Source organism: Thermobia domestica, chromosome 13 (genome assembly GCF_964235325.1).
Source record: "Thermobia domestica chromosome 13, izTheDome1.hap1.1, whole genome shotgun sequence".
Lineage (NCBI taxonomy): Eukaryota > Metazoa > Arthropoda > Insecta > Zygentoma > Lepismatidae > Thermobia > Thermobia domestica.
This window is the reverse complement of record NC_137466.1, coordinates 173,469,402-173,541,490: the sequence shown is the minus strand read 5'-3', so window position 1 is coordinate 173,541,490 and position 72,089 is coordinate 173,469,402. Positions and strand designations below refer to the sequence as shown.

Here is a 72,089-nt window from a genome sequence, read left to right as displayed (position 1 = left end):
CCGACACAGGTCCTTGTCTCGACTCGTCGCATTTTAAATGTCTCGAAAGCATTCCATAGCCCTTTCTTGTCCGATTATCAATTCTAACTTGTTAACTTGGTTACGTTTCGAAACCGCATGGATTCCAATTTTAATTCTATTATTATGAGGTTTATGAAACAAAATTAGACGAAAGGAGACGAGAAAACAATCTGTCTCGTTTGGGAAACACGAGATGACACAGGGATAGCCACTAGACAAGACACGGGCTTTCTGTCGCTAAGACGAGCCGAAACAGACAATCATGTTGTGTCTAGCGCATCATAATAATTTCTTTTATAAAATTCTGTTTTCATCTCATTATCGAATTATTTCTCGAAGACCGACATCAGATCATCTTCTTTTCATTGACTGCCATGGTTTCTTTCACTAACTTGTGTTCATAATAGTAATTTACTGTATATAAAAAAAATCATTCTGTTAGCTGTGTTACTGCAGGTCAGTCTATGGTTTTCATTCTACCACCTGTGAAGTGGATTTAACATATTTTATAATGGTATTGTTAATGTTTGTGTGTCTAATTATTTGAGACTAGTGTATATTTAGACAATCGTTATTATGTGGGGTTAATTGCGTTCATCCATTACTATTTAACTGTCCATGTAAGTAGTAATGGGGACACTCTGCCTAACTTTGGACTTTGACCCCGACCTTTGTGACGTCATAGGTTAAAGGTCAATGACCTTGGCCCGGGGTCAATGACCTAGGGGTACCTAGGACCACCCCCTCTAAATTTTGGCAGGGGTACATAGGACCACCCCCCTTAAATTTTGGAAATTGCCAAATCTAAAAATTTGTTATGGTAGCCTAGGACCATAGTATGTACCTCTATCAGTATTGGGTGTCTATGTCGTTCCCTTTCATGGGTAAAAAATTGCCAAAAAGTCAAATTTCGGGGTTTTTGACCTAATTTATCCCCTTTGATGAGGTATTATTATCCTATATAGTTATATGGGCGTATACAGGGGTCCATTACTTTTCATAAGACATGGGTATATTAATGCACCCCTTGAAAAATTTGGGAGGGGTACCTTGGCCCACCCCTTAAATTTTGGAAATTGACCAATTTAAACATTTGGTATTATAGTACAGGACCCTAATATGTATTATGATAAATTTGGGTGGTCCACCTCGTTCCCTTCTAGGGGTACAAAATTGCCAAAATATAAACGTAAGCAATACGTAGTACCACGTGTTTGGTTTTTGGTCGATTTTATCCCCTTTGATGACGTGTTATTATCCTATATAGTTATATGGTCATGTATAGGGGTCCATTACCTTTCGTAAGATATGGGTATATTAGTGCACTCCTTTAAAAATTTGGGAGGGGTACTTTGGCCCACCCCTTAAATTTTGGAAATTGCCAATTTAAACATTTGGTATTATAGTACCGGACCCTAACATGTATTATGATAAATTTGGGTGGTCCACCTCGTTCCCTTTTAGGGGTACAAATTTGTCAAAATATAAACGTAAGCAATACGTTGTACCACGTGTTTGGTCTTTTGGCCCAATTCATCCTCTTGGATGAGGTTCTATTACCTTATATGGTTATATGGTTATGTATAGGAGTTTATTCCCTATCATAAGACATAGGTACATTTGTGCACTCCTTTTAAAATTTGTGAGGGGTACCTTGGCCCACCCCTTAAATTTTAGAAATTGCTCATTTTATATATTTGGTATTATAGTACTGGACCCTAACATGTATTATGATAAATTTGGGTGGTTCACCTCGTTCCCTTTTAGGGGTACGAAATTGCCAAATTTTAGTACAACCACGTGTTTTGTTTGGCTCAATTTATCCCCTTGGATGAGGTCCTATTACCTTATATGATTATATGGTTATGTATATGAGTTTATTCCCTATTATAAGACATGGGTATATTGATGCACCCTTTAAAAATTTGGGAGGGGTACCTTGGCCCACCCCTTAAATTTTGGAAATTGCCCAATTTAAACATTTGGTATAATAGTATAAGACCCTAATATATATATATTACTATAAATTTGGGTGGTCCATCTCGTTCCCTTTCATGGGTACGAAATTGCCAAATTTTAGTACAACCACGTGTTTCGTTTTTGACCTAATTTATTCACTTGGATGAGGTCCTATTACCTCAACAAAGCAACAAAATTTTCAAACAAAAAAATTTGGAAACGAAAAATTTCAAAACAAAAATTTCGAACAAAATATTTTAAACAAAAAATTTTCAAACAAAATTTTGCAACAAAAAAATTAAAAATTTTCAAACAAAAAAAATTTCAAACAAAATTCTGAAACAAAAAAATTCAAACACAAATTTGAAACAAGAGTTTTCAAACAAAAACTTTCAAACAAAAAATTTTTAAACTAAAAAAAATTTCACGTTTCACGGTTAACCGTCAAACTTTATCCGGTTTTTAACTATTCGATTAACAAATAAACGGTTTTGATCATATTTATCAGTGAGTGCAGAATGTTGAACGAAACCAAGATTTTTAAATGTTAAACAAAACTTAAAACTGATTGCAGCAAAGATTTGAAAATCAGCAAACAATTAGATTGCACGAAAGATAGTGATCAGCCAATCAGATTGCACGAAAGATAGTGATCAACCAAACAAATTGCATCAACAATAACTTTGCCAGTGTTGTAGCATGTATTCCCTTAAGACTATGAGTCATAAGTTTCAATAAGGTTAGCTATGTATCCCTGTACACTACCTCATCAAGGTCAATCACGTGGTACATCGTATTGCTTACGTTTATATTTGGCTGTAATAATCAATACCAATGACGCAATTTCATTTGACAATTCTCAAATTATCCTACAAAGTTTAAATGTACCAATGTCCTGGACTCCTAATCCCATCATAGGTCAATAACTGATCACGTGATCATAATGATTTACCCAATGAATGAGATACTATCCAATTTTAAGAACAATTACCAATTATTGATATGACAATAAGAAATGTACCCCTCCCAAAATTTAAGATTGGTACACAAATACACCTGTGTCTTATGAAAAAGTAATAAATCCTGTAGTTATTCAATAATAAAGCCGGTCAATAAAATTTAAATTTTGAATATTTGGCCATAAGAGGAACACCAACATCTACAATGGGTCCTAGAAAACGTTTACCAAATTATGTTATTTTATAATTCCCAAATTTAAAAGAGAACATAAACATATAAAGGTAATAAACCATATAACGTGCTAAATAGGGGTCAATAACCTCCGAAATTTGATTTTTGGTAGTTCTTTACCCATGAAAGGGAACGAGGTGGACCACCCAAATTTATAGTGGTACATATTGAAGACCTGTACGAAGATACCAAATGCTTATATTAAACAATTTCTAAAACTGAGTGGATGAGTCAAGATACCCCTCCCAAATTTTTTAAAGGGTGCATCAATGTACTCATGTCTTATGATAGGAAATGAACCTATATACATGACCATATGACCATATACGGTATAAGACCGCTTCAAACGGAATAAATTGGGCCAAAAACCAAACACGTGATACAACATATTGCTTATGTTTATATTTTGGCATTTTTTTTACTCGTGAAAGGGAACAAGGTGGACCACCCAAATTTATCATGATACATATTGAGGTCATGTACTATGATAGCGAATGCTTAAATTGAAAAATTTCCAAAATTTAAGGGATTGGCTATGGTACCCCTCCCGGGGTGCATCAATGTACCTATGTCTTATGATAGAAAATGGACCCCTATACATGACCATATAAAAATATTAGGTAATAGGACCTCATCCAAGTGAATAAATTAGGTCAAAAACGAAACACGTGGTTGTACTAAAATTTGGCAATTTCGTACCCATGAAAGGGAACGAGATGGACCACCCAAATTTATAGTAATATATATATATTAGGGTCTTATACTATTATACCAAATGTTTAAATTGGGCAATTTCCAAAATTTAAGGGGTGGGCCAAGGTACCCCTCCCAAATTTTTAAAGGGTGCATCAATATACCCATGTCTTATAATAGGGAATAAACTCATATACATAACCATATAATCATATAAGGTAATAGGACCTCATCCAAGGGGATAAATTGAGCCAAACAAAACACGTGGTTGTACTAAAATTTGGCAATTTCGTACCCCTAAAAGGGAACGAGGTGAACCACCCAAATTTATCATAATACATGTTAGGGTCCAGTACTATAATACCAAATATATAAAATGAGCAATTTCTTAAATTTAAGGGGTGGGCCAAGGTACCCCTCACAAATTTTAAAAGGAGTGCACAAATGTACCTATGTCTTATGATAGGGAATAAACTCCTATACATAACCATATAACCATATAAGGTAATAGGATCTCATCCAAGGGGATAAATTGAGCCAAAACAAACACGTGGTACAACGTATTGCTTACGTTTATATTTTGACAATTTTGTACCCCTAAAAGGGAACGAGGTGGACCACCCAAATTTATCTTGATACATATTAGGGTCCTGTACTATAATACCCAATGTTTAAATTGGGCAATTTCCAAAATTTAAGGGGTGGGCCAAGGTACCCCTCCCAAATTTTTCAAGGGGTGCATTAATATACCCATGTCTTATGAAAGGTAATGGATCCCTGTATACGCCCATATAACTATATAGGGTAATAATACCTCATCAAAGGGGATAAATTAGGTCAAAAACCCCCGAAATTTGAATTTTTGGCAATTTTTTACCCATGAAAGGGAACGACATAGACACCCAATACTGATAGAGGTACATACTATGGTCCTAGGCTACCATACCAAATTTTTAGATTTGGCAATTTCCGAAATTTAAGGGGGGTGGTCCTATGTACCCCTGCCAAAATTTAGGGGGTGGGCCAAGGTACCCCTGCCAAAATTTAGAGGGGGTGGTCCTATGTACCCCTAGGTCATTGACCCCTGACCAAGGTCATTGACCTTTGACCTATGACGTCACAAATGTCGGGGTCAAAGTCCAAACTTCGATAGGGTGTTCCCATTACTACTATGTATGGTATAAGTGTGGTGTTAAAATAGTTTACGTTTCTCTTCGTAGAACAAAGTTGTTTGAAGGCTCTGGATTAAGTGTAATGGTGGATTGTATAATAGTCTAGGCGCATACCTTTGATGAGGAAATGGAAGTTAGAATTATAGCATGCAGTGTGTAAAAAAAAAAGGGATCTTTTTTTTCTTTCTTTTGAAATGTCTATAATGCGTTGCTTGTTCCGTCCACAATATCGCTATCTGTCCTCATTACTTCCTTTAGGCGTGATTCAGCATGCCTCGGTGGCTAGTTTGTGCATAACACAACTCATGAGTATAATATGCATGATTCACGTGTAACGCAGTGTTGTAATAATTTCGTTTTGTCGTTAACGAATATAGTGCTTTTGTTGTCTTGAATATGAATAAAACTGGTTGTGGGAAAAAATAACTGAATACAAATCTGTTACGAGTCTATTTATATAGTTTAATATTGTGGTCTCAATATGGTCCCTCATCCCAAAATTTGAGATTGTTTTCACAGGACATTTTTGGGGTGAGGGGGAGTTGTGTAAATCACAATGTTTTGACATTCGGGATATAAGTGGTATGTAGTTCGGATCTTGGAACCTTTAGGTGATAGTGCTTGCAATTATCACTTTGATGTTTTATAGCTGTTTGTATTAGGCATTATTATTATGTAAGCATCTATTTGTCATTTCGTTGATTTTAAGGAAAGCATTCCACTCTAAATTCCGGGAGCATCTCTCTCTTTCTCTCTATATATATGCATATATATACAGAGAGAGAGAGAGAGAGAGAGAGGAACTTTCGAACTGAGGGCGGTTTTCGTCTCAGAGGGTGATGATCGGAAAAGTGCATATAAATTTTACGGCATTTCTGACATGATGGTCTTTGCAATAGGCACATTTCTGAAGAAATTTGCCTATTGTAGAGACTCACATGAGCGAAATTCGGGAAAATTTCAGTTTTTTTTTTCGACCACCGCCCTCTGATACATACCACTGATTAAATATACCTACTTCCCCGTTTTCATTGTTTCACTTCTCTAATAAATTTCAGCGGAATTTAAATCGAAGTTTTCACACAACATATTAAACAGGTAATACGCTCTCTTTTACCACCTCGTATGCGCTGTATGGATTATTAACAAAAATATTTAAAAATATACTCCTTGGAGTAGATTCGATGCAGATATAGCCTTTGGATTTGTAATCTAGCGCCTTAATCACTACACCAAGATCGTTGCTTGGTAAGCGCTTAGTTGTTTGCATGTTCGCATTTGTATTTTATGTTCCCAATTCGACAATTTCTCTTCTTTTTCTCCGTTTACCACCTGTTTCTGGTTTTCTCTTTCTCTCTGTCGTTTTTTATTTACACCATGCGCTATTCGTATTCACAGCTTGTGCCCCTCTTCAATGTCTTATTCAGATTAGGCTTTTCTCCTTACCTTTCACTACACTTTTGATTGATTTAATCCTCATACTCTCCACGGTTTGAGAGCAGGAATGCCACTCAAAAAAGAGATGTACATTTACTTTTCTGACAGAGCGTACATCGAAGCCTGGTCCAGACAAGAAGAAAAAATAGGAAAGAGGACGTTATGTAGAAGTTTGGTGGAAACAGAAGAAAAATATGTTTTCTTGTAAGTTCAAGATCAAAATTGAAACATCCTCCTAAATTACCTATTACCCCCTCCCCCAAGCTCCGTCTATGAGCCTACAGCTTCTTCCCAATATGACAGAAGTTTCTTCCATCTCCTGATTTCTCGTTTACATTAAAAGGTATCATCTTTCATATGATAGAACAATAACTGGATTGCGTGAACCAAATTATTGTCTATCATACAGACTCATAGGGTTCCTCCGTTCCCTACCATATGTTAATTCCACCAACTCTTTCGGAATAATTGACTTTCGCTTATCATCCACCTCTTTTATTGGCTTGCTGAACATAACCATAGAACATTAAGGTTATTCAGAACGTCCAAACAGTTTGTGTCTAAAACGATAGATGGCGCCACCGTCACCAATGTTAACATATACAACTAATAAAATTAAAACAATCAAATATAAAATAAACAGTTCAAAAATTAAGCAAAAACGGATATAATCTGGTTAATGGACGTTACAAAATCTAGGGAATGGTACGTGTCGATTTCAGATATTGTTATTAGTTTCATTGTTAGAGGCCACCATTGTTAAGTAAACAATCAACTTTATCTGCCGTACTTTCTACCAGAAACTGACCAAACTTTGCACACCCATTTAAGATTGAGATATCTAGGGAATGGTACGTGTGGATTCCACATATTGTTGTTAGTTTCATTGTTAGAGGCCACCATTGTTAAATAAACAATCAACTTTATCTGCCACACTTTCTACCACAAACTGACCAAACTTGGCACACCCATCGGATTAGCACAGAGATATCTACTGAATGGTACCAGTCAATTTCACATATTGTTGTTAGTTTCATTGTTCGAGGCCGCCATTGTTAAATAAACAATCGTTGGATTTCTCCATTGTTAGATAAACAATCAACTTTATCTGCCATACTTTCTATCACAAACTAACCAAGCTTGGCACACTCATTTACGATTGAGATATCAATGGAATGGTACGTGTCGATTTCACATATTGTTGTTAGTTTCATTGTTGAAGTCCACCATTGTTAAAGAAACAATCAACTTTATCTGCCATACTTCCTACCAGAAACTGGCCAAACCTTGCACACACATTTAAGATTAAAATATCTAGGGAAAGATATGTGTCGTTTTCTCATATTGTTGTTAGTTTCATTGTTGAAGATCACCATTGTTAAATAAACATTCGTTGGATTTCTCTATTGTTAAATAAACGATTAACTTTATCTGTCATAATTTCTACCACAAACTAAGCAAACTTTTCACACTTATGAACGATTGAGATATCTATGGAATGGTATGTGTCGATTTCACATATTGTTGTTCTTTCATTGTTGAAGGCCACCATTGTTAAATAAACAATCTTTGGATTTCTAAATTGTTACATAAACAATCAACTTTATCTTACACTCTTTCTATCAAAAACTAATCAAATTTGGCGCACTCATTTACCATTGAGATATCTATGAAACGGTACGTGTCGATTTCACTTATTTTTGTTAGTTTCATTGTCAGAGGCCACCATTTTTAAATAAAAAATCAACTTTATGTGCCACACTTTTTAACAGAAACTGACCAAACTTTGCACACCCATTTAAGATTAAAATATCTAGGGAATGGTATGTGTCGATTTCACATATTGTTGTTAGTTTCATTGTTGAAGGCCACCATTGTTAAAGAAACAATCAAGTTTTTCTGCCACACTTTCTACAACAACCTAAACAAAATTTGCAGACTCATTTAAGATTAAGATATCTATGGAACGATATGGGTCGATTTCACATATTGCTGATAGTTTCATTGTTAGAGGCCACCATTGTTAAATAAACAATCAACTTTAACGGCCATACGTTCTACCACAAATTGACCAAACTTTGCACACCCATTTAAAGTTGAAATATCTAGGGAATGCTATGTGTCGATTTCACATATTGTTGTTAGTTTCATTATTGAAGGCCACCATTGTTATATAAACAATGGTTGGATTTCTCCATTATTAAATATACAGTAACTTTATCTGTAATATTTTCTACCACAAACTAACCAAACTTGGCACACTCATTTACGATTGAGATATCTATGGAATGGTGCGTGTTGATTTCACTTATTGTTGTTACTTTCATTGTTAGAGGCCACCATTGTTAAATGAACAATCAACTTTATCTGCCATACTTTCTACCACAAACTGGCCAAACTTGGCACACCCATTTAAGATTGAAATATCTAGGCAATGGTACGTGTGGATTCCACATATTGTTGTTAGTTTCATTGTTGAAGACCACCATTGTTAAATACACAATCGTTGGATTTCTCCATTATTAAATATACAGTCAACTTTATCTGTCATATTTTCTGCCACAAACTAACCAAACTTGGCACACTCATTTACGATTGAGATATCAATGGAATGCTTCGTGCCGATTTCACACATTGTTGTTAGTTTCATTGTTGAAGGCCACCATCGTTAAACAAAGAATCAACTTTATCTGCCGTACTTTCTACCAGAAAGTGAAGAAACTTTGCACACCCATTTAAGTTTGAGATATCTAGGGAATGGTACATGTGGATTCCACATAGTGTTGTTAGTTTCATTGTTGAAGGCCACCATTGTTAAATATACAATCAACTTTATCTGCCACACTTTCTACCACAAACTGACCAAACTTGGCACACCCATCGGATTAGCACAGAGATATCTACTGAATGGTACCAGTCAATTTCACATATTGTTGTTAGTTTCATTGTTCGAGGCCGCCATTGTTAAATAAACAATCGTTGGATTTCTCCATTGTTAGATAAACAATCAACTTTATCTGCCATACTTTCTATCACAAACTAACCAAGCTTGGCACACTCATTTACGATTGAGATATCAATGGAATGGTACGTGTCGATTTCACCTAATGTTGTTACTTTCATTGTTAGAGGCCGCCATTGTTAAATGAACAATCAACTTTATCTGCCATACTTCCTACCAGAAACTGGCCAAACCTTGCACACACATTTAAGATTAAAATATCTAGGGAAAGATATGTGTCTTTTTCTCATATTGTTGTTAGTTTCATTGTTGAAGATCACCATTGTTAAATAAACATTCGTTGGATTTCTCTATTGTTAAATAAACGATTAACTTTATCTGTCATAATTTCTACCACAAACTAAGCAAACTTTTCACACTTATGAACGATTGAGATATCTATGGAATGGTATGTGTCGATTTCACATATTGTTGTTCTTTCATTGTTGAAGGCCACCATTGTTAAATAAAAAATCTTTGGATTTCTAAATTGTTACATAAACAATCAACTTTATCTTACACTCTTTCTACCAAAAACTAATCAAATTTGGCGCACTTATTTACCATTGAGATATCTATGAAACGGTGCGTGTCGATTTCACTTATTTTTGTTAGTTTCATTGTTAGAGGCCACCATTTTTAAATAAAAAATCAACTTTATGTGCCACACTTTTTAACAGAAACTGACCAAACTTTGCACACCCATTTAAGATTGAAATATCTAGGGAATGGTATGAGTCGATTTCACATATTGTTGTTAGTTTCATTGTTGAAGGCCACCATTGTTAAAGAAACAATCAAGTTTTTCTGCCACACTTTCTACAACAACCTAAACAAAATTTGCAGACTCATTTAAGATTAAGATATCTATGGAACGATATGGGTCGATTTCACATATTGCTGATAGTTTCATTGTTAGAGGCCACCATTGTTAAATAAACAATCAACTTTAACGGCCATACGTTCTACCACAAATTGACCAAACTTTGCACACCCATTTAAAGTTGAAATATCTAGGGAATGCTATGTGTCGATTTCACATATTGTTGTTAGTTTCATTATTGAAGGCCACCATTGTTATATAAACAATGGTTGGATTTCTCCATTATTAAATATACAGTCAACTTTATCTGTAATATTTTCTACCACAAACTAACCAAACTTGGCACACTCATTTACGATTGAGATATCTATGGAATGGTGCGTGTTGATTTCACTTATTGTTGTTACTTTCATTGTTAGAGGCCACCATTGTTAAATGAACAATCAACTTTATCTGCCATACTTTCTACCACAAACTGGCCAAACTTGGCACACCCATTTAAGATTGAAATATCTAGGCAATGGTACGTATGGATTCCACATATTGTTGTTAGTTTCATTGTTGAAGACCACCATTGTTAAATACACAATCGTTGGATTTCTCCATTATTAAATATACAGTCAACTTTATCTGTCATATTTTCTGCCACAAACTAACCAAACTTGGCACACTCATTTACGATTGAGATATCAATGGAATGGTTCGTGCCGATTTCACACATTGTTGTTAGTTTCATTGTTAGAGGCCACCGTTGTTAAGTAAACAATCAACTTTATCTGCCGTACTTTCTACCAGAAAGTGAAGAAACTTTGCACACCCATTTAAGATTGAGATATCTAGGGAATGGTATGTGTGGATTCCACATAGTGTTGTTAATTTCATTGTTGAAGGCCACCATTGTTAAATATACAATGAACTTTATCTGCCACACTTTCTACCACCAACTGACCAAACTTGGCATACCCATCGGATTACAACTGAGATATCTAGGGAATGGTACCTGCCGATTTCACAAATTGTTGTTAGTTTCATTGTTATAGGCTACCATTGTTAAATAAACAATCAACTTTGTCGTACGTTCTACCAGAAACTGACGAAATTTTGCACACAAATTTAAGTTTTAAATATCTAGTGAATGCTACGTGTCGATTTTATGTATTGCTGTTAGTTTCGTTGCTGAAGACCACCATTGTTAAATACACAATCGATGGATTTCTAAATTGTTAAATAAACAAACAACTTTACCTGCCATACTTTCTACCACAAACTAACCAAACTTGGCACACTCATTTGCGATTAAGATGTCTATGGAATGGTACGTGTCGATTTCACATATTGTTGTTAGTTTTCTTGTTAGAGGAAACCATTATTAAATAAACAATCATCTTTATCAGCCATACTTTTTAGCAGAAATTGGCCAAACTTTGCATACCCATTTAAGATTGAAATATCTATGGAATGGTATGTGTCGATTTCACATATTGTTTTTGTTTCATTGTTGAAGATCACCATTGTTAAATAAACAATCATTGGATTTCTTCTTTGTTAAATAAACAATCAACTTTATCTTACATACTTTCTACCACAAACTAACCAAACTTTGCACACCCATTTAAGATTGAAATATCTAGGAAATAGTACGTGTTGATTCCACATATTGTTGTTAGTTTCATTGTTGAAGGCCACCATCGTTAATCAAAGAATCAACTTTGCTATATTTTGTACCAGAAACTGACCAAACTTGGCACACCCATCGGATTACCACTGAGTTATCTATGAAATGGTACTTGTCGATTTCAGTTGTTGTTGTTAGTTTCATTGTTAGAGGCCACCATTGTTAAATAAACAATCAACTTTATCTGTCATACTTTCTACCAGAAACTAACGAAACTTTGCTTACCTATTTACGATTGAAATGTCTATGGAATGGTACATGCCGATTATCAAGGGCTAACAAGCCCTAGCCAAATTGTGTGTAATACGTCATTATGCTTGGGATCAAACGATAATTATTCGTGATCAAACGAGCTGGCCAAATTCCGATTGAATTTGTTTTCATGGTGGCCGTGGTGGAGGGGCTAACAAGTCATCGGTAAATGTTATTGTTCGGAAAATGGAATAGTGCAAAAAAATAAACATATTTCATTCAGAACTTTGTTGTGCCTGCTTTGTAACCAGTGTGAATTAGTTGTGTGCCGCCAGATTTCTTTTCATTCTTTTTTTTTTTCTCAGGTGGAGTGGGATGGCCCCCTACAGCGTTCCTAGAATTACACTCTAAAAGCCCACAGTGTTCCTAGAACTGCACTCTAAAATCCCCTCCCATATAACTGACCTTTGTTTCACAGCAGACACCTCACATTTGAACTCTGTTGAGATTCTGTGTAAGTTTGTCGGTTGTACGCACAAATTGAGAGTATAAACATGTATTAGGGAATGAGAAGTTCTCGAAATAAATTTGCAAGCTGAATATTTTTTCGCGACATAAGTGAAGAGTAATTGTATATCCTTGAAGAGTACCCTGGAGAGTAAGAAAACTCTAAGCAAAATAATCATTGAATAAATAGCAATGTAATCACAGTAATGTACATATCGCATGTTGTATTTCTACCAGATTGTCAGAGCACTAATTCTCTCATTTTTTGATGTGAGCGGTCTCGCTATCGAATCTCCAGAAGAACATTAAAAAAAAAAGATGTATTTAGGTCTATTCCATTTTAAACAAAGGAAATACGTTGCGTAAAAGAACTTTCCATGTTAAAATATTTGATGGGTAGAGTAGTTTGTGTGGGATTTGATTGTTATTGCATGTATCTATTGCATGCTGATTGGGTAGCTGGGAAGGCAGCCAAGATATTCATTCTGACGGTTGCAAGCCCGTGAAAATACAGAGCAACAGTTACTCCAAGGGAGTAGATAATAGAGACCTGCACGGGCCGAATTTTTCGGCCCGAGCCCAATCCAGCCCGAACGTTCCTAGGCCCGGCCCAGCCCGGGCCCGAAAAGTTTAGGAGATTTTCGGCCCGAGCCCGGCCCGGCCCGATAAGTTTTTTAAAATTCTTGGCCCAAGCCCGGCCCGGGCCCGATAAATTTAAAAAGTTTTTGGCCCGACCCCGGCCCGATAATTTTTTAAAAAACTTAGCTCGAGCTCCAATCGTTCTCAAAATTTAGTATTAAACTTGACCTAACCCTCAGAAACATTTTTTAAACTCTGGTTCACAACCTGACGCTTGCCTCCCGAATGGTACCATTGTCTCCTAGAACTTTGCCTGTCATCGACAGAACAAAAACTCCATTCCCTGTAACAAAAATCTAACTTAATTGATTTTTAGCATAAAGTGAAGATGGTAATATTGTTTAGCGACAGGCAAAACATTCCCAGCCCTTCTTGTTATATTTTGAGTTCAGTGAAGGTCAAGGTCAGAGCTCAATTTACCGCATAATGCCTGCAATCCTCTATAGTGAAAGTGGAGGCGCTAAGCAACACAAACTGTAAATAGCTATTGCATTCTTTGTAACATTTTTCACGGACACACTTCTTCAACATTTGGCTTTATTCCAATTATCGTTTAACGAAAGTCAATAATTATTAAAGAATTGCAGTTGATCGGCCCCAGCCCAGCCCGACCTGAAGAGAAATCAGTGTCGGCCAGCCCAAGCCCGGCCCGGCCCAAAGAAATAACAGTGTCGGCCCGCCCAAGCCCGGCCCGGTCCAAAGAAATAACAGGGTCGGCCCGCCCAAGCCCGGCCCGTGCAGGTCTCTAGTAGATAATAGATAAAAAAAAAACTACCGTGAGGGAGAGAGCCGAAAAGAGTTTATAGTATGAAATTTTGTCCGCAACTAGGGAAGTTCCGCCAGGAACGCAGGATCACCTGTATATGGCTCTCATTGTTGAGACACTAAAATTTTTCAATTAATCGTATACGGAAGATAAACATTAATAAACTATTTTTATTTATTTACTTATTCCTCGGGGGGTAGTCTATCTCAGAAGATTACGATTATCATAATTCTATGTTTCAGGGGTGCGCTTCCAATCCACCTCCCAGAGGCGGTTTTTGGGTGGGCGAACCGTACCTTGTCCTTAGATCCACACATTAATTAAAGTATATGTAACACACATGTACGTATGTGTGTGTGTGTGCGTATGATATGTGTATATGTATGTATGCTAAATGTAAAATATTTTTGAACCAATGTTTCCAATCCAAATAATAGAGCCCCACGGCTCCAACTCGCCAAAAACAAATTCCGCCTGTGTCACCTTCTACACATCAGCGGCTATGCCCATAGTATATTCTATGATAACAATTGACTGAATGTGCTTTTCAAGTTTCTACCTCATTTTCTTGGAAAGATAATGCGTAAGACTAGTGTTGCCACGAGACGAGACATTTCTCGTGTCCCGTCTCGTCTCGTCTCGTAAACGAGACGAGACACGAGACGAGACGGAACCCTTTTAGACGAGACACGAGACGGGACAGACTACTTGTCCCGTCTCGAAAACGAGACGAGACGGGACGTCTCGTGAAATGTCTCGTCCCGTCTCGTATCTCGAAAATGCAAACGCTGGCGGGAATGGCCAAGATTGAAATTGCCAGTGGTCATATAGATTGCAAAAGGAAAATCCCCTTTGTGAGAAAACATGTTGAAAAGCCTTCATAGAAAAGTGTCCTCTGTCTATTGAATGAATCAATCGTGATACATGAGCTTCCAGGAATATCATCCTTAATGTCTTGTCCCCAACTCCCCTTGCTGTAAACTGAGGAATTCACATTTCTTTTTTTTTTCATTCCTGGCTAGAATGATGACAAACAAAATCAAAGACAGGGAAGATTTTTACAAGGTCAAAAAACCGATCTACCACCCCATCTATTCAATTTGAAAACTGGATAAGGTCTACACTCATTACAGGCTGTAGTTGAAAGTTCTGGTTGAGATGGCGGATTCTCTGGTGGCGGTATTCTTTTTGCTATATGAACCGAAATTAACCGAAAACGGCAATTGAAGTATGTTATCTTGCAACTAAAATTTTGTCTTTTCTCTCGTTCTCTCTCTCACTCTCTCTCTCTCTCACACACACATACACATAAATATACACTTTTACCATTTTACCAATAGCTCGCTTATTATACAGCAGTCATGTAAAATTCACCTCTTCGTTTGGAAGGCGGGCGCAGGACAAAAAAAAGCAGATATTATCGACGAACCCTTCAAATTGTTTGCTTTCAGCAAATTTATGATACTAACAATAACACTTTAAATGAAGAGGTTTTACAGGGGGACCTTCGTTTTGATACGCGGAAATGTTCGATCTGACCAGTGTGCGAAATTGCCCTCTGCTTCCAAGGTTCGCCGACCCTACTGTTCCTTTCCTCTTTTAAGGTCGCGTCATAACTACCCTTCTTTGAAAACCGAAGATGCAGTAAAATTATGACGTCACGGCGGGAGCAGAAACAGCTTTCGCCCAAGGTCCTTGTCATTCACCCTTGTTTGTTTCTTTGATTTTTGCAGGAAAGTAAGTGATTCTTGCTTTCCTGTATTAAGAAAACATTAATTACTGTAGTGCTCGTGTTAGCCTATAAGCATGTCGAATTCTACACTAAGTATTTGTCACAATTATAGTAGAAATACTACGGGTTCCAAAGTTATTTATCATGTATTTCCCTCGGTTCCTTTGCGGAAAGTTTGGCGAAAGAAATGCTGTCGGAAAGATATCTTTAAAGTTGAAAACGCCAGCGTCTATTCCGATCATTTTATTCCCGAAGCTTATGGACATAATTTAAAATGTGAGCTTCTAAATATTCTACCCAGGAAAAAGTTTAAACAAGACGTGCCTTCACTAAACTTACCTTTACTATACGGAACCGTGTTGATGTAAATAATGAAAGAATTAAATGTACGGAAGTTAGGTGTTTAAAGAAAAAACAAATCCGACATTGGGGTGCAGCCAGATGAAATAACTATTGTGACTGAAATGAAAAATAACTCTTTGTTTATGTTATTTTTCGTTTGTTTTGTGGAAAGTGAGGGGCATAAACCAAAGGAAGAGCTCTCCTTTTTGCGTAAAGAGAACGAAAAACTGAAGTCTAACAGTATGTACAAAGCCAAAATAATATGTTTACAAACGAAGTTAAAAGAATTGGAAAGCAAATATAATAAAGAATTAATTTCAAAGGCCAGTTCTAAAATATAATATTGTGATCGTTTCAATAAAGTGGTTAATAACCGGTGGTGGATATATTACGAAAAAGTTTTATACAGGGCCAAGTAAATATGCTAATGAATGGCAAGAAAAAACTAAGATGGATAGATTAAGATATCATTCGTGCATTAACACAACATGCCTCATTGATAAATTATACAATCATCTGCGGTTACAAGTTCGAATCCCCGTACCCAATGTGTCAACATTTCGACGTTGCATGATTGCGAATAGATCACGACAATATAAGAAACTTTAATCCAAAATGGCCACCCAAAAATCAACTTTTTTTAGACCACTAGCTAATCTGGGTGTACTGTCATGAGTTTGTTACACAAACGGGCCAACCACCATATAGTGGCACACACCCCGCGGTTATGGGAACAGATTTGTACCATGGAGGTGAAGACTGGCCCCAAGCATTCTTTGGTCCGATGTGTCGTTCAGTTCCCATTACTATGGCACTTTAAGTAGAGCTTACTGTGCAGTAACATATAAAATTTCAATCAAATACTTTCCATTACTCAATAAAATTATTTGGTTCCGAGCTCTTTTTTTTAAAAAAAAAATAATTGCAACAAATCTAAACTTGCTAAAATGAAAAGTAGTTTTTGGATTGGTATGGAAACCTAAAGGCTGGAATATATGAAATCAAAGTGTACACACATATCTATCTCTCTATTTATCTATATATCTTTCCATCTCTCTGTCTCTCTGTCCGTCTGTCTGTCTGTCTGTCTCTCTCTCTCTCTCTCTCTCTCTCTCTATATATATATATACAGACACTATAAAGCAAGTGGGCTGATAGTATACGATAGTGTCGTGGATGGTGACACCTTTACATCGAACTTTGCTTGTCGTGTAAACATTATTTGACATTAGTGTCTTCATCTTCAACGTACCTATGAGCAATTTACTGTATATTCGTGTATTGAAACTGGTGAAACAAATTTCAATGTTTCAGAATGTTAAAAAAAAAAGAAAAAAAGGGGGTCGAGAAGCCTCAGACAACTAACAGCAGAGATATATTATCTTGTAAATTATTTGTCCTTGCCTTGTGAGCTTATTTGAACTTATTTTTAAGACCTTTAGGCAACTTTGGCCCACCCCGAATGGATGATGATGGGAAAATTAGTGGAATGAAGAAAGTGGTAGGATACTAGACAACTTCGAGAAAACACACACATTCGAAAAATGAAATCAAATGAAATGAAATATTTGAGTTTTAGGTCCCACGGTAATGCCGGTTAGGCTAAAGGAGACGGTGATGATGAGTAATGAATGAAATAGTGGAATTAAGAAAGTGGGATGAAACGGGAGAACCCCGAGAAAACCCACGCATACGGTGTTTGTCCACCACAAAGTTCACTTGGTAGGGGCTGGGATCGAACCCGAGACCCCAAGCGCCAGAGGTGAACGCTCTACCACTGAGCTACCGCGGCCCCCACACACATCCGATGTTTGTCCACCACAAAGCTCACATGGCACTAGCCGAGATCGAACCGACTACCACGTACACCAGAGGTGAAGGATTCACGGTGTAGTTACCGTGACATTTCTTGTCTTTGTGTTCTGGTTAATACTTGTAACTTAGTTGTATCTTGATTAGCATGGTGCAGCCTGCTACATTTAACTTTCGTTCCCATGGTATGCTGCTATATTTTTTACGAGACAAGACGAGACAAACGAGACGAGACGAGACGGGACAGAACATCTCGAGACGAGACACGAGACGGGACGAGCGCATTTTTTCGAGACGAGACATGCTTTGCACGAGACGAGACAGCCTGAAGTCTCGTCTCGTCTCGTCTCGTGGCAACACTACGTAAGACTCTCTTAGTGTTGCAACGAGACGAGACAGGACTCTTTGAAGCGAGACACGATACAATACGAACGTTTCGTAAAACGTCTTGTCTCGTGTCTCGAAAAATACAAACACAGTTTCTGAATTTGCTTAAAAATTTATTAACTCGGAATAAATTATTTGCCTTCGAAATGTATACCATCTTTTATTATTTCAAATGATCCAAATGATTCAACGTTTCAAACCCTACAAAGAACAGGGAATACCTAAAGCACTTTTTAAAAATGATTCTTACAAACAGCTTTCACTTCCATTTTTCAATCGATTCAAGTTTAATTATTTTGTGATAGTGCTCCAGATTCAAATACAATGTAAAGCGTTCATTGAGATCAGTGTTTCAGAAGATTTTATTCCGGGGGCTGGTGGAGATATCTACGTATAAAAATCCTTTAATAGAAGTACATGTATGCGTAGAAGTGGCAATTTTATCAGTAACTAACTATTGTTTCATGGTCTTTCTCGTTCCGAACCAAGACAGAAACGTGTCAGCCTTTCTCGACACTGAGTTTCGAAAAATATTCTGATCTGACAATAAAATTTATCTTTTTTTTATCCTTTTATGCTGTTATTCGAAGATAAGCCATTTTTTAATAAATGGGAAAGTTACATAGGCCTCCTTATTTGTTGAAGTGGCGCCAGGGGTTCTGAAAAAAGGATATCAGAATAAATGGGGAAATCTTGCCTTTCGTCTGTACTGACGGTATTGACAAATGTTCCTATCGAAGTAATTACGGGTTCAGTCGAGACTAAGCAGTCGTTGCTGGAGGATTGCAGTCGTGTTTTGTGTTGTGCTCTGTTAACCAAACTAGGTTAAAAGTTATAATTTTAACCACTTGGTTTAACAGCTCTTTTGTGGGCCTCAGCCTTTCTGGTGTTGCCACGAGACGAGACAGAACCATTCGATACGAGACGAGACGGGCACATCTTTTCTAGACGAGACACACAGCCAGAAGTCTCGTCTTGTCTCGTTTCGTCTCGTGGCAACACTAGACTCTCTAGATATATCAGTGCAAGGTATGACAACATTCCTCACGGAGCACATGTTAGCTCTCAGCCTCTTTCTTTCACTGATGTTTGTTTACATAGTAGATGAATATATAGAGAGTAACAAAAGGATGAGATATGCAGATTCTCCTGAAACCACATTAAAATTGTAGCAGTATTTGGAGCTTGTTATAAATGGATTTACCGGGGAACTAAAATAATTCTGGGAACTGATCATACAGTATTGATATAAATAAACATGGAAACAAGTAAATACAAAGAACTGAAATCGTGAATTGTTTTCAAAATACAGAAATCTCGAAGGAATATCTGTTTAGGCGGCTTTAATTGTAAAGGAATTTTGAATAAATTTGCATCCCCTGAATTCCTATACATAAAAAAATAGAAATCTTTCTTTTAGCGTACGAATTAGATGCTTTAGGAAATTAGGTTAAGATAATTAAAATGATACTGTCCTTTGCAAAATTTAAGAGGAATAAAATGATCGAAAAAGCATGAGTCAAACTATAAAGGTCAGTGGTAGCTTTTGCCATTTCTTACGACCACTATGCGCACCTTATTGCGAAAAATTTATTCGTATTATAAAACCGATATCATTCAATAAATGTCAAATTTGACAGATCTTGAGAGGTGAAATGACAAAAATTGTCATTACCTCTGTCGCATAAGATATTCTAGCTTTGTGACCCATGTTATTATATGACTTTCACGATAAGTGACAAGGAGAATATAAATCCCAAGTTCAAAACGTAAGGAAAGAAACCGGCTGTTCGCGCTTCAAATTATGAAAAATGTACCAAAATGGTTGAAATTATGATTTTGTATTTCTTTACGAGAAAGAAGAATAAAAATAAAAATTGGAGCAATTCTAATCATGTATGTATAAGTCCACTATCTTCTTCAAGTTACTAAACTAACTTCAAGTGTTTCAACCATTTTTGACACATAACTCGAAAACTTTTAGAGATATTAGAGGCAAGAATACGTGGTTGATAATGAGCTTTTTAATTATGTCACAATACTTTTGAACTTTACCTTATGAGAAATGGCATATTCCAAAATTAATTCAGTACCACCCTAACCTGAATTTTACCAAATGATTAGCGAAAGTGATACGGTGTGCATCGTCCAGGGATTAATTCCCGGTGTGGCACTCAAACATTTCTGTGTTGAGCAAATATCGAGAGAAAAGTTGGGAAACTAAAAGATAGCGGACTTCAATCTAGACAGCCGGCGACGTTGGGTGTGGTTGTGCTTACTACTAACATAAGCCCGCTGCAGGCTCAGATCACAAGGGACTGTTGCGCCAGGATTATCTATCTATCTACCTATCTATCTATCTATCTATCTATATATATATATATATATATTGGTGTTATTATTTTACCTTACATTCTCTCAGTAGCGTAAGTAAGGACGAATGGGCCTCCCCGCAAAAATGTTAAACGGACCCCCTCTTTCCACATTCATGAGTCACGTAAAATTTACAGAGAACAGTTTTGAATTTCTATGTTCTATCTAGTGAGTCACAACTTGCTCATATGCAAAAAAATGCACATTATTATTATTATTATTATTATTATTATATTGTGCTATAGTTTTCGTCTATTCTGCTATACCAAATTCGAGAGTCTACGACATCCGACATTTTTAATGAGGTGTGGTCGTCCCACTTTTTGTTGTTTGGTTCGATGCTGGTTTCACTGTTCTTTTCCCATCTTTGAAATACATAAGCACGGCAGATCGCGAAAACTCGACAAGTCGCGTTGTTTCCGAAATGAAGCTCCCAGCCACTTAGTCACCCTGATATATCGTCGTCCTTCCCCATTCAAGGCACAAGCATCACACTGACTAATCGAGTGAGATTCTTGTCGTGTTTGGCGCGCGGTTGTGTTATGCCTTGTAGCTCTTATCTCAGCCCGATGATTTCGTTCAAAAAGTAGCGAGTGGTCATAATGTTTTCCCTGGTCAGTAAAAGTTTTGTTGGCATTTAATTTACTAAATAATCGCTCAGGTGTTACCGTCTTCATAGGTAAAAATGAGATATAGTTGGAACATCACATAATTTTTAACATCTTAACATTATAAAGTTTAACTTCGAAACTGAAATGGGCCTCTTTCTGTTCTGGGCCTCTCAATGTTGCGGGCCCTGCAGGCCCTTTAGTTGCGCCACATCATTCTCAGAAGGATAGGGACAAATAGAAAAGTCAAAATTCATTTTGTCCATTTTTCATGCATCATACACTTCAGAAATAAAATCATATAATACTGATATGTAAGAAAATATTAGTATTGTTTGTCTGTTTTCTGTATACAAAGAACCATTTAGGTTCTTTTTATCTCATATTCTGGTAATAATCAAAAAAAGAAAAGAGTTTCATGTGATAAACGTACGAAAGATAATTTGTCAACGCGATGCGAATGACGTTCTCTGCAACCTAATTCCCGTTTTTCGTACAAAAACTCTATTCCTACCTGCAAAAAGAAAAGATTTATGTTACTCATCAATGGTTGAGGTTTTGCCCTGCGGCTGAACAACACGGCTTGTATAAATAGACTCTGACTGACTGCAGGTGCACGAAAAAAAAACTGTTGGATTCCTCTCCCCGCCCACTTCAAGTGTGGATATCCTGGACACATTCAAACTGAGCGGTACGATCTTTCAGTTCTTCCCAGTAGAGGTACCAGCAGTGATTGCTAAATGAAAAAGTGAGCATCTGGTGGCGAAAAGGCGAAGTGCTCGGACAAGGGGGAGTTCACAGGAACCTTAAACTAGAAATTACATTTTGATTTACTAACTACGGCTCGCTGGGTTCATGATAAACATCCGAGTCTAGAACAATGTTGCCAACAGAAGATCAAATAGTCGCTAGATAGATGCAGGAAAGTCGCTGAACAAATAATAATAATAATAATAATAATAATAATAATAATAATAAAGTATGCACAGCGTATATTATAAGAAACAAAGTAGTCACTTATTTAGAGTCCGAGAAAACCTCAAACTCTTGCAACATCTTTTGCTGTAGCACGTAAATAGAGAGTTTGAGTGATACGATGGTGTATGCAACCAAAGTTCCAATTAATGTAGTTTTTTTTTTTTTTTTTTTAATTTGTAGGTATTAAAATTCTGTCTAAAATGATTTTAAAGAATGGTGTACTTTTAAAAGCATATACAGCACAACCCTTTTACGCAATTTGTATTCAATGTTATTGTTCATATTACTAAATACTTGTTCCACTTCTGGGTTCGAGTGAGGCAAAAATAAAACTATGAAAGCTCAATTACTCAAATCGTTAAATTGGTTTGTATGCCAACCATTGTGGTATTTACTTACCTCTACTCAGCAGCGTCTTTTGCGTTCTTCCATTGTAAATTAGCGACAGTACGCAATTGTTGAGCAGTATAAGGATTTTTTTTAAAATCGTATTTTTGTCGTCAAAAATTATACAATTAGTCTTTCCAGTTACAGATGTCAGTAATACATTGTTTATAAAATTCTCCATTATTAACATTTAACGAAAAAAAAAAAAAAAAGTCCAAACATGACACACATACCAATCAAGTGAATTTACTGGCTGAACAAATTCGTGTGTCTCAGTGCAAAAGTTCATGAGTAACTTTCGAGAAAAAGGAATGTTTGGAAATCTGATGCTGCACGTGAACCACGCTATCTATTGCAGTGGAATCAGTGATGAGTTTGACATCAATCTCTTCATTATGGCACTAGCAAGATGACAATATGGTTAATGACAAATAGCCTATCTCAAACTTTAACTAAAATAATGTTCGAAGTTGTTACATACGAGGTGTGATTAAAAATACAGTGAATCAATTTATTACGAACAACGCAATAACCTTACATGGAATATGATTTCATGTTCAAAATACTGTCCTTCTCTAGCAATGTACTTATCTTAACGTCGAGTTGAGTTGATTTTAATGTCCCTTTTAGCAGTGAAGCTATATGAGACGGGATCTATTGATTAATGTGGAATCCTAACATGAGCTCCTGTCGGGAGTCGAAAGCGGGTCTCCCAAGCCGAAGGCGCGTACGCTATTATCCCAACGTCGAATTATAACCGGAATCATTTATGGAAGGCTTCTTTTGGAAGAACGTTCAGCTGCTCTGTCTTGGCCCTCTCAGTGTCAGGAATGATGTCAAAATGTTTTCCTTTAAGCATGGTTTAAACTTTTAAGAAAGGCCAGAAATCGCATGGTATTAAATCTGGTGAGTAAGGCGGATGTGAACAGATAGGGACACTTTTTTTCGGCCAAAAACTCGCGGATCAAAAGCAAGATGTGGCACGGCAAGTTTTCGTGGTGAAGAAAGAAGCTATTTTGCCTATTTACTCGGTCGTTAAAATGCTTTTTACGAACCCATGCGAGATGTTCAGTTCTTCGAAAAGCTCTCGAATAGTCATTCACCTGTTTGAACAAATCATTTGTCCCAACTTCTTGCACGTTTTTCACCTGTTTTTGACGTCTCCACCGCTGCTCGTTTTCAACCGACTCCTTGCCTCTATTGAATCACTCATACAATTTGTAAACAGCCTTCAATGCCACCGCTTCATCGCCGTACACTGACTTTGACATTTCATGAGCTTCTTTGGCACTTTCTTGCAGCTGAGAACAAAACTTAATGTTGACGTGCGATAGACTCTTCTGCCTCTGGAAGCCAACTAACATGTCACAACTCGTTCAAACTCGACACTGACTGTGCCAAAGGTCTAGGCTACCTAGTTGAAAGGGATACAAGATCGATAGATGGCACTGTTCAATTACATTTACCGTACTTTATGATCACACCTTGTATATAAAGTCGATAGATAACTGCGATTTCAACAAAATGATATACTTGGGATTTTAAATTCCCATACACAATTTTAAAGAAAAATAATTTTTTTGTGACACTAAGAAGTATATCGTTCGTTGTCAATATTAATTAGTATTTATTGTTGGAAAATATGTATTTATGTACCGCATACGAGGTGTATTAGCCAACATTTTAATGCGAGTGGTTTTCTTGTAACGATGAACTTTATTTTTACACATTAAAGTTATTCCCTTCAAAATAGTTTTGGGCAGTTACACATCGATGGAGGCGTTGTTTTAATCTTCGTAGCAGTGCTAGAAGGCTTCTGGTGGAATACCGTTCAGCTCGTCGGTTACGCTCTTCTATATATTATCCTAAGTATCAAAAGGAACACCCTTTCAACTGCTTTCTAGACAAGGGGAACAAAAAGAAGTCACAGGAACTGAGATCCGATGAATAAAGGGCCTGATGAACCACAGAAATGCTTTACTGCGCACAGGTTTCTCATGTCCAAATCCTATGTTAAAACTTGAAGGACGGTAAACACGTTCAAATTTAGCTCACTACTGATTATCCTGATCTTCAATCCACGAACTGACCTCACTATTTCCATATTGTCATCTGTTTTGAAGATTGTGTCTTCCCGCACAAGGTTAGTCTTCCACTTATCCTCGGCCTTCTAAAATGGACTTGTAGTGCCATCTGAACATTTTAGCTCTGGATAGAGAATGTAACCACTTTGTAACTTTTCACAAGTCACAGTAGCAGACTCGCCAAGTTTTAGCCAAAATTTGATGGCAGAACATTGTTCAAACTCCATTGGCGGTCCATTTTACTAACGCACCTCACAAACACTCCACTTCAGACACCCGCAATAATCCTGTAGCAACTGGAGCAAGTTCAAACTTGTACTGAGTCAACAGCAAGAGTTAACTGATATGTGAAGATGGAGCCAGCAGCGTTATTGGTTCGTGTACAGTGTTGCCAGTCTCATTAGTTTTCTAACACACGTCATATGTAAAAAAAAAAATTTTAAAAAAATGCGTTTATTGTTACGTTCTCGTAACTCATACTCTTTTAACAGTTACGGACATACAACTTGCAATGATGATAATAATAATAATAATAATAATAATAATTTGACAACAAAAACAGCCATCTCAAGTTAAAAAGATGTTAGTTGCTTTTGTTGTCAAAATATTCTTTTTAAAATACTACTTACGACATGTTAAATTATTCTGTCCATGATATTGATCCTTTAGTATTATTTTGTCAGATTCTTATCGAAGAATAAGAAACACTTACCTCAGATTTCTATTAAAGAATATACGCACGTTGCTGTCAAATTTTTACCTGAGGTATAGGGAGCAATTTTGAATAAAGGCAAAAAATAAATAAATAAATAAAAATAAAAAAAAATAAAATTGAAAGAACTTCGTAATTTAATTAAAATTATGCAAAATGTTCATCCCTAGCTCTTAATTGCAGTCGCAAAAATTTTGACAGCAACGGGGATCCGTCTACGATGATAAAGTTTCTAAAGCAAGTGACAAAATATTAAATGCTCTCTAGGGCGATAGTCTGAATCTAAGCTAACATATTATATATTAGACGAAAAATATAACTGAGGAAAAGGTAAATATATGAGGTCTGTTCAAAATGTAACATTCAGTAGCAACGGCGACTTTTCTGAGCACTAAAGAGAAATTAGGCGAGTGCAGTACGAAACCTTTATGTGCTTTTGAAAGTTATGAAGGAAGTTAACGGTGTTAGTCGGAGAGATCTATCAAACGAAACTACAATGCAGCGTCTTTACCATTACGTACGTCTCGAAATATCTTATAATTCACTAAGCTTATGTCTTTAATCCTAACTAGATTTTCTTCTAGAAAAATAAGAATTTCTATAAATATCCGACATGTAACATCGCAGGATATCACTCTAAGAGAAATATGGAAAACGAGAAGAGACACATTTACGACTCTGAATCAAAGTTAAAGACTGGAAAGTCGTGTGTGGACGGAGGACTTTTCCACCAACTACTTTAAGACTGACTGACAGAAGTTTTGAGCCTAACACAGAAACAAATAAGCGAGAATAGAAAAAAAAATATGTACCACAATCCTTGTTAGTACGATGTACCAATTTCATGGTGCTACGGAATATGTCTTTGACAGGTCCTTGAATTGATTCAAGTATCAAAAGTTTGGAAAACGGAAAATAATCCAGTATAAGGCTGTCATGCAGTTGAGAGAAATACCAGTCCTTTCATAAGCTACTATCAAAAAAAGGTGAATATAAGAATTCAAGTATGGCAAGGAGAGTGTTAAAGATGAATCGAGGGCAGGAAGATAATCATGTGCTGCCACCAAGGAAAATATTGCGTTATGATCATGCAAGATGGGCAGTTATCTACTCATCAGATAGCAGACAAGCTGGACGAATCACAGGAACGTGCATATCACATTCTGAAAAATGAACGTGGTTTACCAAACGTTTTAGATTGAAAGGTTCCACGTCTTTCGACTCTTGCACAAAAGCGCACTCGATACACTACATTTTTGAACAATTTAACAGTTTGAATGTGATATGGACAATTTTCTGTCCCGATTCATCACTATGGACAAATGCTGTTTTCAGTACTATCACCAAACCAAGCATAACAGTAGAAGAACCTTAATCTTCCACCCTACACAAGGCAAAGGTCACCCCTCCTGCTGGGAAGAATATGGCATTACTTTTGTGAGTTTCCCGAAGTGTGGTATTGATTACCTTCAAAGAGGTCACATTATCACAGAACATATCATGTTGACCTTATGAAAAGTTTTAAGAGCTCAAATCCAAGTAAAAAGACCACAAATATTGACTAGAGAAATTCTGTACCACCATAACAATGCTCTAGCCCACACCTCAGTAGTTGCCATGACAATTATTCATGAATGCGGGTGTGAATTCGTTCATAATTCATCCTATTCACTAGATTCGGCCCCCTCAGACTTCTATTTGTTCCCGAGTCTAAAAATGGCTCTAGCTGGACGACGTTATGCAAGTAATAATGACGCCATTACAGCCCTGGTGGAATTCGCGTGGTCACAACTTTTAAAGATTTTTTCTACTGGGATAAAGGTACTTCAACACCGCTGGAGTGAATGTGTTATACACGATTATCAAGTCCGTCTCTCTTACAGTTTCCTGAAGGCTCAAAACTTACTTATCAGTCACTCGTCGTGTATTTAGAGAAATTTAATCTTGAAACTTGTCTAGATCTTTATCTTGAAACGCTTTTGTAACTTTTAAACTCACTGATAAAATTAGATGGAATTTTATAAATGGAAATATGTAAAATGAACAAATTTCAAGTCTACATGTTCCACAAAAGCTTACAATACCACACTTAATATTCAGTGTTATAAACTAAGGAAGCTGAGTGTTGAATATTACCATATGACATGACATATACGAAAAAGTTACAAGGAATTGAAAATTTGACTTTCTTCAATAGGGTTTTATTCCAAAAACCTGCTTAGGTAAGTATGCCGCTTTACAGAAGTTTAATATCTCAACCTGTTCCGGAATTTTATATATATATTAAAAAAAAAAAAAAAAAAAAAAAAAAAAAAAAAAAGGGTAGAGACTGTTTTAGTGCTTAAAATGACGTAGTTATGGGAAATTGTTTTCAAGAGTGTTCTTCTCATCTGCTTCTTTAACACTATAGCAATAGTTTTTGGTCACTGTAATTACACGAAGTTCTCATAATTACATTTTAAGTAATGTTGCAAACTTTACTTATGTTCATCATATTTCCAGAATAGATTGAGATATCAAATTGCTGTAAACAGCAACATAAACTCTACGTTCATTTTAACTGGATACTCATCTAAGCAATTTTTCGAATTAAATCCTTTCGAAGTCAAATTTTCAGTTTTTTGTAATTTTCTCCCTACTTATTAGAAATATGTCACTGAAGTGGACACTGAAGGTACCGTACTTCTGATGAGCATTGACATGTCTGTCACACTTGTGTCTTTACTGTTGTAGAGGCCTCCAAACGTTGAATATCTACGAACGTTTGCGATACTGTAGCATCCTTCATGTATAACACGTAATAGTAAGTAATATTGTTAAGTTTTTATTGAACATGTAGATTTAAAATATGTAAAAACCTGATGTAGTGTAATTTAAAAATACTATTTTATGTTGGGTTAGCGTGTGGAGGTAAAGTCCCACACTTTGGCTGTTGCACTCATTGAGGCGATATAGATGAACCTCAGAGCCGCATTGGAACGAGGCTAGAACGACAAAAATTTCCCAGTCCCGAACCCGGCTCGACAAGCAGACGGCTATGACTTTCCTCGTCGTATAGTAATATATAGTATAAACATCTGTAATACAATCATATTGGAACTGCACTCTCCGAAGAAATCATCAAAAAATAAACCTTCACCGGGATACTCTGAGGGGTTAAATAGTTATCATGATTCATAGCTATAAACTCCAGCTAGCGACACACTGCACCCATAAAAAATTGTACTTGTGGACGAACATCAAGTCAAATACAATTCCTTTAGAAGCCTCGACTCTTTAATTTGCTTCTTCTTATCCATCCTAAGTTTCTTATATATTTATTTGTATCGTTTTTTTTTTTTTTTTTTTTTTTTTTTTTTTTTTTTTTTTTTTTTTTTAGCTTTACATTCTACACATTAGCACGAATGGTCTACGATATTAAATACCCGTACAAGAAAAAAAGTTTCATTTGATAATACTAACCCTAATATCTATGTAATTGTAAGCATGAAGGCCGACTAAGACGTCTGGAAGGAAGTCCTCTGCACAGCGAACGTACTGCATCATATTAAAAGGGTAGAAGAGAACTCGATGACTGCAGTGACAAGGCTTGGTCTTTAGAGAATAATAATCAATTTAATGAAGCTAGGCAAAGCTCCTATAGAATGGCTAGCCCATCATTTTCAAGTTTCAAGACTCTCTCTTAGTTATCCTAAAATCGGTCTTCTATTTTCGCACCGCCAGCAGTTGCTTATGAAAGTTACCTTTTGAACATTGACATTATCTTTGTGAATCACAGTAAACACATGTTTCAAAATAATTTTATTTGTCAACCCATCTCTATTTAGGGGGGGATCAACCTTTCAACCATGAGTTTATATAGAAGGATCCTTTATAACAGATATGATTCGTTTAGCATTTAGTTACAAAAGTCTTTGGAAGTGCACTGCACAACATAGGTACATACGATGCTTGCTATACATAAACTTAAGTAACAGGAATTGCTTCTCATTTGCTTTTTAACAAAATACTGTCATTCATCACATATGCTGTATTATTACTGCTTGTAGCAAGCTCTTATAAACCTCTTTATGTGTATATTTATATTAATAAAACAAAAGCTCTTGCTACAGTGGTAATCTTCAACTTCTTACACCTGCAATTACATGGTAAGTATAAAATTTGCATAATAAGAAAATTTACATTGTAACCGTGATACACAGGGCAGCAGTTTTCTAACAGGGATCTCTTCTGTTTATATAGGGAACAATTCCCAGCACTGTCACAGTTTTAACAAGCAGGAAATGTTGGCCTACGTAGTTAAAAAAGGGGGAAAAATGCACTGCCGGACACTTCAAACAACACAATTCACAACTGACCTGGTAGAAAAGCATATCCTCTGTCAACACCAGCTATTAAACTTTGTAACATGATCCAACAATCGGAAGGCAAAGTAAGGTCAACGCACCTTATTGCCAAGGCTTTCCCAGATCTTTTGAATGTAATTCTTATAGGCCAACTGAATTATTCCATGTCATCACTGCCTGGAGATCAATTGTTCTCGGATTTGATTTGTCTTTTCTGTAAGGCTTTCACTAAGTCTTGTTGCAAAGCGGCTTTCTGTTGCTGATCAGTAAGAGGTTGCACTGATCTTAAGCCGTTCACAATATCTTTGGTTTTACCAAAATATATTTCGTTCAGAGTGTTCCTTATCTTATTCTCCATATCTTCCACCATTCTACCAATATTTGCTATGTGCGGAGAGGCGTCACTCACCGTAGCATCCTGTTCTACCTGCAATTTACAAACAGAAACGTAAACACTGACTTAAGAAGTAAACAGTAAACAATAAGATTACCAAATGATTTTATAAATTTTAATTACAAATTAAAGTTATACTAAAACACCCACACGATGACGATAAATCGATTTCAATGATCCATTTTTATTATCTACATGTATGTATTTCTAAGAATTCACATTCCTTGTAGAACTACATATATTAATGTTTTCTCTGTTGTAGATACAATTATAATATTCCTTGAACCACTATGAAAATCCCTTGTTGAAAACCACCTTTTCCTTTTTTACCGTTTTTTTTTCTTCCCAAAAACACTATATTGTTTTATTCCTTTTTAGTACTTTCGGATTCGTATTCTAAATAGATATCTTAGTTAAATTCTTATAAATGACCAGTTTGACATCCGCATCTGATTTGACCTGATGGCGGGTACAAATGCCATACCGAATCTCATCTTAAAATTTGAAAATTACTACTTATCTTTATTTTATTTATTTATTTATTTTTTTATTTTTATTTTTATTATTTTTTTTTTGCTAGTTTGCCGACTAGATTTATCTTTATCTGTAATTACGTAACTCCGTTATAAATCACTAATATATATATATTGTCACTAACTAAAATGTTAGTGTGCTCCTGCCAGCTATTTGGGTGCTTCAATGAGTACAACTTTAATTTTTAATTATTAATATGTAACCTATTACGTCATTAAGTAACTTCCATATTTTAGTTAAGAGGAGGAAATAATCATAACAGATTCTACCTTTATTATTGTTGTTTTTGCGGATGCGGTGGCTCAGTGGTAGAGCGCTTCCCTCTGGTACATGGGGTCCCTGGTTCTATCCCAGTCCGCGTCAAGTGAACTTTGTGGAGAATAAACACCGTGTGCATGGGCTCTCCCATTTTCTCCCACTTTATCATCCATCTCATTATTACAGTCTCACCTTGCCTCAGTGCATACTCCTGGGACGTTGAACTAAACAAATTATTATTTACCACTTATTGCGGGTAGCTTTCATCATTCGGTGTACACGACAAAGCACAGTTGTCTAGTTTTAGAAGTGCCTGTTCCACGATTAATTTTCGTTTAAAAGCAAAGGAATAGTTTATTTTCTTTGCGGATAAACTTTTATATCTATTGTTTGGAATTAAAATCAATCAAGGAATGGAGAGAATTCACCGCAGTCATTCAGTTCAAATTGGCGAAAAGTTCTGCTCGTTTCTACTATACATGGCTCCATCAGTTTAACTTTCGAATAATAGAATAGGCTACTCTTTAATTAAGTAATCTTTCATGTAAAATGTCTACCCAAAATTACGAAATTTTTACAGGAAACAACTTAAGAGGAAGATTTCATCAGGACATTTGCCTAAGTTATACTATAAGAGAACATAATACAGTTTTGGTTCAATATTTTTTTGAATAAGACACTAAAATTTTCTCTCTCCGCAGCAATACAATCACTTTATTAATACCTCTATAAGAAACCACATATTTATTAAATATCCTTTACTGAAAGGATAATTAAGTTGAAATTTGAATTTTAATGAGAACATGAGTCATATTTTAACGAAAAAACAGAAGGATGATATCAATATTGACCTCTAGAATGGCGTAGACTTTAAAAGTATTACTAAGCAGTGATCATTGCCTTTAAGATATTACCACAGGGGAATTCGATCATTCATCGAACATAACGCAGAACACGAGGTCAGATTTTGCGGTAATAAATCCATACGAGAACGGCAAAACATGATATATCATTTTTTGGACATTTTGTGACCTTCCTATTTGGTAGTTGGTCACACTGAGATCAATATAGTGAACAATGATGATAATTATATATATATATATATATATATATATATATATATACTGTTTACCCTCGGACATTAGGTCCCTCGACACTTCTGTAGAAGGGTCCATTACAAAAAATGAGTATGTGTATGTCTGGACAACAAATGTTCGTTTTCTTCTCTGGGAGCGAGAGAAAGAAGGTTTAAAGTTTAAACATAGTTACGAGCCTACGTAAATTGGCTCCAGGTCAGCAGTACATTCTGGTCAGGTGATGATGTCACGCAGTGAACAGAGCGCGCGCATTTTAAATGCAGCCTAGCATTGGGTTTTAGGGGCTCCGATATTCGGTTGATTGCGCAAACAACTCGCGGGAGTACTTAAGTTGTCTTTCTCTATAGTAGACATACGTTTGTACTTGTGCAGTTTACTGTATTTTTCAAGTTCTTTCTCTTATTTGTTTCGTGTTTATGCTTGCGTGAGCATGTTTGTATGTATGTATACGTGTGTAGTTTTGTGTATATTTTATTATGATGGAGCCAATACCATCAACCGGTGAAGGCAAAATATTGTGCTTATCCCCCCCCTTTTTTTTTTGTTCTGTTTCAATTTTGCACCGTAAATCCCCAGTCATGCCCTACGGACAATAATTACCGATTATCTTGCTTTCAGTGCTGTAGGCCCACTTTGATTTCATTCTCAAATTATTATTTATGAAATCTTATTAGGTATAGATTTCCTGTGCCGGGTTGGTAACACTGCAACAATGTCTTTACCGCCGACGAAAATAATCAACGCTTTTTTTAAACACTTCTTTCCTTTCATTAAGATATACTCTCCTTGGCACTCTGCCAACTAGAGGTCTCAGCATAATGGGCGAACAGTATACACGACCATATATTTGGTCTAGGAATTAATTCGTGCGGTTGGTACGCACACATTGAAGCTGTAGTACAAACACAAAATACATAAATACCTTAAGAAAAATATTGTCCATCGCTAGCCACCACTTTCGCCCATCTGTCAGGCAATGTACGGATTCCGTGGCGAAAGAAGTCCTCATCCTTGGAAGCGATCCAGTCAGAGACCCATGTTTCGATATCTTCTGAAGAAGTAAACCGCTGTCCAATCAAATCGTTGTTCATGCAATCGAACAAGTAGTAGTCCGAAGGAGCAACGTCTGATGAATACGGCGGGTGGGGTAAAGCTTCCCATCCGACATTTTCTAAATAGGTTTTGACCGGTTTTGCGACATGTGGGCGAGCGTTATCATGTTGAACAATAAGTTTATCATGTCTGTTCTCCCATTCTGGTCGTGTTCTGGCCAGAGCTTGCTTCAAACGCATTAATTGTCGTCGATAACGTTCTCCATTCATAGTTTCACCCGGTTGCAGCAGCTCATAGTACACCACACCTTTCATATCCCACCATATGCACAGCATAACCTTTGCACAGTGAATATCTCGTTTTGGTTGTGATGGACCTGGTTCACCTGGTTTCACCCAGGCCTTTTTTCGTTTAGGGTTCTCGTAATGGATCCACTTCTCATCACCCGTAATAATTCGATGCAGAAACCCCTTTCTGCTCTGTCGTTGAAGCAGCAATTCGCAAATGGTTTTTCGTCTTTCAACGTCTCTGTCTTTCAATTCATGTGGAACCCAATGTGACATCTTTTGAATCATTCCCATGGCTTTCAAGCGTTTGGAGACTGTTGTTTGATCAACGTCTAATGCTGCTGCAAGTTGTTCCTGCGTTTGACACGAATCCTGCTCGAGCAATGCTGTCAATTCTTCGTCTTGAAATTTTTTTGGCTGTCCAGCTCGCTCTTGGTCTGCCAAGCCGAAATCACCACTTCTAAACCGTGCAAACCACTTCTGACACGTTCGCTCAGCTAGAGCATGGTCACCATACACTTCCACCAAAATACGATGACTTTCAGTCGCACTTTTCTGCATGTTAAAGTAATGCAGCAGGACACCCCGCAAAAACACTTTATCAGGCACAAATTGCGCCATGTTCACTTAACTACAAACTGGTGTTGTTGACGCTTTAATCCACTGCCCTATACTACGAACGATACGCGATGACAGGGGTTTGCAACACATGTGTGGATACACGGAACTGTGGGACGCTCCGTTCGTTGCGCCATCTCTTGTCCACCCGCACGAATTAATTCCTAGACCAAATATTTCAATCAACTTAGGAGATGGAACTGAACGAGGAAGTATCTATTCAATGGACAGTGATATCAAATTGATTATATAATGATATATAATACTTTTTGAAGAAGTTTACAGAACGGGGAGACTTCCTGTGAGATTTTCTAACATCACAATCTTGTCTAAATACAGGGTGAGGCGAAAAGTCCAGCAGTAAACTTGTATTTTTGAAACGGTTTGAGGAAAGGTGACGAAATTTTGAATATGGGTAATTAAGGTGAGGGCGCACCAGATTTGGCATCATGGTGATCATCTTGAAATCCGCCATTTTGAATTCAGGTACAATATTTTAAATGGGAAGGGGGCATGCGACACATGATTTTAGGATAGAATTTCAGAAATAAGTAAACATTGCATGTGGGATCCTACAAGATATGCTCTGTGTAACATACTGGAGATATGTAAGTTGAAAGGATATGGACATTTAATATTGTATAGGGCAATAAATTTAATGCAAACAGAAATGAAGCAACGGAAAAACCACCATAACAACACAGAACTTAGGATAGGAAGACTTTACGGGAGCGAAATGAAGTTGTAACTAGATGAAAAGGATGTATTACGAATGTATTAGAAAAATAAAATAAATTAATTAATAGGAAATAACCGATAACAACAAGGATTTGCGATACTGAAAAACAAGGTTTGAAAAAGTTTTTAAGAAAATCAACAAGCATAATATGCATACTTATGAATGTAGAGGGAGAAAGAAAACAGTACATTCTGCATATGTATTTAAATATACAAAAGAGTGTTACAGTAAGATTTCACACATACTTAACAGACAAGAAATCGGATACAAAAGATATAAGAATATAGAATTATTAATTTTACATCACGCAAAAAAGATAATAGGATATTGAAAAATGAAACTAAGTCACATGAACATGCCTTACAGGTTAAAGATCTTTGATTAATTAAAATGAATTGTTGTGGAACTGGTAGAATGAAATGTGGGAGGTAACAGAACCTCGTGAATATCCACTGAAACGGTGAAGTTTACTACCAACTCACATGAGTTGGAATCAAACTAGACCTTGCTGTACCTCCATGGAGAACACTTATAAAGAAGGGAAACGAGTACTAGAAATGCAATTAAGCTTGCATAGAGAAATAGATTAAAGATTTAAAACAAAAACAAAGAAATATATGCAGTACTTTTGATTGAGATGTTAGTTAAACGTTCGCTCAAAGCCTTTTCTTCTCACTTGAGTTTTTAACCGCATGAACTGAATAATTTTGATGGAAGTACTACGAATTTTGGGACTGTATAGATATATCAGAGAACTTCCGATTCAATGATTAAGAATTGGAAAAGAAGAAATACAAGAGGATAGTGCAATTAGGATTCGATACGAATATTTCATCTCACCGACATTCAATATAGGCTTCATTTACAATAGTGAAGAACGGTCTGAGCACGAAAGAAAATAGTATGAAGGAGGGTTTATCAGGGGAAGAAAGTAAACCAGGTGACTAGTTTTTGGTATCTAGGTAGCATTATTATTGAAGATGTAAAATGTGAATGGAAAATAGAAAGCATGAGGTAAGATCATGAAAAGAAGAAACGCACATTATACAGCACGTTGAATGATGAGCTAGAAGAAATATTCATCAAACATTGAGCAGCATTGTTTATTTATTGAAGTTTAGTATTCCTTTTCAGAAATGAGGCTATGTGAGGAATGTGCCTACAGCTTAAGATGGCCTCAAACTATATTAATGCTTCAATCGAACCCAAGACCACCTGCACCAAAAGCAAGCGCGCTAACCACTAGGCCAGCGGGGAGGGGAAACATAGCGTATTATGCTGTACGCAGCAGAAACATGGATATTATGGAAAGGAAACGAAAAACAAGTAATATTAATTATTTTGTAATTTAACTTCTTTTAGCATCGAAACAACGTGAGATGCGGATCTGCACCGAATGAAAACCCGCTAAGAAAAGTACTATTTGAAGTACGTGTGTTGAAGACACTAGACTTGTAGTTGTACGGAACGAAAAACCAATGAAGGTAGAAAGCAAAAGTTCCGGTCGCCATTGGCGACTAGAAATTTAGAGCTGGCGATCAGTGTTCAGTAGGAATGGCTTCTGCCTGAACTCTCAGGGCTGCGAAGTTTCAGTTTCGCACGAAAATAATTGTCACTGGGTGAGAGAAAATACGGAATGTGAAGTCTTCATAATGGACATGGAAAGTTAAGTCTTCACAACGTTGTAATTTGCTTTTGCTTTCTCACTCTCAATCGAAAACTTCATTACGAGATTTCCAAATTTCCTTTAAATTGTCACATTTTGTGCAGTTTTACCTGTGAATTCTGCTTCAGTTGTCTCAGCAGAGTTAAGACTTCCTACAGGAATTCACTGAAGACTGACATTGGCTGATTTGCTGAAAATTTCCATCAATGTCCCTTCACTTAAGGACTTTGATCCGAAAACTGCAATCGACAACTGGTACTACAGTGCAGGGAGAGAGCGTTACACAAACGTGGTCTTAAGGTAAGATATTGTTTTAACACGTACGTGAATTGTCCAATTCAAAATTGATTATCCTTAATACAATTGTCTGGTTTTGAAATTTTATGCTTGATGTAATCTTTAATTGTCAAATTAAAGGCCGGGGGGAGGGGGGGGGGATCGCATAATTTGTACGTGAGACATACTGGCGACCATCATTTTTGGAATGGGAAGTGCGTCTGACTTCGAAATTTAGCGTCCTGAATGAGGGCATCGAGAATCATAAGAGAAGAACAAATCATGATCAGAGATAATTAAGAAGAGCCATCGCTGGTGAAGACATTGTATTCTGAGGAACGTAGTAGACGATATTTACAAGGAAATATGAAAAATAATATACTTTATAAACAGCATTCAAGCGAACAGTTACTATGTCAAGGCACGGAAAGTTGTAAATTTGCTTTAAGTGACCTACTCCTGACGGTAGACAATTTAATGAACTGTATAAAGATTAAAATTAGACCCTGCTAACTCTTAATTCAAACAGTCTCCCAATATCCTCATAATTTTAACACAAATTTAGTTAGATCCATAAACAACATATCTCTTGTCTCCCCCCCCCCCCAATTTTAACACGCCAAAGACGCCTATGTTTACGTTATACGTTTTTATTTCCTGTGAGAAAATTAAATTTCTACCGTGAAAACATTATTATGCAGTACATTATAACAGCATACTCTCAGATATTCACAACCAACAGCTTTTATGTATTTGCAAAAGAAAATTTTAATACCAAGAATGTAACTCTCCTTGAGCTTTTTTACACTAGTAAAGTTGTTTTATAATTTAAATGCATGGGCGTCTCTGGCGGGGGGGACGCGTCCCCCCAATATTTTGAAGTGACACAATCTAAAATTCCACTGAGATACTAGCAGTTAGATCATTTCCTTTGATGCCCCCCCCCCCCCCAAGTTTTACATGCCAGAGACGCCAATGTTTAAATGTGATCTATCTACTATATATGACATAATCACAAGTTGTGTCAGTTTCTATAACAAATTAGGCAATTAGTTTGTGTAATATACGTCCATGACAAAGTAATGCAAAACTGAGGTCGACAGCCTATGTCTATTCAATGCAGTGGAATTATTAAACTAGCATATACTTATAAAATATGCATTCTACATCCTCCTTTTAACATCTGAAGATGATCCTTTTTATCTGTTGGTTCGCTTTTCTCTTTTTCCGTAAGTGTTTTTACTTTGTTACTTATATAACTATAAAGATCGTATGTTGGGAGTTCAACTCTCTCCTCAGTACCAGGATTTGAAACGTAGAATCCAAACGACATGAAGTTCCACCGGAAAAAAAAAACATAACGAACAGTCAATTACTAGTGGATCTAACTGCACTTTCATTTTGTGCTGAGTCACTTTCATCGTAATTGATTAATTAATGAAGTTGTTTAAATATAAGCATAGAAACTAATTTTTCAAGTCAATTACTCCACATTTTGTAGAGAGCTTATAATTTACCTGTCGCGTGAGACTGCCTCCCAAATTCATTGTGCCTGAACCAGCTTTGTTGGTCTGCAGCCACAACATGGCTGTGGAAGTAAGCTTATAATGCGCACTTCGACCGCTAGACTTCTCCTGGACCTCCACCACATGAATAGAATCCCAGCATCCTTTTATCTTCTTGGAACCATCACCAGCTTTTTTGATTAGAATAACTCCTGCAAGGATGAAAATTACATATTAAGCCTAAATAAATAACTGCTCTTTACAATTAAAAACATCAATGAGGTAAGTTTTCAAGAACAATAGCTGTTCAATTATTTTCCATTTGTTTATATACTCTTATTAAGAATATGGGAGACAAGAGCAAGAAAGAATTGTTCCGACTCTGCAATGAAATATATGAAACAGGAAAGTGGCCAAAAGATTTTCTGAAGACGATCATGTTATCGATGGCTAAGAAATCGAACCCAGAGAGATGTGAGGATTACAAAACTATTAGTCTCATATCTGATGCAGCAAAAATTTTGCTTCAAATACTGAACAGAAGGTTGTACAGAACATATAAAAAAGTGAGGAAGAACAGTTCAGATTCAGGAGAGGTAAGGGTACAAGAGACGCAATTGGATTATTACGGGTAATCAGTGAAAGATTCATGAAAAAACGGGAACAAGTGTGTCTTGTATTTATTGATCTAGAAAAAGCTTTTGACCATGTGAATTCGGAATAATTGTTGGGAGCTCTAAAGAAGACTCGGTTGGAATGGAAAAATTGAAGGTCATAAGAAACTTATAAATAAACTACCAAGTGTTAGAATAAGGGAAGAAATCAGAAGAGTGCAAACGGAAGGGGAGTTCGACAAGGATGCTGTCGTCTCTCGCCAACATTATTTAATATCTATTTAGATGAGTTAGTGAAGACATAATGAAAACTGCATTTCAATTGGAGGAGTACAATGATTAGGGGTTTACGGTTTGCAGATCATATAGTGCTTGCTGCGGAATCAGAAAAGAAAAATCATAAGATGTTAAAAAACTTGAGGAAGATGTGTGAAGAATAAGAGATAAAAAAAAAATATTAGAAAGACAAAAGCCATGGTGATTGGAATGAACTGATCAGTGTCAAATATAGAAGTAGGTGGGAAGAGAATAGAACAGGTGACTAGTTTTCGATATCTGGGTAGTATTATTACTGATGACATGAAGTTCAAACGTGAAATAAAAGCACGGACAGGAATAGCGAAAAACGCTTTTAGGGGGAAGAATCGTCTATTTTGTAGGAACTTGAACAAAGAGTTGAAAAAAATACCCGTAAAATGCTTTGTGATGTCAGTGGCAGAACTGTGTGTTATTTCTTCCTCCCAAAGCTTCTTTTCTCCACTATACCACTACACACTCAAGATTTTTCTATTTAGCGCTTAAAATCACTCTCTGTTAAACAATATCATTAGTATGGGATTTCCAGGTATTTCATCTTCGTGTCACAATTAGAATAGGATTTCGAAACATGGGCGAATGTGTAAAAACACTAAAATACACAAAAATGTAAAGCACCTAACTTTTTAAAAGAAAGAAAAAACAGGACTTATTATTAATACAAATATTCTAATTACAAAATCATGAAGTTCCATAAACACCCTACACTTAAGTGTTCCAAAGGTTGACAAAAATGACTTATCATGTACCATAAATGGGCAATATCAATCTTCATCTCTTTTACTTTTAATTTATATTACTTTCATGACATGTACACAAACCGATTTTAATTCAACAAAACTGGTACTCCTATGTTGCAGTTGTGTTTGATTTCCCTAGACACATTTTCATCTTGCCGCCACTTTTTACTATTATTTTTCCCATATATTTTTACTTCTACTTTTTCTTCATTATTCAACTTTTCTCTTAATTTATTATTCCTTCGCCCTCCTGCAACTTTACCCTCACCTGTTACATTAGTTTTAACTTTCGTCAATAAACTCTCTACCTTCTGTGTGGCTACACTGTTACGTGACCCTGCATTCCAGGATGACTACTTTTCTGCTCTTTCATGTTTGTCTCCTTCCTGAGTCTTCTCTCTACATCTGATAGCATCTTTTCCTCTGTGTGTGTGTGTGTGTGTGTGTGTGTGTGATTATCTCTCTCTCTCTCTCCTAACTCGATGGGGAAATGCCATACACGAACAACTTTTCCCTCTAAAATTTATTTCCCGTGATCGTTTCAACGATAGATCAGACGGTATACTTTCCTATTTAAAATTTTCGAGCTACCTCTCAAAATTCCATCATAGAAAGCCCTGTCTAGTAATCAGAATTAGATGCGCCCATAAAATTAAGATTCCGAAAGCTGTGAAAAAAGCGAAAGTACTTGAAATCACAGGATGAAGTTTTCCACACAAAGACTATGGCTGGAAGGGTTTTCAGAAATGAGGAAATAGCTGGAGTTGAAAGCATTTCATGCCAAATTTTCGTTACGAAAATTAAATATTTTGAAAAATTTCAAATTTCAAAGACAATTTCTCGAAAGAGGGAGAAAAAATTTGAAATTTTCGCCCTAGATATTCCTACTAATTCTGAACAGAAAGTGTGAGTTTCGTTTTGTGGTTTGCACTGATGAATCATTTACAGGCTCTCAAAATTCTTATATACGGGGTGAATTGAAAAAAAGCTTTAGACTACAAAATATTCCCAAGTATCAAAGAAAAATGTTCGAAATAAAAGTTACGACAAGGAAGTTTTGATGTGATATGTCTCTTATAGTGCAGTTACTGTACACTTTTTGTAGTTTAGATCTACAGGGTGATTATAAATGATTCATTGAGTTTTAAAGTGAACTAAACTATGTTGGAAACTATTAATACAACACACTTGTGTTAATAATAAAACGACAGAATACATTTAAAACTTTAATTTCTCATATTGTAATCTAACCTCGTAGCAATAGATGCTGGCACAAGCCTAGTTTCCAAAATGGCGGTCTACATAACAGAAAGCATTCTGTGTTTTGAAATATGAGTAGTGCCTTTCCGTTGTTACGGTGCAGCGTTCATTCCATAGATAGTCTTTTTTCTTCGGAGCATGTGAAAGAGAAAATATATGTCTCAAACAAGTTTGGATGAGCTCTAGGATGACATTACAGCTGCATTTACGAACACTCGTAATGGTATGATAGAGCGCGTGAGGGGTTATTGAACAGATGTGCATCGTGTAACGAATTCAGGCCACATCAAACATTTGTAGCAGTATTATGAAACTTGGACAGTTTCTATAATTTTCATTTATCATTCGTTATTGTGATGTGTTAGTGTGAATACAGCACTTTCAAACCCGATTTACAGTCACCCTATTGATTACCCTTGACAATCAACTAGGTAACTATAAATGAAAAAGGAACTGGAAGATTAACAAGCACTTTCCAACAGTTCAGTAATTGAGATTCACCGAACTTCATTTACATCTGAAAATGCACACACTGTCTAACTTTTTATGCTGGCCAACTACTTCTTCGATACATATCAATAACTCTTGCCAATCTATTTGCCTCAGAACACACACTCTTTACAACAGTACATTTGACCACTCGTGCGGGGTAAGTATTCTTAAAATCCTTCCCCGAGACTTTTCCATGTCCATCAAAAGGAGATGGGAAGACACATTACCATCCTATTCGCGAGCCGAACCCTGGTGTTAACCATATATAATATGCTGCGTCATTGTACTTGCTTGGTTTCCCATACAACTACTTTCGCCATTTTTTTCCTTCTGTATATTTTTAATCCTCGATTATCTCCCACTATTTTAATTTCTAACCGACCCACCAGTGCACTGGTTTCATCTCCTGATATTAAATTCCATCATCAGTCTTGCTATACTATCATGTCAGTTCGCATTTTAAAATGGTACCGCCCTCCCAGGTACTTCACACCTGTTGCTCTATTTTATTTATTTATTTATTTATCACTTTCCTACCTGATAAGGAGTTTAGCGAAAGGCTTTATAGTTTGTTTTTTTTTTTTTAATGTAATTATGTTTTATTAATTTTCTGATAATTCAATTTCCATTATTGCTTTGAGATTCCTAGAAGAGAAGAAGATATCTTTACAATAACAACCTACCTGCAAATCCGTGGTCCAAATCCCACAAGTAAACTGAAGAAACTCCACCTTCAAAATACATTTCTCTGTACTGATCAAAGGCGTGATTAGCATCTATTTCAAGTTTTCTTAATCTTTCTGAGGGCATTGATCCATCCTCCAAGGGCGGATCATACGTATTACTCCATGGAGACCTGGAACAAGATTCAGTTTCCATTACTAAATGAGATTTGATAATGATATTAAATTACCGGTACTTCAAAACAGTAAACTTTCAACTGCAAAATTCTCCAAACTCCACCAAGAGCAGACCAAGAGAAAAACTAAAATGATTTTCTTAGAACTGGGATAAGACGCTGGATTCTTGGGTTAAAATTGATTGATTGTGGATTTAAATGTAATGTCAGCGCTGTCTATTTGTCGTTACGAAAAGACCAATGGTCAAAACACGCCGTTCATGAGTTTCACACATAAAAACAAATAACAAATGCACAACTTTTAAAAACAGAGAAAATATGAATAAAACTTCGATCGCATATAGAATAAAACAAAATAAATAATCAAAACATAAAAATAAAAACAAAGGTCCTGAAATAATAATAATAATACTGTAAAAATAATAAACAAAGCAAGTAAAGGCTAAAATATCTTACAGAACGTTATCGATTTCAATCTCAAGAATAAAAGCGAGAATACGGCAAATAAAAACAGGTTTATCCTCCAAACTAGGATTAACATTGTTACTCAGTCCTAGATGTTCTCTGAAGTTTGAATATCCCGGAGATAATACAAGAAACAAACTTCATGTATGTATAACTAAGATGAAACACCTGTTACTAAATGGAAAACTGTAGAGAAATCCAATTATAAAGTACCGTACGATAATCAGATTATACATGGAGTTAAAGAATTTAAATATCTTGAATTAGCATAGATGAACAAAAGGCATTTTAATTCACGTATTAAAATGGTAACTAGCAAAACCAAAAGCGATGGCAATAATATTGCAGGAATGGTGAATGCAGCCCAACGTACCGTAATTTTAAGATTAACGGGAGCGTAAAGAACAGTGTCAACACTTATATTCTTTGTAATAACATGAACCATCGCATCTTATACAGATATAAAGGAGACACTCCAATATTTATAAAATATTGGATGAAAAAGGCAACCAAGCAACGGAAATAATTGGTGACGTAAGTACGAACAATGTCAAGGATGCTTTAACAAAATGACGTTTGAACTAATCCCGAACATTAAGGAAAGACTACTTCAATTCATATGGAGGTTTAATGCACTACATATATATATAAGAGGTTGTATACAGTAACAAGAAGAGGAAGATCTACACTGAGATGCCTTAATGATGTGATAGAGGACTTGAAGATGATCACTAAAGTGAGAGGATGGAGAGAGAGTGAACCAAGAACCAACAATAGAAAAGAATGGAAGCAAATCGTTGAGGAGGCCAGGGTCTACACCAGAATGCAGCGCCGGAGCATAAGTTTCTAAGTAAATCTATGTAGAGGATAAGAACTTATTTAAATTATTAAACGCAGGATCTAGAATTAATAAACTTGCAATAAATCAATAAATTAGACAAGAATACAACAAATACTGAGCGTGCAATACACATCTTCTGTAAGTTCGAAGGATTTTTGTTGTGAAACCCTGAATCAAGAACTTCCATGGAACTTTCATATTACCACACTTCATAACTACGAGTATATGTAGGTGAATCAAACATGAACGAGCCTTGATTGGCTAAGCGTCAGAACGGGTAGCTGGGTGTGATTGGGCAGATGCAGTCGGTAGGTGGGTTTGCTGAATCACGAACCAGAAGAGCCGGTTTGTCGCATGCTTCGTTTAGTAGCCCTTACGATGAGTAAGTGCGTGCCAGTGCCTGTTGCGCAACGCATAATTATCAAGTTCCTCACCCAGGAAAACGTCAAAAGGTCCGAAATTTACCGCAGACTGCAGGCTTAGTTCGGGAATGATACCCTTTCGTAGGCAAGAGTGAAGCTGTGGTGCAATGAATGTGTTGCAAATGAAGTTCGCCCCCCACCCTCATCCTCGCACCAGTGTGACTAATGACAACATGGCACGTGTTCGTGAGCTTATCGAATGGGATCGACGCCTCACTGTGCGTCAAATTGCGGCAGAACAGTGTGTGTGCTATGGAAGTGTCCAATCAATCACCACAAAGCAATCGGGCTTCCGCAAAATCACAGCTCGGTGGGTTTCCAAGTTGCTGAACGATGATCAAAAAGCTGAACGAGCTCGCATTGCTCGAGTGCTTCACATTCGTTTTGACGTGGAAGGGGAAGCGCTTTTGCATCGCATCGTTACTTGTGATGAGATATGGGTGCATCATAACACTCCAGCGTCCAAGCGTACCAGCATGGAGTGGCGGACGGAAAGGCGAAAACAACCCCGTGCAAGTCAAGGTTCCGTTGTATAGGGGAAGGTGCTGGCCACGGTGTTTTAGGACTGGAGGGGGTTCCTACCGGTGGATTTCTAACACGAATGTCCGTTCATCAATGCAACCTATTACTGCGGCCTCCTGGTTCAAGTTAAGCTGCAGTATCAACGCAGAAGACGAGGTTGTTCCATCTGTCAGGTGTTGGTGTTCCACGACAACGCCAGACCCCACACAGTAGGTGTTACGCAGCAGAAACTGGTAGTAATGCACTGGGAAACGCTTTCGCATCCACCGTACAGCCCAAACTTCTCAATTTTCACCTGTTTGACCCCTCAAAGAAGCACTTGCGAACGATTTGCGACCAACGATGGAAACCTTCGTGCGCAACTGGTTGGCTACCCGCCCAGCTTCATTCTACGAGAACGGCATCAAAAACCTGCCGAAATGTTGGGAAAGGCTATGTTGTAAAGACGGAGACTATGTGTAAAAATAGTTTGTGGCAATGCCTCTGTTTCCTACAATATATATATTGTTGCAACACAAGGCTCGTTTATATTTGATCCCCCCTCCCATCCTACTAACATTGATGATAAAACCTTATATAATTCTTGTTCTCAATACGTTTCTGGTTAAAAATTTCCTATTAATGTCTAAGAACACAACTGATGAAATCTGAAGAATTATTTATGTAATAACTTTTAAGAATTTTCACAAAAACGTCCATGATATTTCGCAACTATTCTGAATATACTAGCATGAATGAAAAATATTTTATGATAAAACTTAACTATTTTATGATAAAACTCTGCAATATGGAATGTAAATTTTAATTTCAAAACTAAAGAATTACAGGTCAAAAATTGATGAACGGATCATACAATATTCTACACTTTATTCAAAATTTATTTATACTTAATTTTAAAAAGCTAAAGGGAAGTTAAAAAAAAATCTACAAGAGAAAGTAAGTACCTGTATGAATCACCATCTCGATTATAGTCGCAAAGCAAGTAATCCTTTCCTTGCTCCTTATCACGTGCTATCTTTAGAGGCTGGTCAACTGAAGACAATAAATCTTCACAGAGACTGGGAACAAGGTCAATTAAATCACTTAAATTCTTCTCAATCTGCTGCGGAGGCAAACGCCTCATTAAATCTAGGGCACAGTCCAGCTGTTGTTCCGTCTGAAAGAGAAACAAAAACAAGATTATCAACCAACTTCAGTATACCTAATAATCAAACAGGTGTAAGAAATTTATTATTATTATTGTTATTATTATTATATATGTATGTATGTATATCGTCGGCGGCAATTCAAAACCTGCTATGTGCATTTTGCAGGAGAAGCGAAAAACAGTATACTGTTTTTCGCTTCTCCTGCAAAATGCACATAGCAGGTTTTGAATTGCCGCCGACGATATATTGGTTGTCGCTTCCATTTCTCACATACAAACAGCAAGAATTAAATCAAAATTGCGAGGCCTTAGCAAAAATGGAACAAAATTAATTTATATTATGTAGCTTCAACTACTTTTAACGAAGTATTATCTCAGATATATTCCACAGTAACACATTTTATTTTCGAGACTTGTAGCTTGAAAATGTTTGCAAATCGGAACTTCTGCTTTTGTTTTATTTATAAATACATTACCATATTAAACCTCCCCCCCCCTTTTTTTTTAAATTAAGAAAACACCCGTTTCCGTAAGTTAAACTGTACTAAAGTCTCATCAACGTTTATTGACAATCACAAAAGTTAATATATCATAAGTGTTTCAAGAGAGGAAGTTTTCAAAAAGCTATCTTCTTTAAACATAACAGTAAAAATATTAACTTCTTAATTTAGCCACGGGCTGCACTCGTGTATCACCTCACACGACAATATTTTAAACGCATCACTCCAGCAAAGGCAAATATATTTCCATGTTAACTAGTTCGAATTTGGGGACATGATGATTTAATCAAGTTGAAGTACATGATTGTAGTGAAGTGATGTGATAATGATTGTACTCCCTTTCATACGTTGATGAAGAGGGCATGCGTCTTATGTTATAGTGGCTAGCTTCCACGAAATGTTCAATGTTGAAACTGAAGTAGTTATCTCCAGAAATCCTAAGCAAGAACAATAATTGATCAGAAAAAGAGTGAATGCCCTTCCCAAACCACGAAATTTTAAGGATTCAAAACTAAGTCATTAGGTCACAACTATTCCGAGCAGAGCCTATTCACTGCCCCTCCGTGCGTATGTCTTAACGTTACTCCAAACTTTTCCAAACTAATAAAACTCCAACTGACCAACGCAGTATATATATTTTAAGAGTATATATACTGCTTTGGTCAGTTGGAGTTTTAATTAGCAACCTTGAATTTTCAAAAGATGCAATGAATAATTTACAAACTTTTCTATTTCCCAAGAAATATACAGAAATATATGGATATAATTTTACGGATTTTTGGATATACAATTTTATGTGAAATTTCTAGTTTTATATCCCACGATTATACTCTTTAAGCTAAAGAAGACAGACGATTTATGAAATTGAATTGTTATAAAATAATTGGAGGAACGACAATATGAGAGGAAACGAGAGAACCCAGCCCAGTGGGCTGTATCGGAGAAAATTAGATTTTATTAAATTTTGTACGTACATTTAAAGCCATATTCATACTTGAAATACTACTTAAGTATTCATGTTCTATTGTACACATGAAACAATGAAACTTTCTTTCGCACAAAGGAAATCCGTGAAGTTCCATCCATGTTTCGTGAGAGACACTTTGTAGCACTGACACTCGCTTATATTTCGAGTTTTAGAAAGAAGGAAGTAGACAATTTTGTAGAGCAACACAGAGATGGGTAATTCTATATAATACAGAATAGGACCCTTATTACACTCAAGAATCAGTTCTCTGGGCCACATGTCCATACTAAAATTTCCTTTAATTTCCATCAAAACATGCCAGGCAAATATTGGGATAGTTCCCCAAAATCTACGAAAAAAATGGCTTTATCAAATGAACTCCTTTTGTTAATCTCATTTCCAGTTGTCAATTTGTTTTCTTACATTACGATTAAACGACCTTTGTAATATACTATAATCTTAAAACATAGTACTCCACCACATACGCAATAAGAATTAAGAGTTTCCTGATTTCCTTTCTAATGCAACTTCTTTTTCGTTTTTATGTGTAATTATACACGTATAGTAATTAGAAAGAAGAGGTAGATCATTAGTAGCCAAACGAATGGAGAAGCACCTACATTTTAAAAACAATGGAGATGTGTACGAATGTTGCAACAACAGAGGAATAAAACTTACTAGCCACGTAATGAAGTTCTGGGAGAGTGTAATAGAAGCAAGATTGACAGAAGAGACCGAAATCACAGAGAACCAATTTGGTTTCATGCCACGGCGATCGACAATGGATACAATATTTGCACTTAGGATGCTAATGGAAAAGTACGAAAATACCAGGACCTTCATATGGTTTTCATCGACCTAGAGAAAGTTCCAGGGATCTTATTTGGCGGGCACTGAAGAAGTATGTTCCGAACACATACTCCAAGATATGTATAATGGATTGGGACTTCAAAAGAAATTTAGTGTTAGTCCATACCTTTTTGCAATTGTGATGGATGAACTTACAACGGATATTCAGGAGTTAGCACCTTGGAATATGCTATTTGATGACATCGTGCTGGTAAGTGAGAGACCAAGGCAGTTTTGCAAGACAAATTAGATGCCTGGAACGGAGAATTGGAGAGCAAAGGGCTTAAAATTAGAAGAAGACAGAATATTTATGTTGTCCTTTCAAGAAAAACGTAATCGAGAATACAACTGGACGAAAAAGAGTGCTAATGACGAAGAAATTCAAGTACCTGGGATCAATTCTGCAGGAAAATGCAGGAATAAAAGGTGTAAACAACAGAATTAGTAGTGGTTGGACGAAATAGAGAAAAGCGGGGGAAGTATTGTGTGACGGTAAGGTACCAATACGCATTAAAGGAAAGTTTACAAAACAGTAGGAAAAATTTACAAAACAGTAGTGACAGGAATATAAGTTGCATATTGCGGAGTTGAAGATGCTGCGGCGAATGTGTTGAGTGACGCAGGAGAAACTTAAGAATAAAGTGATCCAAAGAACAGTAAAGTTGAGACTAGTAGTAGAAAAACTGAAACTAGACTGAGATGGTGTGGGCATGTTAGAAAAAGACCTTTGAAATACGCTGCTCACCGAGTAGATGCTATAGAAGTGAGTGGGAACGATCCCGAGGCCAGACAAAGAAGAAATAGGGACATTGTGTTACGAACGATAAGGTGCAGTGTGGTGTCACAGCCGATATGACACAAAATAGAAACAGGTGGAGGACGGCGATCCGAAAATCTGACCCCAGCTAACTAGGAAAAATCTTAGAAGTGAAACATCTGAAATATTTTTGACTCAAATTATGGTATTACCACAAAAAACAGCTTTGATTTGTGTATTTGTAATTATCATGGCATTCCCTTGTCGCACAAAGGGAATCCGTGTTTCGTGGGGCACACTTTCCACTTGGCATTGACACTCGCTTATATTTCGATTTCAAGAAAGGAGGAAGCAAAAAATCTTGTAGAGTAACAAAGAGGTTGGTAAATTTATATAATATAGAATAAAAATAAAATCATGTGCATATATATTAAGAAATTAGCATTACAGCATTTACCCCCCTTCCTCTCCTTCCATCCAGAACATTTTATATGTTTACGTCCTGAGTCCAGCAGAGAAAGTGAGTGTTCAGTAACTATTATTTATGTAGGTTTGTTACATTTTTATTAACGAATAGTAAATGATGGTGTAATTTGAGCGTAATGCGTGGTATACTATAAGGATCAGTGTTGTTACTGGGTTCGATTCTCTGACAGTAACTCATTTGTTTTGTAACAGGATTGAAAAATGTTTTTCCTCGTAACTATTCCAGATATTGTAACGATACTTGGATTAGGCAATTTTTTATCGGCTATAGCGTTTTGCATAATAGATTATACTCAGGTACCTGTAGCCGGGACCGCTCCAGGTTCGCAAAATTTCAAAAAATTATTTCAAAGGAAATTTCCCTACTTATCCCAAATTTTCCTTTCTTTGCACATCATGAACAAACAAGCATAGTAAACCCTCTTTCATTCTGAAGAGGATGACGTATTAACGATACGGACAAATAGTACCGTGTTTGGAAACTTTTATTATATATCCTACGTTTCCTTTATTTATATATGAAATTTGATATTGTCAAACAGGATTGAGAAAGGTTTTTCCTTGTAACTATTGTAGATACCTACCCATTACCAGAGGCACACTCATCACGCATCGGCCATAGCGTTTTTAAAGGTAGATTGTATTAGGGTACCTACAGTCGAGGCAGCTCCAGAGGGCATCAAATTTCAAAAAAGGGACTTTGGAGGGAATTTTCCCTACTTTACCCCAAATTTCCCTTCTCTTGTGCATCATGCACACATGCGTATTTCAAAGGTTGTTTTATTCTGAAGAGAATGAGTCTTTGAAATAGCGTTTTCCTTTTTAAAAAAAATGTAAGAATATTAAACATTTAGCTGCATTAAAAATAAAAAGTGTGACTTTTTAAAAGAACTGAAAAGTTGGAAATCGTATTTTTAAAATCTCATTTTTAGCTGCCAATTTGATTTACAATATATTTTACGATTAACGATCCTTTGTAACATGTGGCAATCGTACTGTGAATGCCAAATTCCACCAGATACACACTAAGAATTTGGGAGTTTCCCGATCTCCATTTTAACATAAATTCCTTTGTTAAGTGAAGCGTTTGTAGTCTTTGATTCAAAATATGGTATTATAAAAAATTGCGCATTTCTAATTATTATAAGAGATTTTGTTTCCTTTTTCATTTAACTGTTTTTTTTTTTTTTTTTTTTATTTTTTGGATGTAAGTAATTATTCAAATGCGGTCTTAGAAATCCTTTCTAAAGTGAAACATTTTCGATTTGTAATTAACTAACACATGGAAGAAAAACATTTTATTATTAGCATGTACTAAAAAGGAAATAGTCAGTTTGCTTTGCGTCTCAGATTACAGTTGAAAATCCTTGCAGCGAATTTGATAAGCGCGAACTAAATTCGTTATCCACGATTCCCAAGTATATTTTTATCAATGGTGTTCTGTTCTGGCAGGAGATCTCCTTTGGATAAATACATAATTAAAGCCAACTCTGAACCTTGGCCTGTACTGAGAAAACACTACTCAAGAAAATAGTTACGATCACATTAAGGTTATCATTTCTATCCACGGTTTGAAGTATATTTTTGGAGGTGGGATTTGTTGTGGGTTTTACCGATTATTATTATTTTAAAGGGGATAGTCTGAGGAAAATTCCAACAACCCTGTCTACCACAAAATCAGTCTCATTGTGATCAAATCTGAGCGCTCTACTACTAAGCCACTGTGTCCCTCGATATCACTTTACGTCAGAGCCTTGCAAATGTTATATTATTGTTAATACGTATGTATGTATGTGTATATTCACTTTACTTCGCGTTTAAGTGTCAGACGCTACATTACAAAATTGGTCGTAGGAGGCACTGGATACACACGCCAATGATCACTTAAGCCTCATGTACCTAGTCATACCATTGACACAAGTACTGAGGCAGGGTACATCCGGTTTTCAAGATTGCGGTCAACTCGCCTGTTCAAGAGGGTGGAGTGGATCATTATGAGTAGAGCTGTCATAGAGAAAGTGTACCTATGGAGTGGGGCGATTACGAAAATCGTGTAGTAGTAATAGCTTTTCATAAAGTGGGTCAGTCAGCCCCCGTGATATTCACAACACTTAAAAAGTTGAATATTAGCAAATTTTTCGTATATCGGACCATTAAGCGATTCACGGCGACTGAAACAGTTGACGATCGCCCAAGGCAAGGCCGCCCACGCAGTGTAAGAACCAAAAAGTTAGTGTAAGCAGTGGCGACTTGTATTCGGAGAAATCCTGTACGAAAGCAGTCAGTCAGGGTGTCTACTAAAATTCCAAAATGAAATTTCGTGACCTATTCTTTCCCAAACCATAAAATTTAGTAACATTCTCAAGAGTGAATTTGGGTGCAAACTGGGCCGAATTTTCATGCATGCGATAGAAGTGTGCTTTGCTTGCGATTTGGTAGAGTCTAAAGCCGACCATGAACATTATTGATGGTGAATTTTGACGTTTCATAGAACAAAATTTTCCAGTCTATACTTATATTTGTACAGATAAAAAAAAAAAAAAATCGTGACCCAAAAGCTAAATTTCTTGACTTTCATGACCGTTTTCGCGACTTTTTCATGACTTTCGTGACCGATAGACACCCTGTCAGTGCTTTCTCGTGAGCTGAACGTTTCCAAAATGTCATGTCTCGTTTGTTAAGAAATGACTTGGGGTTGAAGGCTTACCGGCAAAATACAGGTCACTTCCTCACCGCACATCCGAAAGAGTACAGGGTGATAAAAGCAAAACGCCTATTGCAGCGTTACGCAGAAATGGGCACAGGAGAATTCTTTTCACAAATGAAAAGACATTCAACAGTGAGGAAGCTTTCAATTACAAAATAACCGAATTTATACTTCAACTTTCCAGGAAACTCGGGAGAAAACCCTGAAGATCAGAGGGTCATCATCCGGCCTCAGTCATGGTTTGGTGGGGAATGGTGAATGATGGCATCACCACGCTGCATTAAAATAAAAATAAAAATAAATTTAAAAAAATAATAAAAAAATGAAATCGCAGCTAGAGTATACGAAAATACTGCTTTGAGCTTTGTTGTGAAGCCTTTGAGTGACATTTTGTTCAGGAACTAACATTGGACCTTCCACCAGGATTCCGCACAAGCCCAAAAGACACACTCTACCCAGAAGGGGCTTAGGAGGAATGTCCTGGACTTCACTGCTCCAGATGATTGGCCTACTAGCAGCCCTGACCTCAACCCATTGGACTACAAGTTGTGGTCAGTGCTTGAGGGCATGGTTTGTAAGAAGAGGCATGCCAATATTGACAGTTTGAAACGTTCTCTGGTAAAGGCAGTGGCGGATTTCCCTATAGAGTCAGTGCGTAATGCTATAGATGAGTGGCCACAGAGACTTAAGGACTGTGTGAAGGTTAAAGACGCCCATTTTGAAAAGTAATTGGTGCTATGTGTTCGTTAGATTTGAAAATAAGTTATACAATAAGGATATTAAAGTATCTTTAACATTTCCATAACAATTCACTTTCAATTTTGTGTCAGTACTTATGGTACGATTAGGTATAAGATAAATCGGTCATACAGCCTACATTCATGTTGTGTCATAGCTGCCATATCACGCAATTAATGTGATAAACCACTAGTCGGAGCAGTCACCTGGCATAGATCCAAACGAACGCGGGCACCACGTGTGTGCAGTATTGTCGAAGTGCAAATTTATCGTTTCTTTGCAGAAACAATCTCTTTAATACGTTAAAAAGGTATATGCTAATACCAATTCTATTTTTACTTAGATTATGGTCACATAGTTATAGAATGCAATTGTCTCCGTATAACGACTACTCACAATTCTACAGAAATAGTAATCTAACATCATGAAAACTTATTCGCAAGTTCCCACGTTGGGCCAAGTTTACATTAGCATCGCCAGCACCCTTACGCAGACACGTCATATCACCCCAGCTCCTATCGACATACCCTCGTGCAGGCCCTACAGCTTTGTTCTCCTATGAGTCGAATCAGATGGGAAGCTGGTGGAACTACACTAACTGATGATGGTATTGTACACGAATCCCAATTTTACAGGTTCAACAATGAAACTACAATCACAGAATACTTTTCACTAATGGACATTTTCATTGATTTTTTTATTGCACTTAAAAAAAAAAAAAAACTTTAGAGCTAGCTGATTACGGAGAACACTTCCTTTCGCTCATGCGACGATTCTAAGTAGTAGAATTTGCGATTGTATTCCGGTCTGCTACTCGTGCGCTTAAAACAACGACCACCATGGCCTCTCTGAAGGGGAGAAGAATATAAATAAACTTATGTTTATATACTTAGAACACTATTTCGTGTGAGGTTTTGAAAAGAAAAAGCTGAAGTTTTAAAGTAACACATAATGAATTTCTGTCAATATTCCTCTTGTTCAGGCTCGAAAAATCCTGGACGCCAGGTAGTCAAGGCGATTGGAAATAGGAGACTGGCTCATAAATAAGTTAAATCAAAAATAAAATTATGAAGGTCCATGTATGAAATTTTATTATTATGGTGCCTAGGTTTGAGAACCGGCGTCTTGGTCACAAGAAAAATTCTCGAGACCTTATCTTGTTTATGATGGTCTTTCGGCAGCCTAACCATCTGTCTGCATCTATTCGATACAGCTTCCTTCAGCTTCAAACCACCGCGATGACCCCAAAAGCATTTCTTTTATAGAAATATAAGAAAGTAAAGCGCTATATAATACGATTCTTGTAGCATTAAGATAAGAATAGTTGTAGCAATGGTGTGGGGTGACCGATTGTTAATATGCAGAGTATATAGTAGAAAAAATGAAAAGATGTATTAGGATATGAATATTTTAAAAGGGATTAAGAGCTTTTGGTGCAGAAAGTACTTATTTGTAGCTGTAGTATAATAGCAGGGAGATTCACGACAGATCTTCAAAATAAAGGAAAGCTATATGATGGCCTACATATTCTCAATCTGCGCATGAACTGATATAGTGCTTAAGCTCTGTTTTTGGGGTAATACAATAGTAAAGTAATCCTCCTTAAGTGCATAAGTATCTAAAATATTTGTAGTGATAGAACATTATAAATGACCATTAATGTATTTCAAGCTAGGAAAGTAGGTCTTATTAATACGTTACGTTTATATACAATAAGTGTATTACTTATTTTGCCGTTTTTCCTTTCACTATTCTACTAAATTTATTTTTAGTTTGCAGTGAGAAACTGCAATATGAAAGGATCCCCTGAAGCTTCCAATGCCCCTCACAAAGGGCTACGGACCTGTGACGTCACACCAAAACCCTTGTCTGTATTGCAGTGACGTAAGCAGCTCATTTTTCCATTGCTTGAAGCGTTATATCTCCGTAACGAAGAAATATTTTTCTACGATTTTTGATATGTGGTATATTGAAGACTAGTTCTACACGATGGTGTCTTTAAATTACAATCTTTGGACAAAAATGAAATGTCCATTGAGAAGTCTGAAAACCATCGGTATGCATAAAAACAATGTGGCTCTGTGTCTGTTGGTGTTTACGTCCAGTGACTTGTCTGACCTCTCTTGAACTTACTGCGTGATGTGGCTGCTATGACCGAACGCGAACATGGCCTGCACGACAGATTTCTCCTGATAGATGTGCTATAGTGACTGTTGGCGTCTATGACCAATGGCGTGTATGTTCTGTGGCTCCTATGACCAATTTTGTGATATGACGTGTACATCATGTGGCGCCTGAGACCTGTTCCCGTTACTTTAGCCTTATTACCTAAAATTTTGTGCACTTACAAAATTACTTTCCTTTCTAAAACCTTTTCTATAACTTAAAATTATAAAATTTAAAACTGCTCTCATTAATGTGGACTCGCTAACAAGATTCATACAATTTAAATGCACAGAAAATACATTAGAGTAAAACCAATCTCGCCTATAACCTCTGTTTAAAAAAATCATTTCTGTAATATTTTCGTCATATTCGACAGCATTAGTCGGGAAGTAAGAATAACGTTTAAATGATGGGGGAAGTGTAGCTGGAAATTAGTAGTTTCAACTTAGCACATTAAAAAATTTCAAATTTCAAACCCTCTTTACATTTTAATTCTTGTCCGCAAACAATGCTATCAAGAACAACCAAAATATTGAAGTAGTAACTTCACAAACAGAAAATATACGTATATTTTGGAATTCTCTTTGTGTTTAATAAATACATTAAAGTTTAAACTATATCTAATTTAACAGGAAAAATAAAACTATATATACAGAAATAAAATGAAACAGGCGCTTACGTTTTCAATGGCCAGAGATCTTATTCAACCAAAGAGGAAAAAACAGAGAAAGATGAAGCAAGCAGAAATACAGTACAATGCGTTTCCAGTCAACCACAATTACCTAAGTGACAGTAGAGGTGAAGATAAACAGTGTGCGAAAGTAAAAAAATGTTAATAGTACTATATAAAAAAAATATAAAACGAAAAACATACACAGGGCGGTCACAGAAACAAAAAAAAAAATGAAGTATAGAAAGGTAAAACATTTAATTTTTATGGAACAAATGGCTGCAATAATCAAGAACGCCTGTCACCTGTGAGAGGCAAGCATAGCGGCTATACCGAAATTGTAACGAAATCCAGCTCCACAATAATTTTAATTTTCATTGACTGTTTAGTTGGAGCTTAGCTTCGCTTTCAGTATCAACAACATATGAGACGTGGACCTGCAGTTTAAGCGGTAAGAATGCACTTTGAGCAGAACAAGTGATTTTGTCACAGGATGTGGAATTGTTCATATAAGGTAAGGTAGAGATAAGTAGGATAGGGTCGAGTTAGCTTCTTATGGTTAGGGAAGTGTGGACTCATTTTTTTTTTTTTTTTTTTTTAAAGCGTAATTCCTTGTATTAGTATTTATTGTAAACCAGTTCTTATGAACGTTCTGCTCAAAGTGCAGTTTTGCCGTTTAAGCTGAACCAGTGTAATGGTTCAAATTTCAATGCTCTTCCACTGGGAATTGAACAAGGGATCTCGTACACCAAAGCCCGGCTAGCCAATAGACCAGAGGTGAGGAAATTCACGTTTACTTTAAAGTTAAAAAAAAAAAAAAAAAAAAAAAAAAGTAAAAATGGGTCAAACACATATTTTAAACACAATTGTGCTTATTTAGGTATGACCTTACCTGCCCTATGAAGTTTATACAACAATTGACTACCTCCTTCAGAAACAGGTTACTTTGCCTACGTTACTACTAACAACTTCAAATCATAACAAGAGTCACGAACTCCAGTTACAGTTTGTCGTTTAATATTCTTTAACTACCGACGCTACACGTAACGTGGATTTACGGCTTAATATTTACCCTCAACAAGAGTTGATCTGAGTCTCCCCTACCAATAATTACTCTGTAATGACACACGAAGAGTGAAAATATATACGATTGGCCGCAAGTCAAACCCGGATAAAAGGAACATGGTAACTGGATTTCAATCTTCGGTTCAGTCGCGTATTATCTTCCTGCTTGTAGATCATTGAATTTTTAACTACGGTACAGAGGAATCGGTATGATATAAAATCGGTTATTTCCTACACTATTCATAATAAGTGTACTGGTTATTGGTTAACTACAAGCAACCAGCGAATTTTGGAAAGCAATTCTTGTTGGAAGATGACCAATTGTAGTTCACATTTCGAGATTCTCAAAAAGATATTTACAACTAAGTTTAATTGTCAACATTAATCGGATGTAATATCTTCAGCTTTTCCCTCCCATTCTCAATTTTCAGTATTAAAGCCTCGAAACAAAACAGTTCTTTCTTCTTTTTACAGTAGTTTAGTACCATTTAACATATGGATAGAACTTTGCATCCATAACGTAATCTGTGCGACTTTCAATGATACTTTCGCATGGTATACAGCTATTGGGAAGACTACAGACCCCCAAAACTTGCTGCAGTGACGCTGCTGCCAAGAATATATGTTGTGAAGTGACACTGAGGTTATGTTTACATATCCATACTAAATCAATCGACAATCTTTATGTTCTGATGCAACAAGGGAACAGATTATCACTAACAATGAAATTCGAACCAGATTTGAGGCTACCAACATGCACATTGCACATGCACATCAGGTCTCTGGCTACATCAAATTACCAGAAGAGCTGAATATTCATATTTAGTAATATTTCTAAAGTGTCACATTTCCATCCCAATCCGTAGTACAAATAACATTTGGAATTGGACGAGTCATTCTATTTTGTAAAGGTAGAAATGGGTATTTTGATTACTTCACAGTTAACTTCAAATAGCACTTCCTATTACCTCACTAGTATTAATCGCTTGTCTTTACTCTCTAAGAGTCCCACACTTCACAGATTACAAAACTACGACCTCATGTACGAATATCTAGTAGAAACAGAAAAATACTAATACACAGGGGTTATAAGGCATTAAAATCGATTAAATAAGACAGCATATTTCCTCATTAAACTGTGGTTCCGTATTGTTAACCCAGAGATCACTCTGATTTGTTTCGTATATTTCATTATATAGGATTCTTACAAAATAAGTTCGGGTATTATTTAGTTTGTCACTTGGTAGTCACTACGGTTCGTTATTGTAACTGTGAAGTAGTCATAAGTATAAATACAGTATTGACGTACGGTATAAAAACTACAATGCACAAAACACAAACCAACTTGTGCTAGGTGGCCACTAAAAAGCAAGAATGCTATCTAACAGTCAGGGAAGCGCAGCAGGGGTAAAGTAGCGAGCGGCATAAAGGTTGCCTTCGTAGAGTAGACGCGTCAGCGATGGTGCGTACACCCATAAACGAGGTCGTTTACAACGGCTCACTATAAGTTACACCGTCTCCAGTGCCGTCGGTGGATTGGAGAAGATATTAAATGTCATCCATAACTTTTATCTCTTACTCTGACTTCCAGGTGCTACACCATCCATTTTGCCTGACCCGCGGAATTTACTAAGATAAGAACCGACTTTTTTGATTTACAGATTTGTAAGGAACTTGATTATAGTAACAGGGGTGTACTCAATTCACCTTATGGTAAGCGAAGTAATTTTATTCTATTACCTTTCACGGCTGAAACGAAACCAACCGAACTAAATCTTTTTTAACTCCTAATGTTTAATTCCACGATTAAGCATCAAGGCTAAACGAGACAGTGATAATAGTGGAATGATTAAAGTGTGAGGAAACAAGAGAACCCACGCACACGGCACGGTACGATATTTCTCGACCACAAAGCGCTATTGGCGGAAGCTGGAATCGGACTATTTGAATTTATGGTAGACTACATCGTGAGTCTTTCGTTTCTTTCTTCCTAATTCACTTTTAGCCATCTCCATTTGCCCACTGTTGGACGTTAAACTTAAGATTCGAACTTCTTCAAAACTCCTTGCCAACTCCAGTAACAGCTAATTCCCTAAATGCAGAGAAAAACTTAAATCCATTGGCATTTGTGCCGCAGAGTAAGTCCACGACGCTAAGGCTTAGGTTCTGGTTAAGTTTAGTATTTCTTGAAATACTCTCTGGCACCTAGCCCAATTCATCTGATCCTTCTATCATGTCGGTCAACATTAACTCGCCTCATTGTCATGCAGGTGAAATTTACAAAATTTCGTGAAGGTCTACTTTTGCCGCACCACTAGAAATAAATTTAAATATTGAAAAAATATAATTCTTTCACTAACTTCCTTCATACTGTTCTCTAAAAGATTTGCGGTGGGTGACACGAAAATATCTCACGCGGCATAGATAAAATTCAAGCGAGCCACCAGAAGAATTCGTTGAAAAATTACAATCTTTTTACGATTTGAGAATAAATACGGCTTCGGAATGCATGGCATAAAAACTAGTGCAAATCACAAACCAACATGTGCTAGGTGGATACTAAAAACCACGAATGCTACCTAACCGAATAAGGGCAGAACCAAGCTGGTGGGCCAGCGCGATACGCCGGGGTGCGGCGAAGGGAGCAGGGGCTTCAGCGACAGTGAGTATACGCGTAACCCAAAGTAGTGGAAATAATATGCCTTGGCAATGATACGAGTTTCAATAGCACTTTTCACAATTCATACTAGTAACGCTCCACTTGTAAACATAAAATACAGCTTCTGTACACTGTGCAAAAATACAATTTCATTGTAAAAAAAAAAGCACCTAATAGACTTACCTCTCACATGCACTCACTTAATTTATCGGTCTAGAGCACTTGTAATGATTTTACGCTAATAACCCTACACTTGTAAACCTAAAATACAGCTGTAATTATGACTTTGTATTTAATTCTGTCGCCTGCAGAAAATTGTTTCTTATGTCCTTTTACGCAAAGTATTCAATTTTCCTGTACACTCCCCAGCAAAAAACCTGCAACATGAGCATGTAAGTTTATTGTGAAACGACAAAGTCTTTTGCTCCAAAATAAGTGTGCAGGGGAGGACGCCGAGGTTTCTCCTGGCGTGATTTGTACCACATAAAAGTTATGTTGATTCCCGGCGCTGTTAGTCGGTTTCCCAATAAACTTACATGCTCAAGTTGGAGGTTTTTTGCTGTGGACTGTACATCTTCCAAAATGTGGTGCGCCAAGACTACACCAGCTCCCAAAATATAAAAACTCCATGCGAATTAGGAAGAGCAAGGAACCGGTGACAACCTATTACTAATAGTAAGAGTGACAGGATATCACTGCGTTGCCCAAAATAAAGAGTTACGATCATTACCATTTAATAAACGTTCATATTCATCATGATGCAATTTATAAGTAAAATAAAATAGAAAAGTAATAAGGATGAGTCCAGTTTGCCTGCATCCTTGGACACATTATACCAAGCATATTTAAATAATTTCGACTGTAACTTTACTATAGTAAACTTTCCTGCAAGTAATGTAACAATTATTTCTAAATATTATGTTGTCATTATCTGAATAAATAATAATTATTATTACATTAGCAAACTAATCTTGTATTGAGATGAATAAAAGGTCTAGTAAGATCTATTTATTTCATATTACTTCTGGTCTGTTATTGTTATGTATTACAGTAACTTTTCCATACAACCCAGCTGGTTTATAGTTTCAAAGTCCTTTAATAGAAATATATTATCAACACCAAACCTACATATTAACCATTTTCTTATTCAATCATACGAACCATACTACATAAAGTAAATATAGGCGTCAAAGTATTTCCTGTCTTGTGACTGCGTAAAATTAACGTATACGCAGAATGGCATACAAATTATTTCTTATCAATCTTGTGCCAAACACTGCAATATGTAGGACACTGTGTTAATTTGACACATAACACTGCACTTGTATGATTCATCTAAATGGTTGCATTTACATATTAAGTTAATGCACAACCCACAATAAGCCACGAAGTAAGATAAGAAGTTGGGTGTGATCTTCACTAAACCATATGAACTATGTAGCTTGTGCACATCACCTGCACTTAGATAATATATCAAAATGACAAATTTGGTATCACTAAATCACTGAAACAACGTACCATTTTCAATTAATCCTAATTTTTGCTGCTGCAAATCTTGTGACATAAGCCCTGCAATAACGAAGATGGGAGACCCACAGTCCTCTAACATGCAGTGTGTACACTTAATAAAAGTGAGTCAAACATCAAAGAAAGCCGAAGTCACATCATACTTTGTAAAAGTATAAGACAACAGCAACTTCGGAAGGAAGAATTTTATGTAGTTTTATCTATAATTACTAACGCTTTTTAAAGAGCGAAAAAGGAATTTCACTAAATTGTAGATAATTACGAACAGCATCATAAGTGCAATTACTCAACTCCGAACCCTGAAGATTCGTTTATTAAGAATATACCAGCATTCAATATAGCCAGAGCTATCCAATTTATCTCATTATTCTATTGTCAAAATAATGGCTCCACAGGAAAGAAAACTTCAAGAGAGAAATGAACCAAAAAACAGAGGACGAGCTCCATTTCGTGACGGCCTCTGCACTACTTGAGGATTACAACACAACGCAAGAATGTAATAAATAATCTAACAGCAATGTGAACTATCGCAAAATGAAGCGCCAATTTTGTATTGCAATATCGCAAATCGGTTCGAATGTGGTACGATTGCATTGACCCATGGCCGGCCCATAACCGACTTCAGATCAACAAAACTAGCTCATTTATGTCGACGCCACTGGCGCAAATCCCGGGGGTTCCGAGGGGGACATGTCCCCCCAATTTTGGACCTGGGGGACTGTCCCCCCCAATAATCTGGCTTAAAAAGTGCTTTTTGGGATAAGTGTGATGATTTGTGTCCGACTGCCACAAAGGAATGTATGATGAAATTGATTTCTCTTCGCTTTTCCATTTTTTTAAAAGAATCCTATTCTGTAGTATTTCAAACTGAACTTCATGCTGTAGTGCGTTTAGTAGTCTCATCAATATGTATTAATTCCACTTCCGCTACTTGGGCACAAATTGCAATAAATGCCAGAGGAGGATATGTCCCTCTCCTCATGCTGGAAAGTTGTCTCAGCTGTAGGTATGACCACAAATTCCGGGGAAATGGGGAGACATGTCCCCCCCCCAACATTGGAACTGGAGTCTCTCCCTATAATCCGATTTGAAAAGTTCTTTTTGCAGATAAGTGTGATGATTTGTGTCCGACTGCCACAAAGGAAAATGAGATGAAATTTGTTTCTCTTGGCTTTTCCATTTTTAATGAAAATGAAGGCGTGCGATTCTGCGTGACGTCACCTGATATGAAATGTTATGAAATCTTATCTCCTCGTCTCCCCTAGGCCCTAGCACATGAAGAGTATATAAACTATCCAATGTCAGTAGAACCCACCTTTTCAATAAATGCGCATTTAATCTATTTGTAGTATCTGCCTAGGCATCTACTCATGCTTCGTAAGCTAACTAAATCTATAGCCTATGGAACTCGGAGGTTCAATGCCGCGTTCACAAAAGCTCTCTACTGACTTCTAGCCTTAGCCAACTGGAACCAGTTTCTACTTTGTATTCCTATTTTTGCGAGATCCATCTTAATATTGTCTTCCCATTTGCGCCTAGGTCTTCCTAATGGTCGTTTTCTGATTTCTCTTACCGCTAAAACTTTGAAAGCGTTCCTACTTTCTTCCATCCTGGCTATATGTCCTGCCCACCTAAGCCTCCTAGACTTGATTACCCTAACAATGTTTGATAAGCCATATAAGTCCTCGTTATGAAGTTTCCGCCATTCCCCATTCCCGTTCCTCTTGGGTCCAAATATTCGTCTGAGCATCTTCTTCTCACATACTTTCAGTCTACGTTCTTCCCTCAGAGTAAGCGACCATGTTTCGCAACCATACAGAACAACAGATATGATTATCATTTTATATATTTTAAGCTTCAAATTCCTCGACAGAAGTTGCGACGACAAGAGATTTTGAACTGAATAATAACACGAATTCCCTGCTTTTAGTCGACATTTAATTTCTTCGTGAATATGATTTTCGTCTGTTAATATTGATCCTAGATATTTGAAAGTATCCAGTCTATCAAAAGCATTATTTAATATTTTAACGCGTTCATAATTTGCCGTATTACGGTCTCGACGCACTTCCATGTATTTAGTCTTCTCTGCATTTACTTCTAAACCCTTGTCCCTGCAAGCGTTTAATAAGACTTCTGCATTTCTTTCTATTGTTCTTCTATCATCTAGTAAATTTACATCATCAGCGTACGCATAGCCTGGCGAACATCGTTCAGCTCTAGGCCCTGGTTGCTATCTTTGATTTTGCTTATATCGTATTCCAGAATAAAGTTGAATAATAATGGCGACAACGCATCTCCTTGTTTCAGGCCATTCTCGACGTGAAAGCTCGTGGCCAAAAAGTTCCCTACCCGGATTTTACTTTGGGATTCATTTAAACATGCCTTAATTGATCTAATTAGCTTTTTTGGTATTCCAAATTCTGTAAGAACGTTGTACAATGTTTCTTTCCTAACCGAGTCGTAAGTCTTTCTAAAATCAATAAATAGTTGATGTACCGGGCTACTGTATTCCCACTTCTTTTCGAGTATTTGGCGAATGGTAAATATTTGGTCGATAGTTAATCGATTTCATCTAAATCCACACGGATAATCTCCAATAATTTCATCTGTGTATGGGATTAATCTTGGTAATAGAATGCTTGAAAGGATGTTATAGGACGTTGACAGAAGAGAGATGCCTCGATTATTATTACAGTCAGTTTTGTCGCCTTTCTTGTGGATTGGAATAATGATTGATTCTTTTCCACTCTTGTGGCAATTCTTCCTTGTTGCAGATAAGGAGAATGAGTTTGTCTATCTTGTTCCACAATTTTTCGCCTCCAGCTAAAATTATCTCAGCCGGAATTTCGTTTACACCCGGCGATTTGTGTTTCTTTATAGCGATTTCTACTTCTATTCGGTTGGGTTCTGGAATATACGGTTCTGGGTGTGGGTATCCCTTTCTCCACGCACATTAGTTTTTGGTTGCGTGTTAAGCAAATCGTCAAAGAAGTCTTTCCATCTATTTAAAATGCTATCTGTATCAGTGAGAACTGCTCCATCAGCTTTCTTTAATATAAGCACCAGGTTGATAGCCTTTCTTAAATTCGTTGATTCCTTTATACATGTCCCGAATGTTTTTATTTTTTACTATTATCTTCAAGTTCCTAAATTTAACTTTCAAAAAATCGCGTTTCTTTGTTCTAAAAGTTTTGGAAGTTTTCCGCCTGATGTCTACGAAATTTTGTGTAGTTATTTCATTCGGATTTTGTAGCAAACGTAATTTTGCCTGTTTTAGCTTCTTTGGTAGTCCGAACCATGGTTTGTTGCTACGTATTTTCGCGTGTCTCAATTTTTCTTTTGAGAGAGGACGCTTCGTAAGCAAAGAAAAGAATTCAATTGCAGGAATATTTTTCTCCATAATCTTAAGGTTACATCTGTTAACTAAAGAGTATATAACATGCGTGAGATTTCTGTAAGGATTCCTGTAATGTTATTGAGATTATCATCATTTTGCTCAAAGAGTATTGTTGCGTCATACATAATTGATATTCTTTCTTCATAGTTTTGGGGAAGTCATTATTTATATTATTATAAAACAATTTTAACGTGGATCTTTGTGGATGACTAATTAGAAACATAGATGCCAATTATAAATATGCATGTATTCAGATTTCAGAATGTGTTCACGGCAGTGATTTGTAATACTGATATGTACTACTACTTCATCTAACTCGCCTAATATATAATATACTCTACAACAGTTGATCAGATTTATCTACCGTAATATGAATTTCATGTCCCTTCTCTAAAATAAGGCGTATTTAGGATTTTGTTTCGAGGGGCTATGCCCAACACAAGGAAGGAAGTGGGTGATTGCCCATCTGAGTTTGAGAATTAAATATATTTTAATTTATGCATAAATTGAAGTTATAATGGCAAGAATTGCAGACCGATAAATCCTATATGATATGATACAAAAATTTAGGAGTGAATCTAACTCTTTATTCTATTCATACAAGAAAAAGGAAGCATCCTCTTGGCCTTCCTAATTTCCCGGGCTAATTATTCCTCCGTTTTGATTTTCTTTAATTCAAATATTTCCTTCTTTTAAAAATAACTAAACGATATAATTTTTCCTTTGTTATAATAGCTAAAGTCCCGTCATGTTGATATCCGTGCAAGTTGGTGTGGAACACAAGTTTCGCTTATCAACTCCTCTTAGGTTTGGTGTTACTGATGATGGCCGACTTGAATCACAACTGACAATGGTCGATAAAGTATGATAGGCGAAACGAAAGAAAGTAATGTCAAGAAAAAAAAACAGAAAAGTAGAAAGGACGAAAGAAAGAACAAAAGGACGTAGTTCTTACATGGAATGAAATTTGACAAATACAGTATTATTTCTGAACAAAGAGCATATGAAAATAGAAAGTCAATGACATTCTTAAAAATGGTAAGAAGGAATATTGTTGTACGTGGAATACGAAAAACTAACAAATTTATTTCGAGGGGGGCGGGCTTGGGCCCGATAGCCTTCTAAATACGCCACTGAAGACAATTCTGCTCCCCTGATTCTTCACAGCACTGTTTTTCAACTTTATAAATATATATAATATGGGAACGGTCTTACCCGTCCCCCCCAATGTTGAAGACAGATTTACGTTGATGGTGGACGCAATGCTTGATCATACACATATTTATGACAATTCCACTCCAGCCGATTAGGTGCTTAATGGCTACCCGCAAAGCAAGCCAAAAGCTGGAACAATTGTACCGTATTGAGTATAAAGATTACTTACAAAGGAAATGCACCTTTTGTGTTGAGTGTAGAAAGAGACTACGAATTTTAGAACCTAAAATTCGAGATTTAATTACTACATGACAATTGTTCGGCAGGCAATCAATCTTTATACGGAAATTTGAGAGTGCTATCTATTTTGGACTTTAAGTAAAAATTGCTATGTTCACTGATTTACTGTGGATACTTTTTGATTTTTTTTCCTATAGAACGTCCTTCTTCATAGTCAGATCTCAGCTGCGTCTACTATCGTAGTCGTTAATGATTCAGGAATGAAAAAAAAAGTAAAACGTCGACAAAACCGCAATGAGGAGATCCTCTATGTCATATACTTGAATCTTGTAGTCAGCACGCAAAATCGGCTGGGTGATAATATTGAGTCAGGTCTTGTCTTCTACACTAGTGTTCTATGGGCGCATAAGGTTTTTCACCAGTATGTGCTATAAATGCAAAAGAAAATTGATATTAATTATCCAAATAGTAATTATAAATAGCAGATTGCATAAATTTTCAAGAAAGTAATATTTTTTCCCATCCTGAAGTAATGTTTTTGATAATCTATTTTCACTATGGGTACAAAGTTTATCAACATTTCCAACATCGTGATTAATGCCTGGATTGATAAAAAGATGAAAAATCAGTTTACTATTATTCTTCATGTTGCACATTACTTCGCTGTATTCTATATAGCCCATTGAGATATATTAGTTATTAGTTATTAGATTAGATTTTTAAAAAATATTTATTCCAGATTTTATGAAAAATTGTCTTAGCGCTTTGATTGGTAGCCAATTGTTAGTTGCCAATATACTGTATATTTGTAAGAAAACGGCGCATATCCAAGATAATTATGTAATTGTTTTAATAACTGTAATCGTAAAGATTGAAACAATTGACAATCAAAAATAATATGATTATGAGTTCCTATGCCTTTATCACACCAACAATGATAAGTGTTTTTTTTTTTCGTATTTGAAATATTTTTAGTGGTGATAACGCTGTCCCAAAAATGAGGCGGTAATAAACTATAATTTCTCGACGAATCCATGTTTTAATAATTTTTTTCATTGAGTTTTGTAAAGGAGTAGAAATTGTCCAATAAAATTCACCAAGTAGTGGTTGTTTATCATACCATTTGATTAATTCTTCCTCATGATATGCTTTAATGTAATTACAATAATTCCTAGGTGATAGTTTAATATTCATTGGTTTTCCTTCTAGACATGAAGTTTTCGCAGCATTATCTATGATAGTACTATTTTTTTCAATATTGACATGAGCCTTCATAAAAGTGAAATAAATTTTGTAATTATTTTCCGTCATAGTGAGATATAAATATTTAATATTTAAAATATTCCACGTTGTAGAATTGTTCCAATGAATAGAGTTTAATGCAGTTAACACACTTAATGAATCTAATCATATGACAGATTTATTTATTTTATACTAGCTGAAATGACCATTCTTCAAGTGGGGAAATATGTTTATAGGAGATAATTTTGAACACTAATGTTTGGTTCATGCGCATGCGATTGTTATCTTTCACGAACTCCTCTCATTGTAATTTACTTAGTTCGTTTTGTAACCTTGTTTCTTCAGTAATTTCTTTGTGTCTACTTGCTGCGTGTCTCACTCGATCCTCTTCTTTAATTTCTTCTCGTTCTGCATATGTTAATCTCTTTCTTAATATATTCGTTCTCTTCCGTTGTGACGCTAAACGTGCTTCGTGCTCATCATCTGTTTCATTTCTTCGCTGTTGTTTCTGCGTCCTTCTTTTAGTCACCAGTGGCAAGATTACTTCCTCTTTTACGTTTCGGCATTCTGTTAACGTTATTATTACTTAACACTCTTAAATTTCATTTAATGCACTGGTCACTAAGTTTTACCTTTAGCAATTTACTTTCACTTGTTACGTTTTAAATATATCACTGGCATACAATTAACTTTCTGGCAATTTTACTTTTCCTTGATTCGATCATATATTTTGGAAGTTTCCCTGGCATATATTTAGTTTCTAATTTATAGAGAGTAATTCATTTCTTATAAACGTATTTTCCTTGTGCGAGGAACGGGCATTTTAGGTACTTTGTGATAATTCTCAAACCATCATTGCATTTTCAACGATGTCTGTAGACATTACATCTTCTTTTAAACAAATTTGTAAATAAATATAATGGCTCAGACTCCGGTCCATCGTTGCCTGTTAACTTTCTTTGGTACTTTGTGATAATTCTCAAACCATCATTGCATTTTCAACGATGTCTGTAGACATTACATCTTCTTTTAAACAAATTTGTAAATAAATATAATGGCTCAGACTCCGGTCCATCGTTGCCTGTTAACTTTCTTTGGTGCTATTTGAGCACACTGGTGCCAAAGAGCATTAAGTAATTTGAAGATGAAACTGACATGTATTTAACTTCCCGTCAATGTACCTCCCAGAAAAGTTGTTTCTCAGTAATCTATAATATTAGTTAATTATGCTTCTGAATAAGTAATTCTTACAGTAACTCTGAAACACGTTTCTTTGTGCAAATAGTGTCGCTACTCTATATAGACTCTTCTTGTGTTGGTGCAGGGCGATACTCAACCTGCAACAGGTAAACTTCAGGGGGCGCCACAGAGATAATTGTGTTTAGATATGGGAGGCAGCCTTTAGTAGAAGTAGTAGTAGTAGTAGTACAAATAGTAATAGTAGTAATTGATAGTAATAGTGGTAGCAGTAGTAATAGTAGAACAAATAGAAGTAGTAGTATTTGTTGTTGTTGTTGTTAGTAGTAGTAGTAGTAGTACAAACAGCGGCAGTTGGTAGTAGAAATAGTGCTAGTATTAGTACAAATAGTAGTAGTAGCTCGGATTCGGTTAGGTTAGGTTAAGGTAGGTTCTGTTGTCTGACTCTCATCATCTAGACATAATCCCACTATTTTACTTCCAAAACATTAAATAGGTTGAGAAGAACCTGAGCGTAATGATATTGATACCTGTAAGCTTTAATAAAAATGACCCCGTATTCTTAATGTGTACCTTCCTAGTGGTGCACATTCTAAACATTTTCGAACCTAAGAACATTATTGACCATTCTAGAAGGTTCTAGGGCATCCTGAAAATTCTAGAACATTCTCGAACCTTTGGGAAACTTCTATAGGAGTCTGTAACATTTTCCAAGATTGTTGATAATTCTAGAACATTCGATCAATAATGTTTTGTGTAGAAAGAAAAGCAACATTGAAATTGAAAATAAAGAAATGCACGCATTGTCGTTAAAATTTAACCCATTTTTTTAAAGCACAGTAACACCGTTGCTAGGGCGTTTTCTCTAGGACCCCTGCTGGTCCAAACCGAAAACTTCTTCATGGATGGGAGATACAGTTCTACAATACCATATAACTCCCATGGGGCTCCGGGTTTCGGTTTCGGAGCCTTTGTGGCACGCACGGACAAACCACACTTACTTTTATTATATATATTGATTTCTTTATATATAATAATGCCTGTCAGATGGCAAATGCTTCTCCTTCAAATATTGAGGTATTGATGAGTAGTTGATACTTAAGCGTTGTTGTTCTAGACTGTATATATACTGCTGCTCCTACATTGATATTATTAAATTTTGATGCATTTGTGTAAATAAATATGGCATCTTCATCAAATTGCTGTTTAAAGACTTTCCATAGATGTTGATAACTTTTTCTTGAACTATCCATGGATAATTACGGGTGTAAGGAACATTCCGTTTCTTGAGTATCAGTTCTATCTGTTGAAGTTTAAGAATAATAGGAGAGTTGGATTTGCCGAATGCTTTTAAGATAAATTTTGATGCCAACTTAGAAAATAATATTGGTAATGGTGTGTATTCTGATTCCTTTAATAAAGCCATTTTTGGACAGAATGATGGTTGAGAAAAATTATTTTAGATAAATTATATATTGATTGTTCTAAACAGTTATAATATAATCCAGATTTGTTGTAAAATAAACTACCATATGATATTTTTGAAATATATCCTTGATGTAGTATTGGTAGTAAAGTAAATGGGTTAACTCCCCATCGCTTGGAAGATAGACATTTAATTAAATTTAAGTATTTTATATGTTCTTTAGTCAGAGATTGTAATTGTACTTTCCAATTTAATTTACGATCTAATAGTATACCCAAATATTTTATGTTTTTCTGATTTTAATTTATTATCTTGGTATATCAATTGATACTGTTGTAAGTTCCTTTTCCTGAAAAAAAAAAATAAATTTTGTTTTATTCCAGTTTAATTCTAATCCATTATTATTCATCCATGTATTGATAGTATGTAAGTTTTTCTCCATGCATGGTGTTAACCGTTCAACGTGTGTTGTATAAGATCGTAATTGGAGGTCATCAGCAAAACAAGTAATGCTACTATTATCCCATTTTGAATTTATTAAATCGGCAATATAAATATTGAATAAAATCGGACTTAATTTACTTCCTTGTAACAAGCCTAAGGAAGTTATTCTTGGTGCAGAATAGGAATTTTTCACTTTTATATACACATAATCAAAGTATTATGTATAATTCCAATCATCTTTCCAGGAATTTGGAGTTTAAACATTTTTTTCCGCTAGTATATCTAATATCACATGATCATAAGCGCTTTTTATATCAAATGATGTAACTTAAAAGAGCTCCTCTTGTGATAAATGCTTTATAAATGTCAAGTATTAATAGCGTTAATGCATCATATGTTGATTTTTTTCTAAATCCAGTTATATGGAAGGAGAAAGTTTGTGAATTTTCTAAAACCCAATTTAATCTATTTAATATTAAATTTTCGAAACTTTTATATGAACAAGATAATAAGGATATAGGCCGAAAGTTATTTGCCAAATTTGAATCTGTGGTACTTTTTGGAATAGGTAATATTAAGACTTTTTTTTCCAGTTTAATGGTATTTGTCCTGTATTCCAAATATGATTATAATAATTCAGTAACATCTGCAATCCTGTGGTTGGTAGATTTTTATAATGTAAGTAGCTGATGCCATTAATGCCCGGTGTGGTATTTTTATGTATATTTTTAATACAGTTTCTAATTTAGACATGGTAAAATTCTTATCCAAATCGGAGTTCGGATTAGAGAATAAAAATTTGGAGAATAAACTCCGATCATTATTAACAGTGCATGGAGTTAATTGTTTATGGAAATTAGGTATCCATTCTAAATTATGAAAGTGAATTTGATTATCATGTATGTAGTGGTTTGTTGAAGTTTTTTTCAGAAATTCCATTCTTTTATAAGATGGAGTACGATCAGACAGAGTATTACAGAACTCTTGCCACCTTGAACGTTTACTATGATTAAAAATTCTTTTCGTTTGAGCTCTTTGTTGTTGATATTTGGAAAAAGCTTTTGGTGTGCGTGTCGTTATAAATACTTTAAAGGTTTGAATAGTTTGATTCATATGTTTTTGACAGAGTGTATTCCACCAGATGGGTTTAATATGTTGCCACCCAGATGAATGTCTAAAATTTAATTTAGATTTTTAAATTTTGTTGTTCAAAGACGAAACCGTGATTTTTATCAATTTAAATATTTCAGAAGAATTATGATCTTGAGTAATTCGATTTTGTATTATATGTTGATATTCTGATCATGAGATGTTCGTGGTAACATGTAATTTTGATTTGAAGGCAATATTATTGCTATCATTATAAGTGATTTCTGATGATATGAAGTGAGTTTTAAAAATAATAGGAAAATGATCACTAATGTAAGTATGAAAATATGTTTACCATTCTGTTTCTACATAATGTACACTCTTCGTTAGTGTATTGAGTCAGGTGGTTACATTAAAAAATTAAATTATTTTATTAAAAATATGAGCATCTTGTTTAAGACGGGTGTTTTGTTCCATGACAAACGACCGGAAACTTTTATATCATCTCTGCTCCAAAGACATATTTGGAGCTAAATTAGTATTATTTTGTCTTCACAAAATTAAACTTTGATTTAAATTGTCCTTCCAGTTAGAATCATTGAACAACTCCTTAACTTTGAGAATTGTCAAAAGACAAAAATTGGTAAATGTTCTCTGAATACATATCTATGTAATTTTTGCTGGTCTTTCTACTCTTTCATGATTTAAAAAGTGCCAAAAATATAAACGAAACAACGTGTTCTATCACGTGGTCGGTTTTAGTCTTAATTTATCGTCTAAGGTGTGTCTTTATTACCTACTAAGTTTGGTAATTGTCAAAATATAAAGATTGGTAAGTATTCTCTAGAACTTAGGTATATATAA

The 72,089-nt window shown here is 36.1% G+C and overlaps 1 protein-coding gene across 2 annotated transcripts; it reads right to left on the bottom strand.

Moving 5' to 3' along the window:
- Window positions 1–29,277: 29,277 nt before the first annotated feature.
- On the bottom strand, window positions 29,278–61,264 carry cpb (F-actin-capping protein subunit beta). Of its 2 annotated transcripts, none has more exons than XM_081736914.1 (5): window positions 61,024–61,264; window positions 45,739–45,950; window positions 42,369–42,541; window positions 38,277–38,476; window positions 29,278–30,264 (listed from the first exon to the last, which is right to left on the bottom strand). In XM_081736914.1, the coding sequence occupies exons 1-5, from the start codon at window positions 61,024–61,026 to the stop codon at window positions 30,022–30,024; spliced, it is 831 nt and encodes a 276-aa protein (XP_081593040.1). In that variant the 5' UTR covers window positions 61,027–61,264; the 3' UTR covers window positions 29,278–30,021. The 2 variants fall into 2 exon arrangements, with proteins under 2 accessions (XP_081593040.1, XP_081593041.1); XM_081736915.1 differs by lacking the exon at window positions 61,024–61,264 and adding an exon at window positions 60,667–60,931.
- Between the last annotated feature and the right edge of the window lie 10,825 nt (window positions 61,265–72,089).

Coding starts and splice junctions, on each gene's coding strand:
- cpb (XM_081736914.1), bottom strand. Junction 42,542..45,738: donor CGAGATGGTGATTCATACAG/GTACTTACTTTC, acceptor ATCTTGTTCCAG/GTCTCCATGGAGTAATACGT. Junction 30,265..38,276: donor GAGGCAGTCTCACGCGACAG/GTAAATTATAAG, acceptor TGTAAATTGCAG/GTAGAACAGGATGCTACGGT.